The following is a 70242-nucleotide window of genomic DNA, read 5'->3' as shown; positions in this document are numbered from 1 at the left end:
AACTAACTGCATCTGGTACACCCCAACAGAATGGTGTAGTAGAAAGAAGGTAAAGGACTCTTATGGAATAATTAGATAGATGATGAGTTATTAGAAAATTACCAAATTTGTTTTAAGGATAAACTCGAAACGAAAGTGAACATAGTACCTTCCAAGTTAGAACTATGTACTCATATAGAATTGAATAGGTGAAAACCTATTTTGAAGCATATTCGATTCGTCCAGCACATATGTTAAAGAGAGACAATGATAAGTTGGATAGGAGTTCACTTGTTTGTTATCCTAGATAAACAAAAGTAGGTTTATAGTCTTAAAAATCAGAAGGTCATTGTTGGCATCAATGACTGTTTTTTAGAAAAGGACTATATAATGAACCACGTGCTCATAAGTAAATTTGTTCTTAAGGAAATAATAAAGGACATGTCTAACCTAGTACCAACTGTACAAGATGAGATACCACAAGAAAACTGTAACACGTATCACAAATAATACACAATTGCATAAAGTGTCTTATCACAGTGGGAGGGTAAATAGGTTCATGTTTTGGGAGAGTTTTTGGACTCGATCCCTGAAGGACATAAACCTGATCTCTGGACATATGACGAAGCACTCCAAGATAAATATGCAGCATCTTGGCAAAGAGTAATGAATAATAAAATTAGAATATATGTATTCTAATAAAATCTGGAAGCTTATAGAACCACCAAGTGGTGTAAAAGCCTTTGGGTGTAAAAGGTCTATAATAGGAAAAGAGGGATAGACAGGAAGGTTGAAACCTTCAAAGCAAGGCCTGATGAAAAAGGAAACTTTTTTCACTGGTAGCCATGCTTAAGTCTATCCAGATTCTTTTATCTATTTGGCAAGTGGATGTCAAGACAGCATTCCTTAATGGAAGTCTTGAAGAAAGCATCCATATAAAGCAACCAGAAGGGTTCATTGCAAAGGGCTGAGAGCATCTTGTGTAAAGCTCAATCAGTCTATGGACTGAGGCAAAGCTTCAAGGTCTTGGAACATCCAGTTTATCAAAGTAATTCAGACCTATGGATTTATTTAGTAACCGGATAAGTCTTGTGTATACAAAAGGTGTGATGGAAGCGTGGTGGTATTTCTTGTACTATACGTAGATAACATTTTTGGTAGTTGGAAACAATATCAAAATGTTGTCAGAAGTAAGGGTATGGTTGTCCAAACAATTAGATATAAAGGACTTGGGAGAATGTATATATTCTTGAGATCAAAGTAATAAGGGATCGCAAGAAAAGAATATTTTACTTATCCCAAGCTTCATACATCGGAAAAATCCTTGCTCGTTTTAAAGCATGCAAAACTCCAAGAAAGTTTTCTTACCTTTTCAGGATGGAGTAACTTTATCTAAAGATATGTCTCTGTAGACATTAAAGGAGATAAAGGAAATAAAGGCAGTTCTTTATTCGGCTATCGGAAGCCTAATGAATGCTATGACGAGATAAGAACTGCTTTGCCAAGGCATAGTTGAATATCAAAGTAACTGGACAAGGACAGTGGACTGCAGTAAAGCATATATTGAAGTACCTTAGATGCACTAGAGATTATATGCTAGTTTACAAGGCAGTTATTTTGGTTCTTGTGGGTTGCATGGATTTTGACTTCCAATCGGATAGGGACAATAATAAGTCAACCTCGGGGTTTTGTGTTTACTTTAGGAGGTAAAGTCATAACTATGGAAGAGTGATAAGCATAGGTGTTTTTCTGGACTCCACCATAGAAGTTTAGTATATGGCAAGCCTCTGAGGTAGCCATAAAAGTCGAATGACTCAATAACCTCAAGATAGACTTAGATATGATTTGGTTTTTCAAAGATTATTACAATTTATTGTAATAATATTGGTGCTAGCAAACTCAAGAAACCATAAGTCTATAAAGGCAAGTAAACACAATAGCGCAAGTACCACCCAATACGAGAAATCGATAAACGAGGAGTTGTTGCCGCCTAGAATGCATCGATGATGACCTATAGATCTTTTCACTAGGGTCCTTAAGGCAGAGCTTTTGATGGACATGTTGAAGGGTTGGGAATCGGATGTAAGATATGGCAGCTTAGTCTTTTAGTATAAGTGGGAGATTGTTAGAGTGTATACTAAAAGCCTAGCTTTTGGTATAAACATTTATCTAGAAATAAAAATCACATTGGTCAAATGTCTACATTTATGATAAATGTAGTTGTTCAATTAATTTATATTGTAGATAACATGATGTGTGGTGTCACACACAGAGGATCATGTTATCTGCACCTTATAAATTATAAACAGTAGCTCACGACCAAGATGGAAAGGAACAAACCATTGGAAGGTCGTAGTGTAATTAGGTATTAGTTTATCTTAACTATATAATTACACTAGTATACTTAGAGTGTATTGAGTAGGACCATTAGAGGTTGTTTCTTTTATACTGACTTTATAAAGGAACAAAGACCTCAGTTATTATGGAAGTGTGTGCTCTTAATCCTAATATAATAACAAGCACATATATTTGATATTTATTTCTTTAATTTATCAATGGATGAGATTTAGTTCGATAAATCAATAAGCCCGATAAGTTGGGAAATGATATCACTTATAGTGTGTGTTGTTGATTATAGAAGGAAACTGTGTCCTAGTAATCTAAGTTGAGAATGTCCCCAAGAGGAGCTCATAAGAATTGTCATGTTAAACCCTGCAGGTGGACTTAGTCTGACATGACGATGAAGTTGAGTGGTACTACTCTTGGAGCTAGATATTAATTAAGTGAGTTGTCAGTAACTTACTTAATTAGTGGACATTTGTTATCTTAAACACAGGGAGACTAACACACTCATAATAAGAAGGAGCCCAAAATGTAATTTGGGATTGGTGCGGTAGTTCAATAATAGTTCTTTAGTGGAATGAATTATTATTGATGAAATTAAGTTGTGTGTTCAGGCGAACACGGGATGCTTAATTTCATCGGGAGACCAAAACCAATTCCTCCTCTCGGTCCCTATCGTAGCCTCTAGTATATAGAGATTTATACCCACCGCAAACCCACCTTCTTACCCATCCAATGGGGCAGGCCAAGCTAGCTTGGAACCCAAGCTAGGGCCGGCCAAGTCCAAGTGGATGAGCCATGTAGGTGGCCGGCCAAAGCTTGGGTCCCAAGCTTAGGTGGTCGGCCACTAGAATATTAAAAAGGATTTTTATTAAAATTATTTCTTATGTGGATATCATGATTTTAAAAGAGAGTTAAAAAATTAAAATTTCCTTTTATAACTTTCTACAAAAGATTAAGAGAAGAGATTAATCTCTTTCCTTATTTGTAGTTTAAAAGGATCGTTTTAATTTTTGGTAAAAACTTTCCTTATTTGTAAATAATCTACATGATTAAAAGAGAGTTTAAAATTTGAAATCTTTCCTTATTTGTTGATTAAAGGAGGATTTTAAATTTTAAGAAAACTTTCCTTTTTAAACATATTCATGATTTAAAAGAGAGTTTAAAAATTAAATATTCTCTTTTATAAGTTTCTACAAAAGATTAAGAAAAGATTTGATATCTTTCCTTATTTGTAGATTGAAAGAGATTTTAATTTTTAGAGATAACTTTCTTTTTATCCACATGTTTAAAAGAAAGATTTTAATTTATTAAATTTCCTTTTTATAAACCAATCATGAAGGGATAAAATTATTGGAGAAATTTTTATAAATTTCTGGAAACAAATTAGGAAGTTTTAATTCTTGTTTAATTAAAACTCTCCTTGATTTGAGGAAATAAGTGGCCGGCCATGTTTAAGTGAGAAGAAAAATTATTTTAATTAAAATAAATTTTTCCTTTTCATGACAAAAGAATTAAGGAAGTTTTTAATTAAATTTCCTTATTTGCCAAGACCAAGGATTATAAAAGAGGGGGTAGAGAAGGCTTCATGGTGAACAACCTCTATTATTTTCTCCCTCTTTTCTTCCTTGGTGTGGCCGGCCTCCTTCCTTTCTCTTCTCTCCATCTTGTGGCCGGACCTCTCTTCCTCATTGAAGATCAAGTGGTGGCCGGATTTTAGCTTGGAGAAGAAGGAGAGAAAGCTTACATCCCTTGGAGCTTGATTGGTGGAAAAGATCTTCATCTCTTGGAAGCATAGTGCTTGGCCGAAACTTGAAGAAAGGAGAAGAAGGTGCTTTGGTGGTTCTCATCTCGGAAGATCGTTGCCCACACAACGTCCGAGGTTAGAAGAGGAATACGGTAGAAGATCAAGAGGTCTTTCTAAAAGGTATAACTAGTAATTTTCTTTCCGCATCATACTAGTTATTTTTGAAATAATACCAAATACAAGAGGCATGCGATTCTAGTATTTCGAATATGTTTTTGATGTTGTGTTCTTTTGTTTTCTTTTTCCTTGTGATTTGATTGTTCTTTTCGGTTAACCTAAAGTTATTTTAGGAAATTAAATATTAGCTTTCCATAAAAGGTTTTGTCTAGTCGGTGGTGGTTGCTCCCATATCCAAGAAGGCCATGTGCCTCGCCACGTCAGTACTGGGAACCAATTATGGAAATTAATATTTAATGGAATTAATAACTTAAGGTGATTTGGGTTGAACGTGTTAAGTTCCGCAGGAGACCCAAGTCAAAACCTAAAAGAACGAATAGATTAAGTTTTGGATCAAACGTGTTAAGTTCCGCAGGCGATCCAAAATTTAATTTAAAAGAACACATGGTAGCTAGGAAAAGGTTCAGACCTTTGTACAAAATTTTTGTACAGTGGAACCTCTAGGTTTTCCGAGTAGCAACCAACAGAAGTGTGCCCAAAGAGGGGGCATAGGTTGATGTGTGCCAATAGGGGGAGAATGAAAGGACGTGTGAAAGGGAGTAAGTTAGGCTTTCATTATCTAAGAGGGAGTTTTCCCTCTTAGGGGGAGAATGAAAAGCTTAACTTATGCTTTCATTACCTAGTGGCATGAAGAATGAGGCTATGGGATTAGCCTAACTTACATGTGGCATTGTAAGTGTTATTGTGGTATTGTCAAACATCAAAAAGGGGGAGATTGTTGTGTTGGTCAAGGTTGACCTGGTTGACCAAGCTGAGTCTTGGTTTGGGTTTAGATGTTTGACAATAAGATATTGATTGAAGAAGAGTCAAGTAGGTCAAGGATGACCGGATACTTGACTGGGAAGTCCTAACTGGGATGTTAGGCAGGAGGAAAATCCTGGTGAGTGAAGCCAGGTGAAAGACCTAGTGAGTGAAGCTAGGCAATTGGGAAGTCCTAGTGAGTGAAGCTAGGCAGGAGAAAAATCCTGGTGAGTGAAGCCAGGTGAAAGACCTAGTGAGTGAATCTAGGCAATTGGGAAAGTCCTGGTGAGTGAAGCCAGGCAAGAGAAATCCAGATGGGTCAAGGTTGACCAGACATCTGGTGAGAGTCCAAGTAGGTCAAAGGAATTGACCGGATACTTGGCACGAGGAAGAAAAGTCCAAGTAGGTCTTAGGGAGTGACCGGATACTTGGCAAGAAGAGAAAAGTCCAAGTGGGTCAAAGGGATTGACCAGACACTTGGTGAGAGAGTCCTAGCTGGCCAAGGGTGACCGGATGCTAGGTCTTATGTACCAACAAGTCATGGTTGACTAGATGTTGGTTTAGGGGGCTTTGGGCTTGGTTTTGGGCAAAAATCAAGCTTGGATTTGGGCAAAAATCAGGTTTGGATTGATCCGTGGATTGATCCAGCAGGTTTGGATTGATCCGTGGATTGATCCAGAGGTTTGGATCGATCCGTGGATCGATCCGCAGGTCCCAATCGATCGGATTGATTGGGTTTCCGCTTCGATTGAAGTGGTCGGATCGATCCGTGGATCGATCCAAGTTTTTCCCAGCGAACAGCGCTGGATCGATCCGTGGATCGATCCAGCCTCCCAATCGATTGGGAGCAATCCAATCGATTGGGATTCGACCGTTGGCGTCGTTTATAGCAGGCGATTTCTCAGAACTTCACCGATTCATTCCAGATTCAACACAGCTCCTCCCCAGCACTCTCTAAGCTCCTCACCGCCAGTTCTTGAAGGTTCTTGGAGGTTCATCCAAGTCAAGAGGCGAGTTGCAACGAGAAGAAGAAGAAGCTAGGGTTTTTACTGCATTTCTTGTAAGCTTTTGCTTATTCTTTACTACCCTTTCTTCTTCTTGTACTGAGAGTCTTGTAGGGCTTCTCCGCCCTCGGTAGTTACCGAAAAGGAGTGTTTTCATAGTGGAGGGTGCGTGCGTGGTGTGGATCCTTGGATTAGTCATCTCCGTTGGAGGTGGATACCAAGTAAACTCCTAGTGTTAGCGTGTTTGTGTTTGTTTATGTATTTTCCGCTGCGCATTCTTGAAGAAACAAGCAACACCGAGCAACGAGCACGCGACGAGCTATTCACCCCCCCCTCTAGCTACTTTTGGTCCTAACAAGTCCTTCATATCAAATTGTTTGGACAACCATACCCTTACGTCTGATAATACCTTGACATTGTTGCCAATTAACAAAATATCATCTACGTATAGTACAAGAAATACCACCACGTTTCCGTTACACTTCTTATATACACAAGACTCATCCGGACTTTGAATAAATCCATATGACTGGATTACTTCATTAAACCGGATGTTCCAAGATCTTGAAGCTTGCTTTAATCCATAAATGGACCGATTGAGCTTGCACACTAGATGCTCTTTGCCTTTCTCAATAAATCCTTCTGGTTGCTTCATATGGATGTTCTCTTCAAGACTTCCATTAAGGAAAGCTGTCTTGACATCCATTTGCCAAATCTCATAATCCATATGAGCAAGAATGGATAAGAGTATCCGGATAGACTTAAGCATGGCTACGGTGAAAAGGTTTCTCATAATCGATTCCCTCTTTCCGAGTGTACCCTTTCAACAAGCCTAGCTTTGAAGGTTTCTACCTTCCGTCATCCCTCTTTTCCTTTGTAGATCCACTTGCATTCAACGGCTTTTACACCATCAGTGGTTCTACAAGCTCCGGACCTTATTAGAGTACATAGACTCTATTTCGTAATTCATTGCCTTTTGCAAGATGCATCTATATCTTGGAGTGCTTCATTATATGTTCAGGATCGGGTTCATGTTTACCCGGATCAAGTCCAAGACTCTCCCAAAACATGAATCTTTCAGTGCCTTACAACCCTCCCACTACGACGAGGCACCGTGGTTGTGTATCATGTGTGACACGTGTTGCGTCTCTTGTGGTACTTCATCTTGTCCTGTTGGTGAAGTAGACATGTCCTCTCTAAGTTCTTCTAAAACAACTTTACTCTTGGGCTTGTGATCCATTATATAGTCTTCTTCTAAAAGCGGGCATTGGTGCTAACAATGACCTTCCGGTCTTTAGGACTATAAAATAAACCACCTTTCGTTCCTTTGGGATATCCTACAAACACGCGAACTTCTGACGAGATTCTAACTTATCAAGATCTGGTTTCAGACATGTGCTGGACTACCCAAATCCGAATATGTCTTAGACTGGGTTCGCCCATTCCACAATTCTATGGGAGTAAAACTGATTTAGAAGGTACTAAGTTCAGAACGTATACTGCTGTTTCCAGAGCATATCCCCAAAATGAATTTGGTAATTCTGAATAACTCATCATCGATCTAACCATCTCCATAAGAGTCCTATTCCTTCGTTCTGCTACACCATTCTGTTGGGGTGTTCCAGGTGCAGACAATTGGGATTGAATCCCGGCCTCTGATAAGTAATTCCTAAACTCTCCTAAGAGGTATTCGCCACCACGATCAGATCGTAGTGTCTTGATACTTTTACCTAATCGTTTTTCCACATCAGCCTTGTATTCTTTGAACTTATCAAAGCACTCGGACTTGCGGCGCATTAGGTAAATATATCCATATCTTGAATAATCGTCTATGAAAGAGACAAAATATTCAAAACCTCCTCTTGCCTGGACAGACATAGGACCACACAAATCAGAGTGAACCAATTCTAACACTTCTTTGGCTCTATACCCCTTGGCCTTAAAAGGCCTCTTGGTCATTTTACCTTCCAAGCAAGATTCACAAGTTGGAAAATTTTCCAACTCTAATGAACCCAAAAGTCCATCGGCTATAAGCCTCTGAATCCTACTTAAGTTAATATGACCAAGCCTTAGATGCCAAAGATATGCTTGGTTCATTTCTGAAGGTTCTTTTCTCTTATTTGAGTTAGAAGATGAATTATAAATTTTCATGTTTTGCTTTGTGGAAGAAATTGGATTTAAAGTATACAAATTGCCAACTAATGCACCAGAACAGATAATCACTTTATTTCTTTTAATAACTACATCGTTACTGAAAGAAACTGAATATCCATCTAAAAACAGTTTAGAAACTGAAATTAAATTCTTTCTAAAACTGGGTACATAAAGACAATTTCTTAAAATCAAATTTTTATTTCTACTAAAGATAAGTAGACGTCTCCCACTGCAACACCGCCACCTTAGTAGCATTGTCCATGTAGACGGTAATCTCCCTTCAGGTAGTCGTCGGGTTTCCTGGAACCCCTGCAAGGAATTGCAGACATGATCAGTGGCTCCCGTATCTACACACAGTTTGGTAGATAATACCGCTAAACATGTTTCAACAACTAGAGCATGAGACATACCTTTGTTTTGGTTCTTACGAGGACAATCCGCTCCTGCCTGCTTGCGGATGAAGCACTTGCCCTTGACTTCTTCACTCCGACTTTAAATCCCGTACTCTGAGGTTTATTCACTTTCTTTGTTGAACCGACTTGTTTCTTCTTCTTTCCTCTCGGTTTAGAAGTAGAACCATTTTCCAAGATAGTGAATTTGAGAATTGTGATGAAATAATCCTTCTGCAGTTTGACAGTAGTTCCCCTAATGAATAAATCCTCTTATTCATATTATAGTTCGAGCGGATCGCTCAAAACTTCTAGGTAGCGTTTGGAGGATCATATCGATCTGGATTTCCCATCAATTTCTCCTCCAAGGATCAGTATCTCGTTCGGATAAGCCATCATCTTTAGGATATGATCCCTTACAGAGTACCCTCTTGCATGGTGGTCGTCATTATCTTTCTCATAGCTTCTTGTCTAGAAGCCCTATCCTGATGACCAAAGAGTTCCTTGAGATTGTTCATAATATCATAAGCTGTTGGTAAATCTTTATGCTGATGTTGCAATACATTTGACATTGAAGCCAAAATGTAACACTGCGCCATCTCATCTGCCTTTACCCATCTCTTATGATATTCAATCTCCTCTTGGGTAGATTCACCAGTGGGTGTATCAGGACAAGGTTCAGTCAGTACAAATTTATAGCTTTCAGCAGTCAGAATAATATCCAGGTTTCTTTTCTAATCTATGTAATTTGGTCCAGTAAGTCTATTTTGTTGAAGTATGATGGACAGTGGGTTGAAAGTTATCCTAAGAATCACAAATAACTTTTGGTCAGAACTCTAAATTTAGAATAATATTGATTCCTCAAACAATACTATTTTAAATTAACCAACACCTCATAACACCGTGAATTTTGTATGCCACGTTAGTGTGGACGTATACAATTTCAACATTTGTAAAAGGAGGGTTTTAACCCATTAATTTTATTATCTTGTCAACCTAACTTTTTGACAAATAAAATTAATAGTTGGTATTATTTGGTCACACAAATAATAGCAGTGACTCCGTTGGGGAGGATACTATTAGATGTGTCTAAGTGTACACCATTAATAAGATTATGCCCCTTCCGTTGGGGAAGATCACACGCTCTTAATTAACTTCCTATAGTCATCCAAAAATGGAAGTATGTTCTAGTGATCCGCAAACAAGCTCATCCGTTATGGAGGAAGGCACTCAGAGCCAACGCGCAAGCTTGTTTGCATCACTTACAAACCAGTAATGGAGACCATGGGATTTACTTAAAAATCCCTCTCCCACTTAGTTATTTATAAATGAGGAATTTTAACTATGCTAGCCTACTAAACTTGTAAACTAACATGCACACACAGCACAATATAAAAGCAATAAATAGAAAATCTAATTTTCAACTATTATGGCTTTTATCTTTAATTGTCCTCCGTGTGTTGTCATCCGAAGCTGCTGCCATATTTGGCCACCGCCACCGGGTCTAACTGTCGCATCCATCTTGCTCCTAGTTCCGCTGCGCCTCTGGTCCTTAGAAGGTTCCACGCTTTGCAAGATTCGATCCATGACATAAATAGAATTTTACATTTTGATCCTATATTCCATAAAAGGAATGTACATGTATCTAGATCAAAAATAAAATCCTAATAAAACTAAATACAACTCTGTATTTTAATACAATCATGCACACACATATAAATGCCCTTGACATGTCCAAGGGTCCAATCACACACATAATAACTAAAAGCCATAATAGTTGGATCCTGCGTCCAAAAGTTAGCACCTCCTCTCCTTGCAATTTGTATGATAGTGACAATTACCAAATTAAATACCAAATACGCAACCTCTTCTGATACCAATTGTTGGTTGCTACTCGGAAAACCTATAAGTTCCACTGTACAAAAATTTTGTACAAAGGTCCGAACCTTTTCCTAGCTACCATGTGTTCTTTTAAATTAAATTTTGGATCGCCTGCGGAACTTAACACGTTTGATCCAAAACTTAATCTATTTGTTCTTTTAGGTTTTGACTTGGATCTCCTGCGGAACTTAACACGTTCGACCCAAGTCTCCTTAAGTTATTAATTCCATTAAATATTAATTTCCATAAAAGGTTCCCAGTACTGACGTGGCGAGGCACATGACCTTCTTGGATATGGGAGCAACCACCACCGACTAGACAAAACCTTTAATAGAAAGCTAATATTTAATTTCCTAAAATAACTTTAGGTTAACCAAAGAGAACAATCAAATCACAAGGAAAAGAAAGAAACAAAAGAACACAACATCGAAAAACATATTCGAAATATTAGAACGTAAGCCTCTTATATTTGGTATTATTTCCATAAATAACTAGCATGATGCGGAAAAGGAAAAACTACTAGTTATACCTTCTAGAAAGACCTCTTGATCTTCTACCGTATTCCTCTTCTAACCTCGGACGTTGTGTGGGCAACGATCTACCAAGATGAGAAACCACCAACCACCTTCTTCTCCTCCAAGCAAGGTTCGGCCACAAAGGAAAACTTCACCAAGGAGAAAAACCAAAATACTAACCAAGCTCCAAGAGATGCTAGCTTTCTCTCCTTCTTCTTCTTCTTCTCCAAGTAGTATCCGGCCACCACAAGAGCTCCAAGAGAGAGAGAGAGGTTCGGCCACCACAAGAGGAAGAGAGGGAGAGGATGGCCGGCCACACCAAGGAACAAAAGAGGGAGAGAAATAATAGATGTTGTGTCTCATGAAGGCACCCTCACCCCTTCTTTTATATTCCTTGGCCTAGGCAAATTAGGAAATTTAATTACAATAAAATTTCCTTAATTTTCCTTGACATGAATTAATTGAGAAAAATAAAATAAAATTTCCCAATCAACTTGTAATGGCCGGCCACAATCAAAAGAAGCAAATTAGGAGAGTTTCAATCAACAAATTAAAACTTCCTAATTTGTTTCCGGAAATTTTAAAAAATAAAATTTCTCTTTAAAAATCTCTTCATGGTTAATAAAAGGAAATTTCTATAACTTTAATTTTATTAACATGTGAATAATTTTAAAGAGAAAATAAAACATCTCTCCAATCTACAAATAAGGAAAGAGATCTAATCTCTTTCTTTAATCTTTTGTAGATCTTTTACAAGAGAGATATTTTAATTTTAATTCTCTTTAAATTATATCTTCCACATAATAATAAAAATTAAAATTAAATTTCTTTTTTAATTTAATTTGGCCGGCCCCCACTAGCTTGGGTTCAAGCTAGGGCCGGCCACCCAAAATCATACCTAGGCCGGCCCTAGCTTGGTTCCCAAGCTAGCTTGGCCGACCCCTTATTGGTGGGTATAGAAGGTGGGTATAGGTGGGTATAGAACTCTATAAATAAGAGGCTACGATAGGGACCGAGAGGAGGAATTAGTTTTGGTCTCCCGATAAAATTAAGCATCCCGTGTTCGTCCCGAACACACAACTTAATTTTATCAATGATAATTCATTCCACTAGAGAACTATCATTGAACTACCGCACCAATCCCAAATTACATTTTTGGGCTCCTTCTTATTATGAGTGTGTTAGTCTCCCTGTGTTTAAGATATCGAATGTCCACTAATTAAGTGAGTTACTGACAACTCATTTAATTAATATCTAAGTCCAAGAGTAGTACCACTCAACCTTATCGTCATGTCGGACTAAGTCCACCTGCAGGGTTTAACATAACAATCCTTATGAGCTCCTCTTGGGGACATTATCAACCTAGTATCTCTAGGACACAGTTTCCTTCTATAATCAACAACACACACTATAAGTGATACCATTTCCCAACTTATCGGGTTTATTGATTCATCGAACTAAATCTCACCCATTGATAAATTAAAGAAATAAATATCAAACATATGTGCTTGTTATTATATTAGGATTAAGAGCACACACTTCCATAATAACTGAGGTCTTTGTTCCTTTATAAAGTCAGTATAAAAGAAACGACCTCTAATGGTCCTACTCAATACACTCTGAGTGTACTAGTGTAATTATATAGTCAAGATAAACTAATACCTAATTACACTACGACCTTCTAATGGTTTGTTCCTTTCCATTTTAGTCGTGAGCTACTGTTTATAATTTATAAGGTACTGATAACATCATCTTCTGTATGTGACACCACATACTATGTTATCTACAATATAAATTAAATGAACAACTACAAACAAATGTAGACAATTTGACCAAATGTGATTCTTTATTCATAATGAATGTTTACAAAGCTTAGGCTTTCAGTATACACTCCAACAGCTACTTCTTGTACGTGCGATCTGGTGTGGGGGGATCGAATTACTTCGGCCCTCGGTCCTCGTGGTGGCTGCTGAGCGGTATGCTGTTTCCGCTCGGCCTGAACAGGTGCCCGCTCGGTTGGAGTTTCCTTTTTCCGAGCGGCTTGCGCTTCTTCCACATTTATGTATTCGTTGGCCCGATGCAGCATGTGATCATAATCTCGGGGCGGCTTTCGGATGAGCGACCGGAAGAAGTCCCCATCTACAAGGCCTTGCGTGAAGGCATTCATCATCGTCTCCGATGTGGCTGTTGGGATATCCATCGCCACTTGGTTGAACCGCTGAATGTAAGCTCGAAGCGATTCTCTCGGCTCTTGTTTGATGGCGAACAAGCTGACACTTGTCTTCTGATAACGACGACTGCTAGCGAAGTGGTGGAGGAAGGCCGTTCGGAAGTCCTTAAAGCTAGCGATGGATCCGTCCGGCAGCCTCCGAAACCACCGTTGAGCCGATCCCGAGAGAGTCGTAAGGAAAACGCGGCACTTTACTCCGTCTGTATATTGATGGAGTGTAGCTATGTTATCAAACTTACCCAGATGATCATCCGGGTCCGTTGTTCCGTTGTACTCGCCGATCGTCGGAGGCACGTAGTGCTTGGGTAGAGGGTCTCGTAGAATAGCCTCCGAGAATTGGCGATTGATCCGCTCGGGAGATGAGTCCGCCCGGGGAGCTTTCCCTTTTCTGTCATCCCGCCTTGGCATTTCGTCTGAAGAAGAGCCTCTATCTCTCCGAGCTGGCGCGGCTTCAGGGGTGCGAAATAAGGCCCGGTGGAATGCGACGGTGGCTGGAGGTGCTTCCGCTCGGCCAACCGACGTAGACGTTGCTTGTTGCTCCGGCCGTTCGACCGCTGCTTTCTGTTTTTGTTCCACAAGTTTGGCGGCCCTTATCTCGACTAGAGCTTCGAGTTCTTCCGTCGAAAGCGCCACCGTGTGTTGTCGTCCAGCCTCATCCATCGTTCTTGTTCGGATGCAGGTGCGTTCCCACAGACGGCGCCAATTTGATCCTGTCCGAACCAAGAGTCAACGGACACTGGGCACGTGGCGCTCCCTGCTGGATCCTCGAGCGCTCCGGCGAACCTGCAGCAAAACCGAGCCGGGAGGGGTGTCCCGGCGACGGCCCTCCGACGCTCAAGTTAGGCGAGGAATAACGAATAGGTGGCCTCAAGATGAAGATTTTTTTCCTTTACCTCCGGTGAAGAAATGGAGGCCTTATATAGACCTCTCGAAGAAGCCTGGGCGCGCCAGTCGAAGCAACCACCTGCCTTTGACCATGCCCAGGTATGGGTCTGTCAGAAGGGCCATGCCCAAATATGGATCTGTCAGGCAGACGTCCATGAGACCATACTGCTACTGTATCAACCTTTCCATGATGTGACGGCAAGATCCTCCATCGTGCGATCTTGTGTACGGCCTAATCATCCTTCTGTTGATATCCCATATCCCGAGCTGAGCGCATAGGCCGCTCGGCCACCTTTGTACCCTCGCCCCTATCCTGGCCGAATGGACCACCCGATCGGCCCTTCGGTCCCAGCTGAGCGGACTTCCGCTCGGCCCTTCGGTCTTCCTGCCTTGGCGTCGGAAACCCAAGCCCATGGATGGGTTATCTCTAGCTCCGCTCGGACCATTACCCGCTTGGCCAGCCCTCCATCCGTCCTTAGGTTGGGACCCTTCAGAAGGTGGGCCCCGCATTCTTACCGCCGGATCAACCGGTGAGCTGGCAAGGAAGTTGACGGGAAGAAAACCTCGAACAAGATCCCTATATTAATTTTTTAAAAAATGATAAACCAAATAACACCGAACCTGAGACAATCGGTCCATCCCTACAGAACTTTCCCACAATAGAACTTGTGACTTGGCCTGTGAATCATTAGAGCCTAATCGGCTGCCCATCCTCTTATTGGGCTTTCAAGGCCCATCATCCTTAGGAGCAGAGCCTACGAAGTTGGAGAAATCTGACTGGAAGCAAAGGCGGAGCTTGCATGGGCCTAGTGTAGGCGCCCACACTAAGCCAGAAAAAAATCAGTAGGGATCCTCTGGTCCGCAAATTACGGACCAGAGGATGGTCCACTGATGTAGACCCTTGATTTGGATGGACCCCACCTATTTAAAGATGGGGTCCATCTAAATCAAGGGTCCTTATGTAATGGATCATCCTCTGATCCGCAATTTACGGACTAGAGGATCTACTCTCGAAAAAAATAGTGTAGTTGCCTGGTGTCAAAAAAAAGAAATTTTGTCAAAAAAAAATAATATAGTTGCATGATCCACCACAGGTGGAATGGCCTACATACCCCAAATCAATGTAAGATTTATATACAAAAGAAAAATAATAGTTTTCCCATACTTCAATTTGAATTTTCTCATTTTTTTTAGTTTGATCTTACACCATTGTGAAGATACTCCAAGCCTGCCCCGGATTGACAAAGCATCATGATTCAATATCCAACTAGAGCATGCAATAAGACTATTAATTGACGGAGTGGCTTAACAAAGCAGCACACAATGTCTTGTAAAACTAATTGACAAGCTAAATTGGCGTAGCAACTGTGCAAGGTGACACACAATGTCTTGTAAAACTATTTACCACGAATACATTTGGATTTACTCTGTAGGTGAACTAGGAGAGAGAGCTGTCTACCTCAAGGAAAGTCTATAAAAATCTGAATACCTGAATTACTTAAAAAAATAACTCCAAGCCTCTCACATCTAGAGCTGTATTTACTCTCAAATCCTAGTTCAACGGCTTATACTTTTTCACTTCACTAGTTGAAGATTATTGTTAATTAGCATCAAAATAAGCTATTAAAAAATTGAACTATTATATTTCTTGAACCATTATGATTATAAAATTTTATATTTTCATATTTTATTAATTATATTAGTGTTGCCTATGTTGAATCAAGATCCTAACTCCGCTTTTGACCCCGGGAGTCTGATTAGAAGATTGTACGGGAGCAAAGTCTAAAGCCCATGGAGTAGGAGAAATCCAACCGGAATAATAGATGGGGTAAAGTCCTGGAGTCCAATCGAACAGGTGTGAGGGCTTTCGCCTTGTCCAGGTGGGACATGGAGAGGGTTCGTTCGATCGGCTAATTGTCTACGCCCGATCGGCACTTTGTTAAGGTTGACCCTCTTTTAACTTTGATCTTCACGTTATCTAAAAGATTTACTTTATGATCCTATGTGGAGGCTACCTATATCCGCTGTATCAGTGTACGTCCAAACTTAGGTGCTATATTTATTGCTGCATGTGTTATCTTTGGGTCAAAGACTCAAAGCTCAACCCTTGTGCATTTGGATCAGTGAATTCAGTCCACTGCAAGTCTGCAACGCATATGAAGAGAAGGGTTATTCTCGATTGACATCAGAATTAGAAGAACATAAGAACTGGGAAAGTGCAAGTGGATATGAATGCACTGCAGCTCTGCATGCCTGCGAGGTAACGGACGGTCGTTTACTGGCGACTAATTTAGCTCTCTTTATAAAATTGCCACTTCCCAATGAGCTCAACTACTTCTCGTGCACAATTCCTGTTTGACTTTGTTTCTGATCACGTCACAAACAATGAGGGGTCCGGTCAACTACTGCACAACTACCTTTCTCTTTCATCCGAGGAGCTCTTATTGTGCTCGTGTCTAGTGGAGTCGTACCATATCAAATAGGAAGGCACTCATATGAACCAAACATTGTTCTTCTTGGAGCATTTCTCCAGTAACAACAAAAACAGAACAGCTGAATTAGAATTGCAAATTGATTCATGATAGACAAATCAAACACTTGGCACGAGAATATGTTATATAAGTTAATCAACAGACTACTTTGGATGCCACCATATTGCTGATTAAAAGTTGAAAAAGATATATTGTAAAAGATATATTCAAGACAGTTGATTAAGTTTACCTGACATTTGATGACTCCAATGCATCGCTTTAAAGTCCTTGCCCTTTCAAATTCGCCACAGGATTCCTTGGGAAAAATAAATCTAGGATATATCAAAATTCAGATTGTATTTTTGCATAATAAATATAAGGCAAGGCAAAGAGAGATCTTCTTCCCTATATAATTCGATCCTCCAAAGTTTTAATCAAGCAACAAAATCAAAGTGTCAAATATGGGCTAGAGATCTGCATAACTTGGCTCAACCAACTTCTAAACTGTCGACAGCCACAATAAACAAGTCCTATTTCTTCTTGTTTGGCATAAAAACTCCAACGTCGGATGGCCAATGTTACAAAGAGCTGTTGGCCAATCTTATCCGCCACAATGGTCTCATTACATAACTTTGATCATTCACAGGAACGGTAGTCCATTTAATTGCCGGCAATAAACTTTCGGCACCAATTTAATCCAAACCAATCCTGTGTACGTTTCTCCCCACCACCCCATTCAATGCCTCCAATAATGAAACCCTTCTTTTCACTACGCAATTAGGTGATCTCACTGCTATTAGAAACCTGCACATTAAACTCGAAGCCGGTGTTAAAAACTTGGATCTCGATCATGCTATGGCGATCACTGGTCAGGCCCCAACGCTATGTGACGGCATTTAATGGAGCTCAAACTGCAAAAGGAGGCCAGCTGAAGAAAGCATGCATCTGCTGCTCGAGGAAGGTGGCAGCTGGTGAGAAGCAAGAACGCTGCCTGTCCTATTAAATGTCCCTCTGCAAATCCACCTCCTTGCTATAAATTTTCCACTCCTATGGTACCCCTCTCTCGTCCTATCTTTATCTCTCTGTTTTTTTTTTAATCTTCTCCCCTGCTTTTTCCTTCTCTGGTTTGATCGGTGAGAAATGGATGTGGCGACGGTGGCGTTGGTGATCGCCTGCGTGGGGGCGTACGTGGCCTGGTTCTCGCGGCTAGCATCGAGGCTCCGGGGGCCACGGGTGTGGCCGGTGGTGGGCAGCCTGCCGGGACTCATCCAGCACTCGGAGCGCATGCACGAGTGGATCGCCGACAACCTCCGTGGCACCGGCGGGACGTACCAGACCTGCATTTGCGCCGTGCCGGGACTGGCGCGGCGGCAGGGGCTGGTGACGGTGACCTGCGACCCGCGAAACCTGGAGCACGTACTCAAGACTCGGTTTGACAACTACCCCAAGGGTCCGACGTGGCACGCCGTCTTCGTCGACCTCCTCGGCGACGGCATTTTTAACTCTGACGGCGACACATGGTTGTTGCAGCGGAAGACGGCGGCGCTCGAGTTCACCACGCGGACGCTCCGCGTCGCCATGTCGCGGTGGGTCGGCCGCTCCATCCACCTCCGCCTGCTCCCCATTTTGGAAGAGGCCGCCGCCGCCGGGCACGCGGGTGCCGTCGACCTCCAGGACCTGCTGCTACGGCTCACCTTTGACAACATCTGCGGGCTGGCCTTCGGCAGGGACCCCGAGACGCTCATGCCGGGCCTCCCGGAGAACGCCTTCGCCACGGCCTTCGATCGAGCAACCGAGGCCACCCTGCACCGGTTCATCTTCCCCGAGCTGGTGTGGCGGTTCAAGAAATGGCTGCAGGTGGGGATGGAGGCGACGCTGACCAGCAGCGTGGCGCACGTCGACCGCTACCTGTCCGCCATCATCAAGTCGAGGAAACTGGAGCTGAGCGACGGCCGACGAGACTACGACGACCTCCTCTCGCGGTTCATGAAGAAGGGAGCGTATACCGACGCGTTCCTCCAGCACGTGGTGCTAAACTTCATCCTCGCCGGCCGCGACACCTCTTCCGTCGCCCTCAGCTGGTTCTTCTGGCTCGTCTCCATCCACCCGGCCGTGGAGCGCCGAATCCTGCATGAGCTGGCCGCCGTCCTGGCGGACTCCCGTGGTCACGACACCGCCACGTGGCTCGCGACGCCGCTAGCATTCGAGGAGGTCGACCGGCTCGTCTACCTCAAGGCGGCGCTCTCCGAGACGCTCCGGTTGTACCCCTCGGTGCCGGAGGACTCCAAGTACGTGATGGCCGACGACGTACTCCCGGACGGGACGTTCGTGCCGGCGGGCTCCTCCGTCACCTATTCCATCTACTCAGCTGGGCGGATGAAGTCGGTGTGGGGGAGCGACTGCCTCGAGTTCCGTCCAGAGAGGTGGCTCTCACCGGACGGCAAGCGGTTCGAGCCGCACGACTCCTTCAAGTTCGTAGCCTTCAACGCCGGGCCGCGCGTCTGCCTCGGGAAGGACCTAGCCTACCTGCAGATGAAGTCCATTGCGGCCGCGGTGCTGCTGAAGCACCGCCTCACCGTCGCCCCTGGCCACCGCATCGAGCAGAAGATGTCGCTGACGCTGTTCATGAAAGATGGGCTGAGGATGAACGTGCACGACCGTGACCTCAGATCCATTGCCGCAGAGCTCAGCCCGTCTCAGCCGGACGTGGTGGCGCAGTCGCACATGACCGAGGCGGTGGTTGCAACTGGCTGAGCTACTTCCATGAAAAGCATTTGTGGCGAGGCCAAATGTACAGATAGACAGGCAAGTCAACAGACAGGTTGGGCGTCAGTTTGAGTAAGAGGTCAAAGATTATTGGCTTATAATGAATTTCGTGTTACTGATTAAGTTATGGTGCCAAATAAAAGATGAAGGTGATTTTTACCAAGGATCATAAATAAATAAGAGATCTTGCATATGCTGCAGATCATATACACATGAATAGATAATAAATGACTGTGATTTCATATGTTCAAGAGTCAAATGATGAATCAGAACAATAACTCTTTACATCCAATGAACCCGTCATGATTTGTATTTGTTGAAATATTTGTTAGACGAACAGTTGGTGGCTGAAAATATCAGTATGGTATAACAAGGATGTACGATGAAATTGTTCAAAGATATGTAATGGTTTTTGATGTGACACTGCTTTGAGATCTTAGTGAAGTATAGATGACAGTAGGAGTATAAGCTTTTAATTCTTGCTGGAAAGATACATTTAATGCTTCTAACAATCACGAAAATAGAAGGTAGGCAACAAAAACAGGTTATAACAAACGTTGTTCATACTGTGCTGTTGTTCTAACTTGGCAATTAAGAAGATGGTTTAAAAAATGGTTCAAGAGAATTGGTTTTTCTGAAAATAGATAGGAAAGCAATTTTACCATGTTTACTTGTCAAGGCAAAAAATGAATGTGTGGAAAACTTTGGATGAGTAAGGATTTTACCATATGAGCCAGTGACCAGTCATGAAAATAATCTTCTATAATACAGAATAAGAATGTGTACAATAAATTCAATATGGTCTCTTGTCTCTTTCTTCGATACCCCACATCAACTGAAGCTTTGTGCACCAGATTGCTTTCAAGGATTTTACTATGTGCTATGGTGTTGTTTGCTTGCCCATCAAATAGTTCTTTTTATTTCTGAAGTCTGCTGATTTCATATTATTGTGTTAAGAGTACATACACCTGAGCAACTGAAAGATACTTGCAGCTAATTTATCAACAGAATACCAGAAATCATTAGGACCTCAAAACAGTTCTAGTCCTAGGACCAGTATCTCAAGGAACAACGAGAGTAGAGAAAAGATAGCTTGATAAAGGCACCAAGGGAGAGTATAAAATTTAATACATTTAAATGAACAAGAATCAGTCCTCTAATAGACCTTCGTTTCAGTATTTTTCTTAAGGATGCACTCCTATTCATAAATTTGACCAGATTTAGCCGATTTCAAAAAGCAGTCTAAGTTATCTGTTGTTTTTCACAGGTAGTGGTCACTGACAAGGGTAGATAGAACTACAGCATCATCGACTAGCAATTGAGTAATATCCACATGCTCTGCAAATAACCACCACATAGTCCTTTTTGAAAAAACTATCCGATCAATTTTATTTCTCTTGCCAATGTGCTATGAAGAATCACACATTCAAAGTGTATTATCATCTGTGCGAACCAAGCCATTACAGGCCCTTGGTGTTAATATTAATGAACATTCAAGCATGAGAAGAACATAATGAAATGCGCTACACAAACCAAAAAGAGGATGGCAACTCTATTCCACTCACTTTTTTAGTATCTTAGTCATGTTTAATTCTGAATTTGGTGAGATAGATATATCCTTTATCTGTGTGAGATTTTTCCTCATCACCCTCCCATCACTATGAATTCTAGTCAGATTCAAGTTTGCGTCACTTTTGTTAATAATGTTTCCTTTTTTTCTTTTTCGGTCAGGGCTTATCCTGTGTCTTATAAGAGTATTTATAGAAGGATACAACACTACCATCGAGAACAGCTTTGCACATCTATTTTGGGGTTAATAAACACATTTACTTACAAGATGCAGTGGTAAAAAATTTGTAGTCGAATGCAAATGGTTGTAAACTTCATCATTATCAGTCGCACAAACGCTATAGAACATGCAATTTTTTTCAAAGAAAAAACAGAAATTTAAGAAGATGACCAACAACAAGGGTTCGAATTTGGGATCTCCGATAGTTTCCAAAATTTAAATAGATTGAAACAAGAGCAGCATGAGTCGACAATGTTCATGACAGAAGATAAAGGTCAAAAATTGTTTTTTATGCAGCTACGGAGAGAATCAACCTAGAGATCGCTCTGAAATCCTTCGGGCAAATTTAACATGTTCAAATACTCCAACTAAGCACCACTTCCCCCAAACCAGCAGAAAATCCCCCTTCCCCATTTCATCTAAAAAGCTTGATCGATCTCTTATGTAGTGTTTCGTCGAGTTTACCATTGGAGTTGCTATCAAGCTTTTAATATCAATAAGAACACAGAATAGGAAGAGAGAGGACCTGATCAGGCGAATGATACGCCATCCCCTTGATCTGAGGCGGAAATGAGGCAGAAAGAAGACACGGCGTCTCAGATCCGTTCCAGCACCTCCCTCCTTTCGCCGGCGATCAGCACCATTCAATACGATCACACACAATAAACCGAAAGGACGAGGCTAACGGAAACGAAGCACGCGATCGGGTAACGAAATCGTCACCTCCTACCAGGCCGATGGGCTGGCCGTTCATTGAGTCGCGAAGGCCTTCCTCCCGTTAAAAGAAGTTTATGCAGTATTTTAAGAACAAAAAAACAAGCATAGATTTTCAAACAATTATTTTTAATAAACTCAAATAAATCTTAATGCAAAAAACGTATCAACTATTTTTAATATATATATATATATATATATATATATATATATATATATATATATATATATATATATATAATTTATTAGATAATATATATATGGCCCGCATATAAGTCATAGATGGTGTTAACTTTCAATGTAAATCGTAATCACTATGGCCCGCATAAAGAAAATGGCAAGCACCCAATAATTTACCCAGCTGAATTATTACATCGACCCTCCCATTCAATTATTGTCCTTCCACTGCCTGTCGTTTTTTTCTTCCCTTGTGACGCACCATTGTGTGGCGCAAGCATTAACAAAACAAAATTAAAACAGTTATGAAAAAACCTTAATTATAAATATAATTCTGATCGATGCGATGGAAAGCCTGAGCTAGCTGTAAAGTCACTGCACCAGAAGACTGTAAACATTACTGAGATTTACACACCTGATACGAAGAAAACTAGGTCCCAAGTACATAAAATGCATGAACAGTAACTGGTGGATTCAACAGGACAAAATGATGAAAATAAAGCACCACAAATAACTAATTTTAACAAGCAACTCCGACTCCATCGCAATGACAAACCATACTGGTGATGGTGCTCAAGATCTGCTCTTAAACGGGATAGCTCTGATAACAATCTGGTGGTAGATCGCGGCGAGGCCAGCTCCAACGAAGGGGCCAACCCAGAAGATCCACTGCGATTGAAATCAGAAAATTTTAAGAAGATCTGAAACTATATATTTTGAATAAAATTGGAGTATTGAGAGTATTGATGGATAAGCTTACTTGGTCATCCCAGGCATGGTCTCTGTTGTAGATGACGGCAGCACCAAGGCTGCGAGCAGGGTTGATGCCTGTGCCAGTGATGGGGATGGTGGCCAAGTGCACCAGGAACACGGCAAAGCCAATTGGCAAAGGCGCAAGGATCTGTTGCCATCGTTAAACAAAAACATGATTAATTAGTACCAAAATTCTCTATCTGAAGCTCAAACAGTTGGGACACGAGCGTGGACTTACAGGAACATGGGAGTCCCTGGCGCTCCTCTTGGCGTCGGTGGCGGAGAAGACGGTGTAGACGAGGATGAAGGTGCCGATGATCTCGGCCCCCAAGCCGCTGCCTTTGGTGTAGCCGTGGTTGACGACGTTGGCGCCGCCGCCGTTAGTCTCGTACAACCCTTTCTGGAACCCCTTCACCACGCCGGCGCCGCAGATGGCGCCCAAGCACTGCATGATCATGTAAAACAGCGCCCTCGTCAAGGACAGCTTCCTCGCCAGGAACAGCCCAAATGTCACCGCCGGGTTGATGTGCCCGCCTGAAACCAAGACGATCAATTAGGAAACAGAAAGAAGAAAGGCGACTGGAGTCATTCGATCGAGTACCGGAGATTCCCGCAGTGCAGTAGACTAAGGCGAAGATCATGCCGCCGAAGGCCCAGGCGATACCCTGGATGCCGACGGTGGCGCACGTGGTGGCGCCTCTCTTGACGCCCATGACGGTGAGGATGGTGATGTACAGGAAGAGGAAGGTGGCCACGAACTCGGCGATGCCGGCCCTGTAGAAGGACCACGACTTGATCTCGCCGGGCTCGAACAGGGGCGCCGGCGGTGGCTCCTTGTAGTCCTTGTCCTGCGCCGCCGTGCCAATCGGCTGCCTCTCCGAGAACTTGTTTGCTCCGAGCTTCACATCCTCCTCCTTCCCCTCCATCTTCTCTCTCTCTCTGTCTCTCCTTTGCCCTCAGGAAAGCATGTGAAGGGAATTAAGAGGCCCGCTCTGCTTCTTTTATAGAGATGCCATCATAATTTTACAGCATGGTCTAGCTTGTCCACATGCTCTCTTTGGAAAAAGTCAAGACTGAATTTTGAAAGTTTTTACCAGCAGTTTGGCGGATCGCCCTCAAGAACTAGCTTGATAAACTGTGAATTATAGTGAAAGATCGATGATAATTGACTCTCTAAATGATGGGCAGCCGCGCAGGGACCAAGGCTGGGGGCAGGTGTGCAGGACACTCATTGTCTCTTGCCGTTTTCCACGCTGCCTGGGCAGCCTTGCGCCACTACCTTTTCTCTTTATTAGATTCCATTTGCTCGTCCATTCAATCTTTTTTAATCACTGTATCTTATTTCTTTAATTTGTCAACATAATTGAAATTTTATTAGGAGGGAGGGATTGGGATTAAGGGATAAATGATTGGGGCGAGGAATTTAACACGAGGAAGAAATGAGAGGCGCAGGAGCTGTGGACGGTGAGAGAGATATGCCAGAGCGTTGGGGGAAGTGACACTGTGTCACATCCGTCAAGGGAAGAGGTAGAGGAAAGATGGATCGCTGCCCAGCGTTGGGGGAAGTGACACTGTGTCACATCCGTCAAGGGAAGAGGTAGAGGAAAGATGGATCGCTGCCCTTCGTCTAACGGCTAGTTCCTTCTACATCGTTCCATGGAATTTAACTTTCCAGTACTTTGGTGGAATTCACGTGGGTGATCGTCGGGTAAAATGAATTGAGATGAGAAATAATAAATTTATTAAATAAAATAGAATGTCGTTTCAATTTTTTTTCCCTCTTTTACTGAAAAAAATAATAAATTTTTATATATATAAAAATGTAATCATTATCTCTTGGCTAATGGGATGAGACGGATGATGATGAGGTGGGGACCGCGTGAGCCTGTCACCATGTGGAGGACAACTACCCCTATGGTCCACCGTCACTGCTGGCCACATGATGCCGCGGGCCCCGCCCTGACAGCGAGAATTTCCAGATGAGTAGATCATCGCGGCGGGTCGCGTAGATTGGGCTCGCGACTGCGACACGGAAACCCGGCCAACCGAACACGTGGCGCTGGATCCAATTAATTAATTGAATCCGATGGTTAAACAAATGATTAGGCCAAGACAGAATGAAACAATCATTAAGAGGGTAATTAAGAGGATACGAAGTGGGAAACCACAAACACATTGCGCCTTTATAAAATGATCCAAAACATTTGCTTGTTTTTTTAAAAAAATTAACAGCGTAGCTCATTTCCGCCATCACATTCAAGTTGATATCACTTTCAGATGTTTTCCAAAGGTATAATACTCGCGTTGCGTCCTTAATTTTAATTTGATGTTATTATATTTTGATTGTCCTCCAATAAAAAAGTAGATGATATTTCATCTAAACGCCTGAGTGCTGCTTTTGGAGATTAGTGTGTTTTTGGAAGATTTGGTTGAGTGCTTTCGACGAAAAGAAAAAGCAGCGAAGTGAGGCTTCAATTCCACAAGATGCACCTTTATGCAACTCAGTCAGAGACTGCATTTTCACTTATATTTTCTGTTTTCCTAAGAATCTAAAGAATTTACATCACACAACTGTTTCCAGTTATCGGAACACAACATTGTGGATCCTGAAGACCTCAGCGTTTCTGAGGGCTGATAGAATTCTGCTGCCGCTGCTGCTGAGACAGGGTCACAGAAATTACTGTGGTTGCTACTGACGCCATTCTTGGATGGCTGAACGCAGTGCGTGATTCGGGATGAGCTCGCAGTTTGGAAGTTTTAAGTTTGTCATGGGTGATGTATCATGGCCGCTGTCGATCCAGCTTCGCATAGCTTCAGCTTCATAAGTATAGCCATCTGCTGCTAGGTGTGGATTTTCCATGACCTCCTGAAATGGTTTGTTGTACATACAACAAAGTCGAGCAATTTTCAGAAACAATAGACGTCCACATTACCACATCACGTAATAGTATGTTTCAGAATAAAGTAATCACTTTTTTGTTCACTTAAAGTTCAGTTTTGCTCATTGATTATTAACTTAACCAAGACTCAGAGGAATGAATACTGACCTTGGAGATAGGACAGATAAAGTAAGGAGGTGTGCGGTCGTTTTTGCTGACTGATCTCACTGACAGGGTTGTTGCAGATAACGAAGCAGACTTCATCGAGAGTTCAACAGTCTGCCAAACCTGCCCAGCTAGATCTGGTCGGCTCTTCCGACTGAGAGCACAGCATCTAAGGCCCAGACGTGCCAACTGGTTTGCTTGCGCAAATGGCCAATTTCCTGCAGATTTATCAATGATCGCATGCAGCTTTTCATTGTTCACATATTTCTCTACAAGTTTGACAATGGCTACAGGAGGTTTTCCAGTCAAGAGCCGCAGGATTATAATTCCGAAAGAGTAGACATCAGATTGTGGTGTAAGCTCCCCAGTGGTAACATATTCAGGGTCCATGTATGCAAAGGTTCCTCTGGGATTAGTCGTATTGTAGGAGAGAGTGGAACAGGAGCTAGATTGGTCGAGAAGACGGGAGATGCCAAAATCACCAATCTTACTCACATAGTTGGCATCAAGAAGAATGTTATCAGGCTTAAGGTCACCGTGGACTATAGGATAGGGATTGCTTGAGTGAAGGAAGATCAGGGCACAGCATATCTCTGCAATGATCCGTGTTCGAACCTGCCATGAGAGGGGTTCAAAATTATCTTTACAGGCAAGACGATCTTCAAGACTTCCATTAGGGAGGAACTCGTACACGAGAGCTAAAGTTTCTGAGCAAGCACCTATAAGGGTAACAAGGTTTGGGTGCCTCACCCTACTTAGTATGGATACCTGATAGAACAGATATTAAATCTGTAAGAACAAAAGAAATGTCTAACCACAAAAAGAAATATATAATAGAACTATTAATTGGAAAATCTAGTTCTTACCTCCTGATGAAACTCAGATATGCCTTGCATACTTTGTGGATGCAACAACTTTATAGCAACAGCTGTGTTTCGCAGGAAGCCTTTGTAGACACTTCCGAATCCTCCTTCCCCGATCTTCAATGAGTCACTAAATCCTTGAGTCGCTTTTTTAAGTTCTGAAGAGGAGAATTCCAAGCTGAAAGATCTGGAAATGTTGGCTGTCTGATCTTCCTTTAGAAGTAGCTCGTCCATATCTCTAACTGCCTTGTCATGTTCCTGCTGTAGTACATCATAATCTAACTGAAGAGAGCGGAGAAGTTCATGTGCCTCTGATAGCTTCTTTTCATAATCCCTTGCAGCATTTTCAACTTCAGAAATCTGGAGTTCCAACTTCAATTTCTGCTCGACTGTCATTTTAAGTTGTTCAGATATATCAGAATACTGTTTTTTTAGTTTTTCAAATTGCAACTTTTCCGCTACAAGTGTTTCCTCAGTTTCTTTCCTGAGTCTTGCCTCCTTGGCATACTTATGCTCTGATGCTTTGGCCTAAATGAAAATTTTGTCAAAACACTGAATTGAGAAGATAAAGTTTAGATAGACAGACAGTTCTTTTGCTTTGCACAGCCACCAGAAACTTTCGTTTCAATTTAACCACTATCGTACTATTTATCATAACACTTGATTTCATTAGCATGAACGGATAAAGAAAAGAAACCTTTTGGAGAGCCAAAAGTGCATCCATTTCTGCTTTTTGGCGCTTGCAATACTCTTCATATGCCTCACTTTTTAGCTTCTCGGCTTCCTTTAGAGCTTCTTGAAACTTATTATAGATGTCTCCATCTAACCCTTGATCTTCCTGTAAAATAGCATGTAGTATTGTCAAAGGAGCCTTCTTTTGTTCAAAATAATGCCAATACACTGTTTACAAACTTGTTAGATGACAACAGTAATGTATTTTGAGACTTTGGATCCTGATTATAATTTTAAACTATTTGCAAAAATATTACTTTACTACAATCATATAGATTTAATATCAATCAAAGTGATGAGAGGCTTCTTGAGATAAAAAGGGGCTTGCCAAGATGATGCTTTGACAACTACTCACTAAGAAAACATTAGAAACAGTTTTAACTCATGCCAAATTACATGAGATGTTTGTTTATTATTTGTTGATTTTCCTTAAGCAAAATTTGTCATGTGGCCTACCATATCATGATTTGGAGGTGAAAAGATATGTTCCTTCTCAGGCCCATTGATTGAAGGCAAGATTAGTGATCCGGCTTCACTCTCGTGGTAATTTGCCACTGATACCAAACAAGAGTTAATGATGTCTTCGAAATTAACAGACGGACTAGAACTGCGAGAACTCCTTGAAATTCCTTCCCATGGATAGTTGGAAGATGATCCAACACTTCTATTATGAGGAATCCTAACAGACGATGTGGGTGGCAATGCCGCTGCATTTCTGTCGCCAAAAGAGCTAAAAGATGTTTGTCTGGACAAATCTTCTGTAGTGCTTACATACGAATTAAAGGACTCATTTTGCCTTAAGAAAACATTTGGTACCCTTGACTGCTCACTTAGGCTGGCCATGGAGGTTTGTCTTGAGGGTAAACTTGGTGTTTTGCTGACCATGGAGCTTTGACTAGGCATAGGTGTCGTCCAAGATGCATGTGGAGTAGATTCCCTGTCAAACAAAGTGTAAATTTATATATGTTTATAAGATAAATATTATGGCTTAAGAAGGTCCTTCGACAAAGAGCTAAAGTAGAATGGACAACAAGACAAGTTGGAGAAGCAGAATGTGTTTCTGTCTAAATTTTAGTGTTACTATAAACTCATAATAGAAAGCATTCAGAGGTCAACCGATTGATAATGACTTTATTAAGAAAGATAAACATGGTTATTTTACAATATTAGTATCTAATCCCAGTAAATGTTGGGAGAATTAATAAAGATGACGACTACAACAACAAACATTTCTATATACATTAAAAAACAGTTGATATGGTGTGGTTTCCTTTCTCATTGTTAAGCAAACTCAAACCTGGTGTAGATCAGGTGTCCCTTGCAAATGAAGTATATTTTGCACAATGGATTGGCTTGTTCTTTTACATTGATTGCTGTCTTGGACTTAACGTCTTTCATTTTCCTGTGAAGTAAATGAATCAGCCAAGGAACTTAACCTCTTTAATTTTCATGTAAAGTAAAAACACTGTGTTAGTTTCGAGAATCTCACCAGAAAAGAATGTTGGTTATTATCTTTAAGTAATAGACTTAATTGTAAGTTATGCATATGAATACAAACTGAATCTATTAAAGTGATTTAACTTGAGTTTATTGGATTTTGGATTATTAGATATGGATTTAATGTGTAGAACCCTTTAACCTAATATGTTATCATCTATGGGCTGATAACGGATTGGATTCCTATATAAAGGGGAGGTCCCCAAGGGTTTAGGATATCAAATCTTGACCTAGTTTCTTGTTCCCCATTATAAGAAACTTTTCTACGCCGTCACCCGATCTTCCCCGTTTGCTTCCGTTTCTTCTTCTTCTTCCTCAGGATCAAGCAAACGACGCTAAAGGATAAAAACATGGCTCTTCAATCATGTTCTTTGACATACTTTCATATTTACTTTTTTATGCCATGTTTAATTGATGAAACTAGATCTTCTTATTCTTGTATTTTCTATATGTGAGTTCTTCGTGCTTTAGAATTCATGTGGTCTAGATTTTTACCCAAACTAACAAAGAATACACTTAGGGGACACATCTATCTTTTTTCTTTCGACATCACTTTTGATTTAGTACAAGTATAAATGAAGAATGTCACAAGACTAACAATTTTGAATTGATCTGTGATTGAAGCTATCAACTATGTGTGCTTTTAGATACCCTTTTTTGGTTTGTTTTTGAATTCATGCAAAAACAAATGATAACGGTAAGGAGTAACTGATAACTGTAATCCAAATTATATTTTGAGTGATAATGGAAGAAATTGATTATTGTCTGTGAAACCTTAGCGGATTAGTAGAAGTAGCTCACTATGGCTTCTCCTTCAAGTGGCGTACGGCTCAATAGCGGTTTACTAATTTTGAACTACAAGTATTTTTCACTAAATCTAGGAAATATATCATATGCTTTGAAAGGCTCTATCATTTTTATAAACATCCAAAATACTAAAATGGTAAAGACTATGATTATCAGTTCTTACCTAGAATAGTGCTTATCGGCTGCTGCTCCCATGACAAGTTTGGTGATACGATGTCTTTCAATGAGCTCGACTAGCCCATTTGCAATACCATCCATCTCAATCACCGCCTTTTCCACTTTTACCTGAGAAAAATATATACCAGATTACAAACATATCCAAATTAACAAAACCAAATTGTCAGTAGGAGGATTTTGTTCCTCTATCGATGTGCATGTGATGATATTATCAAAGAGGAACCTTCATAAAAATGCAAAACATGAAATACCTTCATTTGTGAGCATAAATTGATGTATTCATTCAAACTCTTGTTCATTTTATCTCTTTCCAACATCCTGTAAGCATCGACTTGCTGTGTTGTTAGAGAGCTTGTAGGAAACTTGCCTCCCACTGAAACCAATTACAAGAAATCAAATTGCTTATGATGAAATTTCATATATAAGAGAACCAGTATAGCAATAGTAACTTTTATTGCAAAGCAAAAGCAATTCTTACTATAAAATGCAAAAAAGAAAAACCTTTTTTGAACCATGAAGTTATTAAAAATGACTGCCCGTCCAATAATTATAGTTACTATAAATGCAGAAGGCAAATCTGTACAAGTTAAACCTCTTGGTTTTCTTCAATAAAGCTGGTCCTGTAGCCTTGAAGAGTTTCATCTGTATGTTGTACTGAATAACAAAGTTCTTATTGTCTATGTATAAAAACATTGTATTAAGTTATAAGTATCATTGTAACCCGAGAATGAATCCAGATCAATGACAACAGAAGAAAAATGAGATCCACAAATATGTGGTTTGAAAAAGGCGTAGTCCAATAAATAATTTAATTTTGATTAAATACTTACTCTTAAGATCAAAACTGTAAAAGATACTGAAATCCAGTATCTATTGAGTCTTGAGTCGTAACTTGGTCCGGGAAGTTGGCAAGAGAAGATCAAGTCTGGAAGAGTTCATTGAGTTGAATAGGGTGTTAGGCTTAATTCGGCTGAATTGTTGAGGGCTTGATCGAATCAGGTTGAGTTCTGTCAAAGTGTAAGCAACTTATTCAAAGTGGATGGATGTGGGATTACTGAGTAGAAGTGGAGCTAGGCTGCAGAATACAAAGATAGGTGAATTATCTTTACTCTCGTCACTTACCATAGCAAGAGGAGTCTAATTGGATCAACCAAAACTATGGTCAATATCTAGGACTTTAAGGTTCATAAATTCAAAGTATTCCCTAAGCAAGACATCAATTCAGAAACTGCGGAAAAGAGTCATTGTAAAGGTATACTTGTTTTACTTTACTGGATGCTAAATCAGATTAAGATTGGACACTTTTCTTGCTCACTCTGAGGATTAACTTGACTGAAGAGGAAAACGAGTAGATATAGCAAGAAAAGGAATCCATTTTTTAAAAAAGTTTGTCAGCAAAAATCTACCAGTTTCTACTAATAAATCATGGTTCGAAAGAAAAAAAAAACGCCAGACTATCTAATACTGCTTATCAGATGATGCGAAAGTTTAAAGCTACTAGTATTCTTTTGGCAACAATGACTCAACATTCCAATCAGCAAGCGAGCTCATCGGGCGCAAATCCAAGAAAACGAATTGCCCAAAAGTTAGAATCATGCAAACTCAAAAGGTAACCCTAAAAAAATTTGACGTTTTCCCTTAATCGTTTAGGAAGAGAAGTTTAATTCGTACACATGGGAATCAGCTTCGCCGGTACAAGAACGTGGACAAGAACAATGGTCTGGTCCCTGGTGGTGTTCTGAATCGCCCAGAACAAAGTGGCCTTCCCGGCCTTCAATTCCGCCGCCACCGCGACGTAGAGTTTCTCCTCTGCCGCCTCCTCCTCAATCTCCGTCAAGCCACTGCTCACCGTCGAGCTGACGCTCCCGAAGCTGCCTATACTCCCTCTCCTGGTCGCCATGACCACTCCGCTAGGTACAATAAAAGCCACCTCCTTTTTGCATCTTTTGGGACTAGGAATCACCGAATCGACCCCTCAAAAAAAGGGACCTTTTTCCTAGGGTGCAGCAGTAGAACGAGAGAAGCTATCTCGAGTCTCCACGACAATGGCTGGGAATGGGCGAAGATTGCTCAAGCGGGCTTCCTTTCGATATGGACGAACGATGAAGGAAAGCCTCGACGACCCAGAGCCAAGTCTAACTAGAAGATGACAAACGAATGGCGAAGGAAACCACTAATTTAATTTTCAGTGATTTAACGAACCGCGCACAGTTTGTTATAATATTTTAAAAATACACCAGACTATCTTAAAAAATAATAATAAAAATAAATAAATAAATAAATAAAACGCGTATTTCATTTTCATATTTACCCACCAAGACTCATTTTCAAGTCGCTTTCATTTTCAAGTCTCCCAAAGTATCTCAAATTTGAATTAATTTAAAAAATTCACAGTCCTTTATCTAGGTTATAAAATCTATACTTTTGGGAGTCTATAATCATGAGCTGAAATATGGATTTCACATTCTACATTGAGATATTTAAATTTTTAAAATCTTCACTATCTTAAAATAATTTGGCACAAGCTGATTTAAAAGTTTAGACATATCATACTTGCTCATTAATACTATCAAGTGTTTCTATGACTCCCCTTTCCAACTATGTCAAGATCTTGAAATTTCTAGCAGCTCTAGGAGCCTCATAATTGATTCAAATCATGACAATTGCACTCTTAGAAGCCTCTTGAGTATAATCATATCCTCATACATGGATTCTACAATCTAGATTGAGAAATATAGAATTTTAAAATTTTTAAGATAATTTGACTCAATCTAGGCTCTCAATTTATATCATGGATCTAGATATAATGATATGATTATACTCAAGAAACTACGAGGAGGAGTGTAATGATCTTAGTTTCAAGGGATTCTGAAGTTCCTAAAACTATCAACGAATTTTAGCTAAAGTTCACTGATGACACTACAATATTTGAATTTCAAAATCTTAACATGTTTTGAACTAACAAAATCCTAAGAATACTTTGGAGGTGTTGATAAGTATGATAAATCTAGACATTTTAACGAGTTTGTATCAAATTATCTTGAGATTGTGAAAATTTTAAAAACTCACTTTTCTCAATCTTGATTGTGGAATCCAGATATGAGGGCATGATTATATTTTGGAGACTCTCAACAGTATAATAGTTTTTGTTTTAAATGATTATCATATTACTAAAGCCATCAAAACACATTGATAATATAGACATATCAAAAACACTTCAAATTAAATTTATTATATTATATGGGATGCAATCATACCTTTAGACATAAATTTCATAGCATAGAATGAGAATTGTGAGTTTTTAAAATTGACTAAGTGATTTAGTAAATACGAAAAGTGAGATAAGCATTTTTTTTTGTACTGTGAAAAACTAAATACGTTGTTCAATAAATTATTATTTAATTTTCTCATAAGTCATTACATGTTTAATTATCAATAGTTTATCTCACATTAATTATGTAAGATCAATAAAAAGTTTAAATATAAAAATAATTAAATTATTATTAACATTATAAAATAAATTATATTTATCAATAAATTAATTCATATTATTTTTTTGTTGTGCAATTGTTAAACTTTCTCTATAATTATATTTTTGATAAATCCTATTATTACCCAATGTTGTTAACTTTACTAATAATTTTAACATTTTGTACAATTGTACTGACAGGTTGAAATCAGAATGCTAGACCTAGACCAGTTCCTTAGATTCTCTTTTGATTGTTCGATGGTTGACCACCGAGAACGTTGACTTACAAGGCCACGTTGACTAATGAGCACGCGTTGACCAACGATCCCGCGTTGACTTCTAAATTAATTATATATCTTATAATAAATTATCCTGCTAGTTTTAGAAGAACTTCCCATATTCTATAGATATTTGATATGCATGTGATCACTATAAAGCTACCGAATATATATTTTTTTCCATTCAATTTTTATAAATATGATATATTTAGTTATGTCTTGATTATTTTATTGAAATTTTGTTTTACCAAACATAATTGAATGGCAAATATTTTTCTACCGAACAACTTGCTTTGCTCGTTCATACTATAGGCAAGTTGAAACTTGAAAGGAGTAAGAATACGTAGAATAAATAAGCAACAACCATTTTCGAATAGATTTATAGATGGCGGAATAGCTATTTGTTATGTATTAAATACATCAATGTAGTCTAAATTGACACATTGAACCTATTCAAAATATACAATAGCCATAAGTAAAGCAACTAGTAGTTCCATTCCAACAGACCAGACGAACCATAAGATATAATAATAGGATGCACAATCCTACAAATATAGGGCACATTCTTCAGGTTTGTTTAGGTTGGAAGAAATTTCATAGTTTTAAATAATATGTACAAAGAAACTAATTCCAAGCCAAAAGTTATCCAATTCCAAATGCTTGAACATGTATTTAATCCTTAAAAAACAGTCTTATAGGAAATGTAAGAACTATTTCAGATTCACCTCATTCTACAGTTTGTAGCTTTAATGACATGAGCACACCTGATAAGCTTTCTTGATGGACAAAAGTGTTCTTTCACAACATGCTCTAACTGTCTTAATGATCACAAATTAGCAGCTTTTTCAATTGTACAGCTAGTTCACCAGCAAACCTTCAGTGACTCTCTGGTAATCTGTGGCAAGTAAGAACAAATCGAGGTAAATAAGAAAGAGTGTAGGTGATAAAATTGCTTCGTGAAGCTATTTGGAGATGCAAACTAGCAAATATTTTGAGATGCTTTTATACAATCTACTTCAGGTCAAAGGACATCTTCTACTTTTGAAATGCAAATGCAATGCCAAACCCATCCTTATGGAGAGATCTTCCAATTGCCAAGGCATCTAAAGGCAAATTCTTCTGTTCTTACCTCCATGGGAATTCACTTGTGTCTATTCCAGCTTGGTGCAGCTCATCAACATACTGCAATGCTTCTCTGCAATCTTCCCTATCATCTAAAAATTCCTTCTTGTCGCCTTCAATTTGATATGTCTCATGGCCTTTGCCAGCAACAACCTGAATTGACTAGCATCCTCAAGGATGTGGTATGTGTAAAATGACAGAAAGATAAAATAAAAAGTAAACAGAGAACAGGACATATATATTTAGATCTATCTAGATGATGCCAAATAGTTAGGACTACCAAAGTACGATTGCAGTAATGATAAAATGATGGTAGTTTACTTTACCTCATTTAAATAATAATTTAGCAGAACTATTAATATATATTTCTCAAACTTATACACAGATGTACTAATCTTCATTACTGCATTTCATCATTGATTATTTCAAAGATATATCAAAAGAAAAATGTATATATATATATAAACAACAAGTGTTATCATAATTAAAAATGGTTTAAGAAGTGAAACTCTAGTTGGAGTCAGTAAAAAACAGAAAAGAACTGAATATTACTATTACTAATGATATAACATTATAACTTTAATGGAAGAACCATATAACCGGCCCATACAAATGTAACATAGCCTGATGTGATTGTTTTGGTACTAATCTGATTCATAACACTAAAATTTTATTGCACAAAATACTGAACTAGACCCTTTCAAGTTTTCAGGAAAGGCATTGAATTGGCATTAAAAGAAGCACACTAGGAGCAGTTTGTTACTGCATTCTTCTTCATTTGTTAACCTTATTACTTCCCACCCAATCCAGCCAGGCAATTTATCATCATGTGTCATGGTGGATGACGCAAATTATTCTTTACCAGCTACCACTTAAGCAACAACAACCAAGCATTTTCCCACTAGGTGGGGTCGGCTGTATGAATCCTTTTACGCCATTGAGCTCTATCTCTTATTATATCATCATCTATATTTAAATAAATTTTATCTTGTTTTATTGCTGCTAACCAAGTCTTTTTTGGTCTTCCTCTTCCTCGTTTGATATGCATGTTTATCATAGTTTCACATCGCCTAACTGGAGCATTTATTGGTCGTCTAAGTACATGTCCGTATCATCTTAAACGTGTCTCTCGGAGTTTTTCCTCAATAGATGCAACTCCGACTTTCTCTCTAATGCTCTCATTTCTTATTTTGTCCATCTTCGTATGCCCACACATCCACCTTAACATCCTCATCTCTGCAACTCTCATCTTCTGCTCGTGTGCTCGAGTCATAGCCCAACATTCAGCTCCATATAACATAGCAGGTCTAACTGCGGTTTTATAGAACTTACCTTTAAGTTTAAGAAGTACTTTACGGTCACATAAAACACTCGACGCTCCCCTCCATTTCACCCATCTTGCTTGTATTCTATGTAAGACATCTCTCTCAATCCCTCCATCATTTTGTAAAAATGATCCTAAATATTTAAATCGCTCCTCGTCCTCTCTATCTTAACAATTGTTTCATTATCTAATATTGCTAAACTTAAATTCCATATATTCCGTCTTTAATTTACTAACCTTAAAACCTTTCACTTCTAGTGTTTTCCTCCAAAATTCTAGCTTAGCATTTACTCCTTCCTTCACGTGTCTCATCTACCAAAAAATATTATCTGCAAACAACATACACCATGGTAACGTGTCTTGAATATGTCTAGTGAGTTCATTCATAATTAGTGTAAAAGATAGGGACTTAGAGTTGATCCTTGATATAACCCTATCTTTATATGAAACATTTTGATTACTCAACCTGAAGTTTACTCTTGTCGTTACATCATCATATCCTTAATTAGTATAATATATGCTATGCTAACACTTTTCTAAAATTGTCCATATAATTTCTCTTGGGACTATCATAAATTTTTCTAAGTCAATGAATACCATGTGTAGATCTTGTTGCTTCTATTTTTGACCTTTTAAATATGATCCAAATTGATTTTTAGTTATCGTAACCCTTGATTTTCTATCACTTTTGTCTCCTTCCTTAATCTTTTTACTTTTTCCCAAAGTTTCATAGTATGACTCATTAGTTTAATACCCCTATAGTTTGCATAATTTTGTACGTCTCCCTTATTCTTATATAAGGGAACTAGAGTACTTATCCTCCATTGATCAGGCATTTTTTTCGTTTTCAATATCATGTTAAATAATTTTGTAAGTCATTCAATACCTTGTTTCCCTAAGCACTTCCATACCTCTATCGGAATATCATCTGGTCCAACGACTTTTCCATTGTGCATCTCATTTAAAGTTTGTTTTACTTCTGAAGTTTGAATTCTACGGAAAAAATTAAAATTTCGATGCTCATTTGACCTAATTAAATTACCTAAGTTAAGTTGGTCTCCTAAACCTTCATTAAAAAGTTGATGAAAATACCTCTTCCACCGCTCTTTTATTTCTCCATCGCTTACTAATACCCTATTACATTCATCTTTAATACATTTTATTTGGCTAAGATCTCTTGTTTTTCTTTCTCTCACTTTAGTTATTCTATAAATGTCTCTTTCTCCTTCTTTTGTATCCAATTTTTGATATAACCGTTCAAAAGTTTCATTTTTTGCTTCACTCACCACTTTCTTAGCTTCTTTTTTGGCTATTGTATATTTTTTTAAGTTTTCCTCATTCTTACAAATATATAATTCCTTATAAGTTATTCGTTTTTCCTTCACTTTCTCTTGTACTTTCTCATTCCACCACCAAGATTCTTTACTTAGCGGTGCATGCCCCTTTGACTCACCGAGGACACTCTTAGCTACTATTTTCAACTTTGATATCCCATGTTGTATTAGAGTCATCGTATATTTCACCTAATGCTTGTACTTCTACCTTCTCCTTAAATATATGTTGCTTCCCATCCTTTAACTTCCACCACTTAATTCTAGGAATTGTATATATTTTCTTTCTATTGATACTATGTTTAAGACGTATATCCAACACTACAACCCTATGTTGGGTAGTTAAGCTTTCTCCAGGGATGACTTTGCAATCTTTACAAATCTTTCTATCCTTCTTCCTAACCATAAGAAAGTCAATTTGCGATTTATTATTCCCACTTTTGAATGTGACTAAGTGTTCTTCTCTTTTCTTAAAAAACGTATTAGCTAATATAAGGTCATATGCTATCGCAAAATCTAATATAGTTTTCCCTTCCTCATTCCTCGTTCCAAACCCATAACTCCCATGTACTCTCTCATATTCCTCATTTTTCACTCCGACATGTCCATTTAGATCACCTCCTATTAAAATCCTTTCATTTGGTGAAATATTTTGTAATATTTCATGTAAGTCCTCCCAAAACCTTGATTTAGTAGCTTCATCTAATCCTACTTGTGGTGCATATACGCTAATTATGTTCATAGTTTTTTCGCCACTATTATCTTAAGGGTTATAATTCTATCCTCTTTTCTAACTACTCCTACAACTTCATCCTTTAATAAACTATCTACAATAATACCCACTCCATTTCTTGTTTTACTTTTTCCAATGTACCATAACTTAAAACCCGTGTTCTCTATCATCTTTGCCTTCTCACCTGTCCATTTTGTCTCTTGTACACACAAAATATTAATTTTTCTCCTAATCATCATATCTACTACCTCCATTGATTTACCAATGAGAGTTCCTATGTTCCAAGTTCCAAATCTTAGATTATTAATTTTCCTATCATATTTGTTCTTATCTAACCTATGGTGTGAGAACTCTTGCCTATTTAACACTACACCCAATTTCTCATGGAGATGTAGCGGTCCTTGCTGAGACGTTACAGTCGGACCCTGTAACGCGAACTCTTGCATATTTATCACTACACCCGAGTTTTGGAGATGTAGCGGTCCTTGCCGAGACGTTACAGTCGGACCCTGCAACGCGTTCCTTCCGGGGAACAACCTAACATTTGCACAATAGTTTAATGGATTCATTCATGAAATATTTGCCATAGTTTGACGCTGGCTGGCAACCTAACGCAACCCTCCTCCTTTATCCGGGATTGGGACCGGCCATGACCGGTCATCATGGGCGGAGTTACCAGCTACCACTTAAGCAATATAGAAAAAAATACAAAAAAATTAGAACAAAAAATAAGTACTGAATACGCAAAAGGACTGCTGTGAACTTACAACTACATCACCTTCCTCGCCCATTGCTACAGCACAGCGCACAGCAACTCTTCTGATGTCATGTAAGAAAAGCCTATGGCCATTTGACAAGGGTGGATAGTAATCATTTTCACCATATTTCAAATAATCTTGCATAGTCCACCCAACACCAGCCAACATGTCATCCAAGATGTCCACTAGATAAATGAAAAAAAATACAAATCCATCTCAGTATTACAGGAAAGTGGCCCCAACCAATTCAAAGAGCTTCAATGACAAAGAATATAAACAAAGTTGACAGAAAGATCATAAGCTTAGACTGAGGAGAGTACACACATGTATCTTCATTTCTCGGATTGTCAGATGTCAACATAACCACATCACTTTTGTCGGTTGCAATCTTTGTCATTAGAGGTCTCTTGCCTCTCTCTTGCTCACCTTCACATCCAATGACTGCAAAAAGGACTTCTGCGGTGAGAAAGATTTCGGCTACCAAAGATATATTCTTCTATTTAGAATAGTAGATTTAGTAAGCCAGATTGGTAGTCTATCCAATCTTGATTCTGTGCTAAGAAGATCACTTTAGCTATTGCGACCTACACTAGAAACTAGACTACTTTCAAAAGGTCAATGAATTTCATGCTGTAATCTTCACTCATCTGACAAAGCATTAAAAATCAAGGTATTAAGTATCAGTTCAGGCAGCATGATGTGTAAACTTCAAGGAAATTATGGTCAAAATAGAAATAAAAACAGGTTGAATGAGAACTGAAGATAAAAGAGAATAAGAAGCAAAAGATATTTATGTACATGGAAAAGGAAAATAGCATACCAGTGATAATTCTACGAGGGCCAAGCTCTCTAACAGCATCCAAAAGTCTGGACAGAGCCTCAGGTGTCTTTGCATGGTCTACAACTACTCCAAATGCTTGCTCCTCGTCTATAAGCTCACACCTACCGGGAACTGCATCAACTTCCTCAATTCCCCTCACAATGTCCTCCAATGGTGCTCCTACAGCTATTCCAACTGAAACTGCTGCAAGAATGTTATAGATGTTGTGCCTCCCAAGTAACCCAGAAGAGATCTCCAATATTCCATTGGGTGTTTGCACCAACACCTGCGTCTCAAACAATGAAAGCTCAAACTTCAAAGTGTGAACATCAGCATTCTTATTCTCCAAGGAGTAAGTCACAAAAGGAACTTCAGGATTCCCCTGTGCAACAAAATAAGGAGCGTTTGGGTCATCGATGTTCACAACTTTCCGATGCCTCTCAGGGTCAACCATCATTGCAAACAATTTTCCTTGAGCATTCCTATACTCTTCCTCGTTCCCAACAAATTCAGGGTGTTCACTTGTCAAATTTGTAAAGACTGCAATATCAAAGTCAATCTCATCATACCTTTTAACAGCCAAACCGTCAGCAGGAACCTCCATAACAACTGCCTCAGTCCCGTTGTGCACCATCTTTGCCATCATTTTCTGTGTCACTACCGCATCAGTTATTGCGTTAGGATCATCCAATCTGTTCTCACCATGAACATAACACCCAAGTGTGCCTAACATCCCCGTCCTCAATCCCATAGCATCATACATTGCCTTAACCAAGTGAGAAGTCGTGGCTTTACCGTGTGTTCCTCCGACCCCAATGACAGACATGCTATTCGAAGGGCGCCTGTAAAATGAGGCAGCAAGGATGCGAAGCACTGTGCTGGTGTCCTCCACGATGACCAGAGCTTTACATCCTAAGGTCTCTTCAATGTTTATCTCCTCATCAGCAACCAATGCTACTGCTCCTCGTTTATCAGCCTCAGTGAGGTAGTCATGCCCGTCCATCTTGGAACTATTGCAGCACACGAAGAGATCGCCCACAGTAACTTCCTTTGGATCGTGTTGTATCCCAGAGATTGAGATCTCCAAATCACCATAGACTGAAATCGGCACTACTGGACTCTCATCCAGGAGCTCTGCAAGGGTCATCTTGAACTTGGGTTCAAAAATTCGGGCAGGAGTTCTCCCGAAGGCATCCACATCAAGATCAAACAAGGACTCCGAGGCTGCCCCATTGGATCCTTGTTCAGCAACCTCACCGTCGGGGGAATCGAAAGGGTTTTCCCCATCGGATTGATCCTCCTCGTCGTCCGAGATGATAGTGAGGCCTTGGAGCTCTTGGATCTCCTCGAGGTCGACGACCTCCTCGGGAGCAAGCTCTTCGATGCCCTCAAGGGCCTCATTCGAAGGCGGTGGCGACTGATTTTTCGAGGGATTCGGCGGCAAAAGTCCCTGCTTGACGAACTCCTGGCGCTTGAGGGCGATGGCTCGATCAATGTCGCCAAAGAGGTCGTCCCCGGAGGACGAGGGGTCTCCGGGAAGAAGGGGCGGGTCCTCCTCGTCGGCAAGCGCCTGGAGAAAAACTGGCAGGTCCTTCTTAAACTGCTCGTCCTGGCGGCGGCGGGCGCGGGACACCTGACGCTCGAACTGGCTGAAGCGGGAGACCCCGTGGGAGGAGTCTTCGGGTACCTCCGGGGGGTCGTTGTCGGAGGGCGAAGGATCGAACTGGTCCGCACTGCGGGAGGCAGCGATAGGGCGGAGAGCGCTGATGGAACGGCGGCGGAGGAAGGAGAGGAGGGGGAGCGAGGGTTTCGAGGAGGCAGAGGAAGAGGGGAAGGAGGAGAAGAGTGGAACGGCTGGGAAGAGCAAAGCCATGGGAATCGGGAGATAGCGAGATTGGGCGACGACGTAGGAAGATGACGCCGGTAACATCCGACCCGATTCGAGAGAAGAATCCGAATCCGGTTCAAGTCAAACGGACAATGAGTATGGATTTAATACTTACCTAATTATATGAATTTAATTAATTTCTATAAATTTAAAAATTATTCTTAAATTATTATTTATAAATCTATGATTCACACATTATCTTTTACTTATCATTCTATTCTTCACTATTCTATGTAATGACAAAAAAAATTAACAAAATGAAATATTAAGAATTTTTTTTAAAATAAATAGTCCTCACTAATCCTAATCCCGTGCTAAACCAACTGCAACCCAATTAAATCAAACAGGTAGTTAGATCCGTTATAGATTTAGGCCTTTTAATCTAGATTTAGCCATTTAACCAATAACCAGCAATAGTTAAAATCTTTGAATCTAGTTAACTAGATTTAGCCATAATTAACCTTGATTAAAAAGTGACAGAATACAGATTCGAGTTCGACAGCCACAGAATGACAACACAGCCCTCTCTTTCGAAGCACTAAAATCCAATCTTTTTGATATATTTTTTCCCATCCCTTTCCTTCGATCTCACTCCACCTCCGAATCCTCATGCCATGCCGGAGCTCAAGCCAATCTCTCGCTCCGCCTCCTCCCGCCACATGAAGTTGCTCTCCCGGCGAGCTCAGCCCGGGCGCCACCAGCTTAAGTACCAAAAATGGCTTCTTTGGACGGTTATTACTGTTTTCCTATTCGTGTCCACCACGACCACCACAACCTCCTCCTCCTCCTCCTCCTCCACCACCTCCTCCTCCTCCTCCGCGGCTGCCGACGCATCCGCCTCGCTCCAGCCGCTGCCGCTCAGAACCACCCTCTCTCTCAATAATGCGCCTCGAGCACTCGGCGAAGCCCCCCGAATTTCATTCTTTTCGCCTTCCCTTAAGATTTACGTGTACGAGCTACCGCCGAGCTTTAACCGTGTCTGGTTGATGTCCAACGCGAGATGCGGTAGCCACCTGTTCGCGGCGGAGGTAGCGGTGCACGAGGCGCTGGTGGATTTCGCCGGCCGGGTGTTGGATCCAAACGAGGCCGACTTCTTCTTCGTCCCCGTGTACGTCTCCTGCAATTTCAGCACCCCCACCGGCCTCCCTTCACTCCACCACGCTCGTCCCCTTCTCGCCTCCGCTGTCCGCTTCCTCTCAACCGAGTTCCCCTTCTGGAACCGCTCCCGCGGCCGCGACCACTTCTTCGTCGCCTCTCATGACTTCGGCGCCTGCTTCCACGCCATGGTGATTCCTCTGATCTCCCCCCTGACCTATCTTTGCTATTCAAAATTGATAATTTTACCTTGAAAACCATCAAATTTCGATTTTTTTGCTGGAAAATGAAGAAAATCAAAATGGACGCAGGAAGATGCGGCAATTGCGGATGGAATACCGGATTTCATGCAGGAATCGATCATCCTGCAAACCTTCGGCGTGAGTTCGCCGCACCCTTGCCAGCGAGCAGAGCACGTTTTGATTCCGCCGTACATCAAACCGGATATCGAAGAGCAGTGGCCGGCGCCGGAGAAGACGAAGCGCGACATCTTTGCGTTCTTCCGCGGTAAGATGGAAGTCCACCCTAAGAACATCAGCGGCCGCTTCTACAGCAAGTAAGCCTCCCGAAGACAAGATTGGGACAGGATTTGGTTGGGTTATTTCATCGAACATGTTGCGGGTTACTTGCGCAGGAGAGTGCGGACGGAGATATGGCGGCGGTATGCCGGGAATCGGAAGTTTTACCTGCGGCGAAAGCGGTTCGACGGGTACCGAACGGAGATGGCTCGATCTGTGTTCTGCCTGTGCCCGCTGGGGTGGGCGCCTTGGAGCCCACGGCTGGTGGAGGCTGTGGCGCTCGGCTGCGTGCCGGTGGTCATCGCGGACGGCATTCGACTGCCGTTCCCGGAGGCGGTGCGGTGGACGGAGATCTCTCTGTCCCTGGCGGAGGCCGACATAGGGAGGCTGGAGGAGCTGCTGAACCACGTGGCGGCCACCAACCTGTCGACGATCCAGCGCAACCTGTGGGACCCGGCGTTGCGGCGAGCTCTGCTGTTCCGCCATCCGATGGCGGAGGGTGATGCGACATGGCACGCGCTGCGGACGCTCGAGGGGAAGCTCGACCGCTCGTGGCGACGGCAGCGGCGGGCGGTGTCGCTTCCGCAATCGCCAAGGTAGGTGCTAGAGACGGAGATGACCGGCGGTGGGAAACAGCTGCCCGTTACACAATTGCTTAGCTGTCAACTCGTGATTCGAGGAAAGTGGATCCCAGTACGATACGACGTTTGTAATTCCAGCTGACGTGGAGTTGGTCCATAAATGAAAGAAAATGAATTCGATTACAAATTAATTTTCGACCAAGATGTAAATGTGACTAGCTCCAGGTTCAAGAATTATATATGTGACCAATGATTAATTATTTCATTTTATTTGTTTAAAAAAATTGTGCGAATTGATGGTGTATTTAACTTAGGACTAAATGGTTAGAATCTTGTAAGAATGGATTTTTCCTTAATTTTTAAAATTCATATTTTATGAATAAATTATATCTTCTTCTATATATTTTCATATTTAATTTTTAAAAATAATTTTTCTCTATATTAATGATTAATTATATTTTTAAAATGATATGTATTAATTAAACATTTTAAATTCATTTTCTAGCCGGTTAGATTTGACTATTGGAACTTACCGTTTAACTTGATATGAACGGTGTACTAGGAACGTTAGTTATTAATACAAGTGCCCTAATAATTTGTAGGGCATGGTATTTATTCTAATATATCTTGAGTCATAGACAGATATAAGGAGAGTTATCATGAGCTATAGACTATAGTCCACTATGAGATAAGGAGTGACTTGTTGGTAGCAGGATTGATGGGAAGAAAGACTGAGTGAAGAGGCGGTTATGGAGGTTCTAAGAGTATTCTAATGTAAGTTTTGTTAAAAGTTTGTAAAATTTAAAAATCTCATTAAAAAAGTTTTTATGATTATGTAGGTGAGGTTTGAGATTTTTAATTTAAGAGCAGGTTTGAGTTTTCAAATTTTTTTTTTTTTTTTTTTTTTTTAAGGTGGAGTCAATAATTAATGTACATGATTGACTTTTTAAAATAATTTAAAATAAATTATTTTATGAACTAATTATCATGTTTCAGTTTATAAATAATTAGTAATAATTAAAATTATATATTTTTTCTTTTAAAAATAAATATATTTGAGATAAGTTAAAAAGATATACAAATGATTATAATTAAATTAAATTTATCAAATAATTAAATATTAAATAAAATGATAAATTATATTATATTTATAATTGTACATTTATTAATTAATTATTTGTTAATTATAAATAAATTAAACTAAAGATTATAATTAATTAAAATATCAAATGAAAATTATATAAAGATATTAAATGAAAAAATTGTATGTAGTTTTTTTTTAAAATTGTGGAGAGAATAGCAAATTTGTATTGAAATTGATATAATATGTGTGAGTCATGTAACTACATGTGGAGAGAATTATAGAAAAAAAAATTCACTTAAGACTTTAACAATAAGAAATATTTCAATGAGTTTTTATAATGTTAATATGGTATATTAATATTTTAAAAATAACTCATTCAAAATTTTAACGAGATGTCTTAAAAGTAGATTTAAATTATGGGCACGGATTCATTTCTGCTTCTGCTTCCATCTATGTAACTGCACCTTTTCTTTTTCTACTAGCTTTGTTGTCTACTGCCAGAGCAGACAAAGATAAGATCCATTGGCATCTGTAAAATTTTTCCTTTTTTGCGAGTTGATATGAAAACTATGGTTCAAAGGAAGAGATTCTATCAATATTCATGTAGGTTTTACTCTTCTACTCATTTTAGATTTCTCCATTTGTATTTTGGTGAGCCTCGCATTTTTGGTATTTTTGCGTTTATTGATGTTAAAAATGATGGTTTCAGTATTTATTCTGGAGAACGAGGATAACTAATTTGTTTTGTCTTCAATTTATAATTTAAATGATTTGGTAGACGCATGTAATGTCATATATTTGGTAGGTGTGTTATTTTATCTTGACACATCATAATTAGTTTTTGATAAAAGTTAATGTTATTTGGTCATGGATTTAGTATTTGTTTTTTTTTTTACAAATTATAATGAATCGTGTGTCTATTTTAAAAATTTAATTATCATGCCAAAACAAATCAAGATAAAATAAATTACACGACCACCAACTAAACTCTAAAATTGCAAGAGGATAATGAAAGTCATAATAATTAATAGTTTGCTTTAACAAATCAATTGACACCATATTAGTCCCTATTTCACATAATTTATACATATGAAAGTAATAAAAAAAAATATCTCAAAAATAAGGATGAGTATTCAATTTATAATTGAACTAAACTAAATCAAATTAATTAAATTGTGCTAAATTATTTTTTTTTAACAATATGAATTGAACCGATTTTCAATAAAAAAAAATCAAATAAATTGAACCGAATTTTTGATAAAATCAAATCGAACAAACTATTTTTTAAAAAAATTTGATGTGATTTAATAAAAATTTATTTCGATCTAAAATTTAAGATCTAAAATTTTGATTCGGATTAAAAATATGATTTTTTCAGTTTAACTGAATAAGAAATTTCAAAACAAAATCTAAACTAAATTAGCCTAATCAATCGTTTTTTCAAAAAAATAAAGAAATTTATTCGATTTAACAGAATTTTTGATCACCTATATGTCTGATACTAAATTAGATTGGGTGGCCAATCATTCCAAAAATTATACTAGATAAAAAAAAAGTTTATTCTGGTTAACGGTTCAAACAGTTCGAAAGCTCATCGGTAATCACATTTTGAAATATTTACAGGTTGAAATCTAATTTTTATAGTCCTAGTAGAAAATAGAAAAGATCTAAGCGAGCGACAAAGCATATATCTCCAAAAAAAAATAGAAAAGATCTAAACGGGAGCCACAAATTAAAGCATCTCCAACAAAAATAGAAAAGATTTAGGTGGCGGGAATAGCGGCGGGAGCAGCGAGCCAGCGATGAGAGCAGTGGGAGCGACACGACCAACAACGTACTCCGCGGAGGCGGTGACAGTGTACTTTGCAGAGGCAGCGGTGTACTCCACGGAGTCGGCGACTGCAACTGCGAGGGTGGTGCAGGTCGTCATTCCATAGTTGGTGGACAGAGGGGGTGGAATAGTCAAATTCAACCTCGGTCCATAATTACGTCCCGTAATCGTGTCAAGGGCGGATTTTTACTTTAATGTTAAAAATGAGATTGTTGAGGAGATATCCAAAATAAAAAATAAGTATCCTACCCAATTAAACAATAACTATTAAAATTTTTATTAGAGTTAGTTAATTATTTAATAACTAATAAATAATATTTATTTATTAATTAATTTATAATTATTTATGAATAAATAATTTAATAGGTTCATTAATTATTTAATAACTTATTAATATATTTTTTACTATATAATTATTCTTATTAATTATAAATCAATTTTCTCCTATAAACAATTTTATGAATTGTTAATTTTATTTTTTATAATATAAAAATCTTAAATCGTGATGAACTATGACAAACTACGAACCAATGATTCCGAACTGTGAACCATAATCGTCTTATAGGATTAAAGTTAAAGATCGAACTGTTAAAAACTATCGAACAATAATTTAATGTGTAATTGTTAAAAATAATTTTACATATAATTTATAAGAAAAGTTTTAAATATTTTTGATGATAAATTATCCTCTTATAAAATGTTTATTTTGGTTATTACCCATCTTCTTCTTTGTTTTTTTAAATCGAACAACCCATCTTATAGCTCAGTGAATTGATTTAATCTGACCAATCTATCTTTTGCTTAGCTTAATCAATTTATTTGTTGTGATTACCTAGTTGGTCAAATGTAAGTGTTTCATTTTATAATCTGACCAACTAGACTCGATCATTTCATTAGTTAGGCTTGTTAATATTCCCGATTGAACAATCGGATTGGTTGACTTAGCTTATATAACCCCTATGTCAATCGAGTGACTCCAGTGTCTTCAATGATATAATTGATCAAACTAATTAGTCTAATTTATTTAGTCCGTGTGATTTGTATAATCTAATTCGTCTTGACTCAAGATTGAATCATTTTTTTTTTTTTGGATTGCATTTCAGCCTAAGAAGTCTTTTAAATTTAGCTAGTTTATGATAAATCTGAATGCTCGTTTAAACTATAGTAATATTAATATTTATATTTAAGTCAAAATGTATATTATGTTGGATAATCTATAGGAGATTTTAAGAAATTAGTCGAATTAAAATTACATCAAATAAAATTTAATTTATTTATCAAAATTATCTAAGCAAATAATCTCAGACTATTAACGGATACTGATTTCTACAGTGTTGAGTGCAAACTACAAAGTGGTGGAGTGCAAAGCAACTAAGTACTGAACGACCAAGTGCAGAGCGGTTGAGTGCAGAGAGGCTGAAGATTTCAAGACATGTGATGGACACAATTTCCTTGAAATAGATTTGCCCCACTTTTGATTGTGTTTCAAAATTTTTTTGGACCGTCTATTTATCAAGATACAATGGTTACTCTAAACCCAAACTGTGATACGCCAAGCACTAATGGTCATGACGAACTGAAAGACACCTGACAATTATCACGGGTACACTGACGAGTAAGAGATGCACGACAAAGAAGAGTGAGGGAGAACGTAGATGGAGAGCTTCCATTATGCATCCGTTACATACTTAAATAAACAGCAAAATGATTTATGTGATAAAACATTAGTTTATTTGCTTGTGTAAATTTTTGTCTCGACTGGTCCGACATTCGACATGCACAAGTCTATTCGCACATGAGTCAACTTGATTTAATACAATTCAAATTCTGGATTTGTACTTCTGTGTACCCATGCATGAAAAAAAATTTCCTTATACATTTATTCACATCATCATCAAGATATATAGGAATAAATATAAATCAATCGTGTTAAAACTTCTCATATTAAACTAAAATCCTATTCATAATAAAAACTTCTTTCTATTCCTTTTTGTCTCTTTTCCATTGATACTTTTCACATATTATTTATAATATGGAGAATGGAACGAGAGAAAAATTAATAATTTTGAAATGAGCTAACAAAACGATAATGGAAGACCAATAGGATAACTATTCCTTTGATTATGAAACATAATTGCAGTTTATAAGATATTGAAAAGGCATGCAGAGGCAGAGGATAAGCAGACTCAAGGAAGGAATAAACTAGTAGCTAGAATTAATTATATTATTGACTCTGCAAATTCAATCATTAAAAAATTTTGATGCCAAATTGTAAACTTTTTGCAGCGAAATTAAACACTCTGCATGTGCCGCCAAATGACTCCACCAAAAGGTCTTGTTTACAGATCTTGAAGAAGCAACATCAAAACAATTCACCAAATCAAATTTTGTATATGATAATATCTATATATTAAAACAATAGCATCTAAGTTTGGTCGAAAATGTTGTTCATCCAACTCTTTTGAGCTTAGTAAATTAACATATTACACTCTGTCTGATAGCAGCAACAAGTGTTCTCTTTGTCAGTTCCTCACTTTGCTCAGATACAAGAGAACTAAGATTTAGAGGGCCTCTTTGGTAGCAGGAGTTGTCAAATTAAATAAATGAAAGTTCTGGGTCAATTTGGATTTTTTTTCATAATTATAGGGGTAAATTTGGGAATCGAAAAGCACGTTTCTAGTGCCAGTCGGTACGTTAAAACCCCGGCGCTTCGAACCGAAACCCTCAAGATTAGGGTTTCGACGAGGGGGAAGAAGAAATGGCGAATGATCAGGAGATGAGCGGGTGGACGGAGCTCCTCCACTCTTCCACCAAGTTGTTGGAGCATGCCGGCCCTTCGTCCCATTTCCCCCCTCTCCAGGTACCCCATCTTCCGACTCACCCACACGCATAAGCACACTCCTCCGACCATCTGAATCGTTTGGCTGTTTACTGGATCTTATTTGCAGCGGAACCTCGATCAATTGGAGTCGCTTTCCAAGAAGCTGAAATCAAAGACCCTCCGCGCGGAAGCCCCCTCTCAGTCCATCTCGGCCACCAGGCAATGACTCTTTCCGTGTCCCGCTTTCAGGAATTTAACTCCTGAATTCTGACAATTTTAGGTTCCGAAACTTTTGTGGTACCATCTCTTGAGCAGGTTACTTGCCCGGGAAGGGATAGATGCAGAACGGTTGGCTAGGGATCTGAAGTCTTTCGAGCTGAAGGTGGATGGTATCCAACGGTTTGGCATTTTCACTTTTTGTTAAATTTTTGTTGCCGGCTGATAGAGGGTTTGTTATACACGCGAGCTATATGGTTTGCCCATTGCTTCACTTTAGACAAAAATGGAACTGGATAGAAACTCAGCTTTTTGACTGCATGAATAATAATCAGTTGATCAAAATCTCATCGACTTCCTAACAAACTTCCCTAAACCAACAATCCCATAAAGAACTTTTGGTGCATATGAATGTCTTCAAGCATGATGTGCTGAAAGAGAAAACAACAAATCAATACATGCAGAAAAGAATTTCAATTTTTACGAGATCATCATTAGACTGATTAGTGCCTTCACCTATTACCAACATGTATATTAAACTTCAGTGCACAGCAGTTAGTGTCCATGAGCAATGCTGTTAGAAAATTGGAAAATAAACAGCTATACTGTAAATTGATCACTTCCTTACAACAATGAGTGGTTCAATTTCTATTTCTATTTCTATTTCATTTAAGTTATTTCAGATACCAAGTCATAGAGGTCTTTCACATATTACTGCAGCTTCAATCCACTTGATATATAATGACGAACTGCTGAGGAACTCTTTGTTTATACTATTTTTATCTTTCCAGACATCATTTGAGGATGTCTTTCCTTCTGAGGCGACAAATGTCGAGGAGTATTTGCAGCAGGTACCTCTTCTTCTTTTTCTTCTCCTCCTTTTTTTTCCTTCATCTTTTCTCTCTTGTTAGCTCCTGCTATGCACTGCTCTTTGTTCATAATCTGTTATCTTGTTTTTTTTTAAAAAAAATTTGAGTTAGTTGATCAGTTGTACTCACGAGAGAGTGTACTTGAAGGCTAAGCTAGAATATTCTTCTTAATGTGCTGTATTGCTCTATATGATGTCACACATATTTCATGTGAAACCTAATGGATAGCCTCTAAGAAAACTCCATAAAAGTACAACATAGCTTGCACCAAGCAGAGAGTTGAGCGAGCTTGATTTTCAGTGCCCCACCTTGAAATCATAGGTGCAGGCTGCTGTAGATTGAGTACTAAATCATTATGTTTGAGGGTTGAGGATGCCTTTCAGATCTGTACTTCATTCCACACAAGCATTTTTATGCATTACCAATCATGGTGCAATATAGTTAATTCCTATACACTTCTTAGGAAATATGGATAATTGTTCATCCTTAGTTGTCCTCTTCACCCATTTGCTGTATGATTGTTTCTTTCTACAATGTTCTTAATATCTTGTCAAATGCAAACTAGATAGGTTATGCTACTTGTTTGGTTGATGATTATCACATTTACTTTCAGAAGCGCAGGATATGTTTGCTTGTGAATTTTGCTTTCAATTTTTAACATTTTCTGAAAGAGAATCTGAAAATTGAAAAGAAAATTAAAATAACAAGACTGTTTTGTCTTTTCAAATTCTATATGAAATAAAAATACATAGTGAATGACCAGCTATTCTAAAAAATAAGAAAAATTAATTTTATTTGATTTCGATATCATCCATTTCTTGAGATATTCCTACCTAACATATTCTCACGATTGGTTTTCCTTTATCGCAAACTGGTATTTTTTCTTGAAGAAAAAATCACATCCTAAGTTTCTTATATGAAAAAAATTGCTTGAAATTTTCATTGCGGATATTCACATCCTTTTGAGTTACGATTTCAAAAAATGTGAAACATTTCATTCATTTTTGAGTTCTACATCAACCATTATCTTGAGAAGCTCTTGTCAAACATGCTTCATAATGGTTTTCCTCTTCTTAGTAAGAAAATTGAAGAACTCATTTTTCTAAATACTTGTGGCCTCTTTGAATTGATGGATTAGGATTTTCACAGCTCTGCAGGTTCATATTTTCTGTTAATTTTCTCAATTGTCACTTCCTGTTTTTTTTTTTTTTATTATCAATTTTCTGGACCTGAGCGTCCAATTCTTAGTTTTACATTTGCCTATTTACGAGCATCCTGGTTGTTGCATTTCTCTTGAAATATAACAGCTAATATTTTCTCACTGATGAATGATGATATATGCACTGTGGAGTTAATTAAGGGGTGATTTGATTCCCCTTTTGACAGGTTCATGAAATGGCAATGGTTTCATCCATCCAAGAAGCTCAAAAGGACAATTTGAGAAGCTTCAATGAACACATGATGCGAGTCTTAGAGGTGTGCATCATTCTATTAATTTTTGAGATGCAATACTTCTGTCTCTGTCATATTAGCACCATCTCTGTATGTAGCAAGCACCAAGGATGCATGCCATGTGCTAAGTCATTATACCCATTCTAGATATGTACTTGTAATGGATAACATAGAATGATGCATGCACTAATTTATCTACTGGATCAATAGACATGGTAAAAGAATGTGATACCAAGATCCTCACAAGTTGATGTAGGGACATCAAGTTTGATATCTGTTACTTGCAAATTCAGTCCCTGCTGACAACATTATTGATGATATTTAACTTTTGGATCATTGTGCTCTACTTGTGTGTGCATAACTCTATTGTCACATTAATACAATACAGAAAAAGCTATGGCCTCTTGACATTCCATGTCAACATTATTGTCGTTAGTGTTAGATTAAATCAGAGACGTGTTGAAATTCTTTTATTCTCCTTGGGGCATCATGATTCATTTCATGACACTTAGAAGTTAGATTCATGTCTTTATAATATGTGTTTTTTATAGATATGTCCATGACTTTTAGTGTTTCCTTTGCAAGATTATGCATGCCTATGTATCTCTGTCATTTTATTTTGTTTACCTTAACATTGATACTCATATATGATCAATGCTCAACGCCATTTTCCCTCTCTTTAGTCTCTTCTGTCTTGATTAAGTTTAGTATTCTATAGGAGGACTGGCAAAAGGAAAAGAGAGAATTTTTGCAAAGCTTAAGTCGACTCTCTACATTGCCAAGGGGAAACAGTGGTGCTTTAAGTGGTGGGCTTGTTCGTAATGTTCAGATGTCATCTCAAATATCCAGTCCTAATGTTCCCAAGGGCCCATCAGTCATGGAAGTTGTGGCTCTAGCTAATAAGCCAATAATCGATAAGAAAGCTACAGTATATGCTGAGATAGTGAATAGTCTAAATGAGGCCAGGGCACGTGGATTACCTTTTAAAGTAAGATAATGTTTTCCAGTAGAACACTTTTTATTTTGTCTCTAGTAGAAATTATCTGAGTAGTTTTGAGTTTTATCATTGGACATAATAGATTTAGTTACTCCTCAATTCCTATGCCATTTTGACTAAATTATCTCGCTGCATGACAAAGTCTATCTTAATTTTTGCATGATTTTGTTTCACTGCATTAATTGATTTCATATTTTGGCTAGCCTGCTACAGCTTTCAAGACAGCTTATGAGAATTTGAACCTCGATTTTTCTGGTAGTAAGTCAGTTACCTTGCAGAAAATATGGCACCTCACCCAGGTATGCTTTTTAGTTACTGGAGATTGCTAATGGCATTCATCTGTGCCAGTAGTGACTAACAATCAATTATTGTAATCTGGTTTCTTTTTATCATGGAAATGTTATACAAATCCTTCAATAATTTTCTTGATGGTATTTCATGCAGGCATTAGTGGGTGAATATTTAAATTATCAACATAAATTGTCAAGGAAAATGATTCTCATAACAGGTGCAAGGCACCATCTTGAATGGGGCCATGAGAAATATATCCTTGATACCATAAAAGCCCATCCTGCACAGGTATCATTCTTCCGTGAATGGTTATTGTTCACAGGATATACCATTTTGGGTAGACTTACAGCTCAGTTTTTGAGAACGTACAATTAATAATTATATGTGTTATTTAGAATTTTCTATGCATTGCAAGGCATCTTGATTTGTTGTTTTTTTTTTGGGTCAGTTGAAATTTCATTCTTCACATAGTTTGGACTGTAGTTTTGACTTGTATTTGTCCGCCTCAAGAAATTATTTTGGACGATCTTTTGAAGGAACCTTACCATGCAGTTAATTCTCTTATTTTGTTACCTAATCTACAAGGCTTTAGGTTATCGTTGTCCCCATTTTAAATATCTCAACAATATTGTTGATCGAACAGTTGCTGCTGTAATGCTCTTAACGGGGGTTTTGTTTATGCGAGTCTGACTAACGGACATGGTGCTTATGGCAGTGATGAGATTGCCATAGTGGCAATTCAAATATCCTAATATAAGCATAAAAATTTCTTTTCTTTATAAGTGTATTATTTTCTAATTTTTGTCAGTTCAATATTAATAAACTGGAAATGTTTCTCATAATAAATGACATAGGTTTCCAAATGCAAATGTGAAAATCATTTACTGTTTTCTTGTATTAGGATGCTTATTTCTTTTTTTTTTTTGTTTCCAATAATATCTTGAGAATGAGTGTCCAATATTGCTTTTATTTGTTTGATTATGCTCTATTCGGTGTATTTTCTTTTATCAATATGATTAGCATGCTTTTTCTGCTTTTTGGGTTTAGGCTGCTCTAGGTGGAGCTGTTGGCAACCTGGAAAAGATCCAGGCATTTCTCCGGGTTTGTTGAATTGTTAATTCATTTTTCTTGCTGTTCTCCATGGCATCAATGCGCATGGTGCCTTTATAGTGGTTTTATGTGCCTATTGACAGGTGCGACTTAGAGATCATGGTGTGCTAGATTTTGATGCAGGGGATAAGTCTAGGCAGCCCCCAGTTGACACAACCTGGCAACAGGTAACTTCTTTTGCATTTTAGAATTTGCATTAACTAGGCAACCCTTTGCACATTTTCTAAGATTTTTTTGCTGATGATGAGTTTGTTATTTAATGCCTAGCAAGAATGTTGAGGTGTGATATAGATGGTATGGAATGGGAATTAGCATGAATCAATGGTTTCAATTGAATCCACTCATCCTATGTCTGGGTTTGACATTGCATTTTCATTTTAAAAGAACATTTAGAAAATGCACTTTTTTGCTAATGTGCATTCTGTGAAATTTGCTGTTCAGTAATCCATACCTGAAAATTGCTTTGTTAGGCTTTATAGTTTATAGTGTTTGGTAATGTAATTTAGAAAGCACTTTTCACTGTAAGCAAAACAATGATAACATAATAAGAATACAACATTTTATTAATTGAAAGTATAAAGAAATAATTAAATTTACATCTCATTTTGTGGATACATAATATAATATCTTATGTGATTACTGTTTTTAAATATTACTATAGCTTCAGGAAGCACTCTCTACGGCTCTGGTAAAAACATTTTGAACATGAGTTTATCAAACACTATAATTAACTCCTAAAGTGCTTTGGCTTTCAAAGCACTTTGAGAAAGCACCCCAAACTCAATTTATGTTTGCTTACAGATTCTTGATTCCTGTGTTGCTGGAATGACACTAAATACTAAAATCTTGTATTTATGATTATTCCTACACCATGGTCTAATTTCCTGAAAATAATGATGACAGAGCCCATAGAATAGGTGGGTTTTCTGAGATTCATCACCTATGATTCTGAAAGAAAATTTGTTTCAATCATGGACACTTTTGTATAATATATTGATTATGACATTTCAAATGTTATAATGTAAATACTCCACATTTTTTCTGAGAATGATATGATATTTATCATTCCTAGTATAACTTTCCAGGATATTAGTCCTGTGAATAGATTTCTTGAAGTGTGGATGCCACTGCTGCATCTAGATGACAAATAGACCTTTACAGAGTTTTAGTATGCAAACATTGTTGAAAAGTAACACAAAAGTATTTTCATACTCTTTATTTGGTGGGTAAATTGCTCTCCGATAATTCTTGTTGGTTGTCTTGTATTCATTAGAATTGTATCAATGGTTACATAAATGATAATGAATTCAATTTCAACTATTAAATTAATAAATGTGGTTGAGCATTAGCATTAGTAGTTGCTTTCCTTGAGTTATAATGATCACATTCCAATTTTTATCATTCCTGACTGGTAGTTATATTTTCTGTTGCCAATTTGCTTTAGCTACACACTGTAGTCGAGGAAAATATAGGTATACTTTATATTGTATTTGTATTAACTAGGTACTATTTGTCTTGTTTGTCGTATGCAGATTTATTATTGTCTAAGAACAGGCTACTACAACGAAGCAAAGAAAGTTGCTGAATTGTCACGTGCTGCCCACCATTTTGCTCCTCAGGTACCTATTTCTTAGGTTGCGCTCCCTTTCAATGATCAAAAGTGGTGTTTTTGAATGCAGATGGAACTGATAAGTTCAATTAGTCAAGCTGGGAACTGGAAGTCTAACTGATTTGGTTTTATTAGTGAAAGTCACCTGGTTCAACCAGATTGGGTCAATTCAACCAGAAAACAGCAGGACCTTTAGTTCCTTGCTTGGTTTAGTTTTAAAAACATTGCTCCTTTAGAGGAGATAGAGGATTGAAATGTTAAGGGAGAGAAATAATGAACTAGTCTCTTTTGATTTCCTTGAGCTGAAAGAAAAATATGATAATTTCATTAAGCACTATTTTTGTGAAGAGATTAACAAGCAGGACAGAACAATTTATTACAAATCCACCCTTCTAAAGAAACAAGTATTTTAAAACGTGACACCTTTGTCTCTATACATACTTATGGACAAAGAAGAAACCATCCACTGTATCGATTTACCCTTGTTTCTTCTGTTACTGATTGTCAGTGTGATCGTTGCTGACCTTGTTGAGGGATCATGTGAACATAGAGTGCCTTGGAAACAGACCGGTATATTTATAACAATGTAAGTTAAAGGGTATTTTGGTTTCATCAATTTGATTCGCCCAAGAGGGTGCTAAAGAGACTGAAATGGAACAAATTGATAATACGAAAATTTCCTTAAGAAATCATGGATTCAGCTGTCTGTGTTTCCTTTCAAACTTCTATCCCTCTCTTTATTTTCCTCAAAGGAAACAGTGAACTTTCCCAATCCCTTCTCATTTCCTTTACTAAATCCCTGTACTGTTTCTCCCCACTGTAGAAAACATTGCCTTGGTGTTGATTATTTATTCTTCTCTGATTGATTTGCTAATGCTATTTAGTTGGCAGCTTGCAGAGTGGATTGCTTCTAGTGGTTCAATTTCACCAGATACTGCTTCTGCTGCTTCCGAAGAGTGTGAAAAATTGTTAAGAATGGGTGATCGAGCAGGGCGACCTGGTTATGACAGGAAGAAATTGTTACTATATGCAATGATTTCTGGCAATCGACGCCAGATAGACAGGTTGCTTAGAGATATGCCAAATCTTTTCAATACTATAGAAGATTTCTTGTGGTTCAAATTATCAGCAGTAAGGGATTTCTCTGGTGGATCCTCTTCCATAGTTCTAAGTGAAGGCTTGGTGCCATATAGCCTAGATGATCTTCAAGGTTATTTGAATAAATTTGAGCCATCATACTATACAAAAAATGGGAAAGACCCTTTGGTTTATCCATATGTTTTACTTTTGAGTATTCAGTTGCTTCCAGCAGTTGTATATTTGTCTAAAGAAGTAGGAGAGGAGGGATACAATGTGGATTCTGTGCATATATCAATAGCTTTAGCAGATCATGGAGTTCTTTCGGATGGGATTGGAGCTTACAGCAAGAGAGGAATTATGGATGCTTGTGCTGAAGTTGCAAGCATAATTAAACAATATGGTTCAGTGTATTTGCGTCAAGGTAATCTTGAATTAGCTCTAGAATATTATGCTCAAGCAGCTGCTGCTATGGGTGGTGGAGAAGTGTCATGGCGTGCACAGGGTAGTAACGACCAGCAACGGCAGCAAAATAAGATGTTGTCACAGCTACTTACAGAGATATTGCTAAAAGATGGTGGTGTTTCTCTTTTACTTGGTCCAAGAGGCACTGGGGAGGAAGGTTCACTTAGTAAATATATGATGGATCAGAATAGCCGAAAACAGTTTTTACTTGAAGCTGCTCGCCAATGCCAAGAATCTGGACTCCATGATAAAGTATGTCATCTTAACCCTTGCATAACTTTATCTTCTTGTGCTAGAGTTCAATCAGTTAGCAAATTTTACTATCAAATTTTGCTGCATATTTGTTCCGTTCTTAATGCATTTTGAACTTATTGTCTTTCTTGTTAATGCATTTTAAATTTATTGGCTAGCCTTTTACATTTCAAAAAACACAATCAAACATTAAATTGACATTAGATTCTGGTGTCACAACCTTTTTTAACTTAAACCAAATGTAGCTGTTAATAAGCTGACACAGAAAATGCAATATTTCACCAAAAGGCAGAATAAAGGTGTGCCACTTGCTGTGTCATAATTGCGTTAGAAAACATGGCTTAATATCAATTAGGAGTCTGTTGCTATGGTTTTGGTCTACTAGCAAATATATGTATAAGCAAAATGTCAAGTAATACCCATCCTAGATGTTCTGATTTGAACTATTATAGTTTGTATTTGGTTTTGTAATAACTCAAGTAATAAATACCCTTTCTTTCTTGTTAAAGTATTTGATTTCAACCTCTATTTTATTTGCATGTATAAAATGACAGCGACAGTTATGAAATAATTGGTTCTCAGTTTTTACTGATTTGAGAGTGCTGTTATGACTTTGATATATGGATACATGTAACTTAACATGAACCGGAAGTTGGTTACAATATTAATCGGCCGGAGCATTCCTAGTTTTGGGCACTTGTTATTGGGAAAAAATAAAAGATTCTTGGTCCAAATTCCAGTCAGACTAATTTTACTGCCTTTAATTGGTTGACAAATCTGATCCACCGTTTTGTAAGGGTATTGACATGACTCTCAATTTTATCTGAAGAGCAAAATTTTCACCTTGCAGGTAAATTGTTTGGTTCGGAAATATATTGGAAAATGCATAAACATCAACCAAAATTTGTTTTTCATAGATATTAAAATCCTAAGATGACTGGGCAGAAAATCCATGTCAAAAGTTTAGGCAGTTGTTGCAATATTCTGTATGATAGCTTTGAAAATTTCGTTTGAATAACTCTCTTAATATTCAGTCTATAGAAATACACAAGCGAGTTGGAGCATTTGCTGTAGCATTGGAAACAGTTAACAAGTGTCTCTCAGATGCAATCTGTGCCATTTCACGAGGAAAATTAGATGGTGATAGTCAAGCTGCCAGTCTGATTCATTCAGGCAATGATATATTAGAGAGCTACAGGATTTCTTCTGATGCCAGGTTAGACATATTTAAATTGTTGCAGACTTGATTAACGGGGCAGTGCTTCTATTTGCAATTGTATTTGTGTAATGTTTCATTATTTTATTTATTGATTTTCTCTTTTACCAGCAAACAGCTAACTTTACTAATCTTGTTTTGAAGCCTTCAAGAAAGGGAACCTGTTTCTGAACAGCAAACTGTGTTACGGGAGCTTGAAGCTATTCTACTAGTGCATAAGCTAGCGAGAGCTGGCCAGCATGTGGATGCTTTGCAGGAAATTGTCAAAATCCCATTCCTCCCGTTAAATCCTCTGGTACCTGATGTTTCATATGATATCCGTAGCTTGTCTCCCTACGTACAAGCATGTGTGCCAGATATCCTCAAAATCACTCTTGTTTGTCTGGAAAATGTTAGAGATTCTGATGGAACATTACGCGCTTTAAAGTCTAAGGTTAGTACAGTGTGTTTTATTTCTTCCTCAAAATACAGAGTTTCATCTTTATGACACTTTTTTTCTTCATAATTTCATGTCGGTATTAAACACTGTCAGTTATATTATTAGCTAAAGTGTTATGAGTGGAACAACATAACCAAATTAGAGTTTTGTGTTTTGTTATCTACACCTTTTTGTGTAGAAGACTTATCTTTACTCCTTCATTGCTAGGTGGCAGTTTGCAGAAAAAGCATAGAAAAATTAGATTATTTATATTTTCAGATGCTGCAATGAGGAAAAATCTCTCATTTCCTCGCCTATCTTATTTTGATTAACCATTTCATTATTTTGGACCTTCAAAAGGATCAGCTCGTAATTCCATTGCCAGTTTTTGTAGCCTCAGCACCAACCCATTATGGTCCGTAACCTGTTTCCTCTATGATGCAGATTGCCAACCTGGTAGCGAACAATATGAATAGCAATTGGCCACGTGACTTGATGGAGAGGGTTGCTCGGAGCATATGAAGTTGCCAGAGGTTGAATCTGCCTATTCTCAGTGCAGAAGTATATGTACCTGCAAAACAAGTGGCACCTTCTTAGTCACTGCTGCTTAAACTCAAGTACTGCAAATCCTTAATCACGGCTACTTAATTTCATCTCGAGTCTCTATCTTGATGCTCTTCTAATGGAAAGGCATTTACGTAATGACTAACTGCTTTATTCTGGTTAATGCAAAGATTTGCTTGTTTCCTGTAGATATTTGTTATGTAAATTACGGGATTTAGGCCAGAAAAATGTGAGTTTACATCGGAAAAGTCTCAAGTTCTAGGAACTGGACCAGAGTTCTAACTAATCCTGATTTGTTGATGCATGAGCAAATGCTAAATACTGGTTCGACTCTTAATAAAAAAAACAGTAATGGTTAGGGATTATTGTTTATTGTGTTTTTTAATTGGAAATGCTATTTTTCTAATCATTCCGTGCCGATGCCTTTCTTTATGGATGAGTTTAATACGGTATAGTGGAATGAGAATAGTTCATAACATTTGAATGAATGGTTTGAGAGGAATTGTTATTCTAAGAAATTTAAAATAATTAATAATATTATTTATTAATTAAATATAAAGTTGCAATAATTGCGATGGGGGAAGTGAAAAGGTCGGGCTAGGGAGATTGAGGAATATAGATGGATTCGATGAATTGGTCAAATCGGGTGGATTGATCATTTTGACCAAATTTATTGGATCTTATTAATCTAGTTTTTTTTTTTTAACAAAAAGTGAAATTTGTTATCCTCTGTCCCTAAATCAATACAGAGGAGATAAATCATGAATACTATTAGATATTAATGCAGGTGACCAAGACAGGAGAAGATATACTCGGATGTATCAAATTTTGTTTATAAGATTTCATGTGATAATACTCTTATAGATAGATTGAGTCATGATGGATAGTCTGGGTTGGCTAGGCAACAAACATCATCTAATGTGACAATTTTATTCCTTGACGTTTGCTCGGAGCTGGATGCAGTGATCTTTGTGCCGCTTTAGAATTTGTCTGTGTTCACTCTGTTTAGTGCGACAACGTCAATTCCTATCACTTTCGTAAGTTATAAAATCTGTTATTTCGACGACTCTCCATGATTGACTCATTATTAGGAGAAAATAAATTTTAAAAAAATCAAAGCTAGTCATTATATGTGAAGATAATTCTTCACCTTTACCCAAATCCGACTTTTGTCTAATTCAATAAATGATAACTAACTTATTATTGTTAGAAATCATATTTTATTTATTATGAATGACACACATATGATGATTTATGTTCTTTGATTTTATTAAAGAGTTACAATTATACTTAATGGCTAATTCATATTGGTATATGAAGAGATAATTCTCTTCCTATTCATGTAAATGAATGCAAAGAAAGATGAAAGATCATATTCATATTTATGTGAGAATGAATGAATGGAATTAAAAGATAATTGAATGTACATATTGATGAAATGTATAGATGAAAAGTCACACAATGATTCTCCCTCTACTCTATATGTAGACCTTTGCTCTATCAAAGAGATAATGAAAATAGAGAGATCAAGAGGGAGAAACATAATTGTCTAAAGGATTTTAGTTTCTTAAAATTTGAAGGTTATCATTATATTTTTAAGTATTGTAAAAATCATTTAATTTAAAATCTTCACGTTAATGGATATACAATAACTTAATTTATATATGCATATACTAAATGATGAAGATATATGTTAAACTTACAATTATTCCCAAAGTCCCATCACAGACTATTAGCAAATGGTCAGAAACTCAATTTAGTAAATTATCATCTAATATAACCGTCTCCCTCCCAGGAACTAGTGTGAAATAACATACGAATACAAAGAAAACAGTTAACGGCAACACCAATCTTCGCTGCTGGTCTAGGAACCGTATTCTGAGATGACACAGGTCTTGATAGATATTATGGTCCGTCAATGAAGTGGCATAGCACAATAAAAGATGAAAGCAGAGAAAAGCTACAGTTGCAGGCACAAGTTTAGCTCCTGCCTCTGTCACAGACTCGGAGGAGAAGACAACCAGATGGTTTTTATTTTTTATTTTTCTCAAAACAATAAAAGAAGTAATGCCATTGATTGAGGTGTTCATGATTAAAACGATTTTGTACCAACACTAAATCCAAAACAGAGCAAGACGAATTCTTATCCGCATGGAACAACGAGAACAAATAATGGAAGGAAAAGGAAATTGTGGATCGATAAACGAACCTTCGAGCTAGGAGATTGGATTGGGCGGAGGATGGGCGAAACGGTAGATGGAACGAGAATGGGCGAATCGCCGATGAAGCAGCAAGGAGGCGGTGGCCATGTTTGGTTTCAAGCAAAGAGCCACAGAGCGGAGGCCTCACACAAGTAACGCTGAGCTGCCCATTTGAGATTCGTGTGCCCGTCTGATCGTCGCTTAGATGATGAACGGTTAGGATTTATCTACTTTTATAATTGCAAATAAACTGAGCTGAATGTCGATGAGCCATGCAATTCAAAATTGAACCCATATGAGCCTGAAGTTGGGCCGGAATAACTTGCAGCATCTTTAGAAAAAAATTTGAAAAAGCATGGCTTCGCCCGGACTCGAACCGGAGACCTTCAGTGTGTTAGACTGACGTGATAACCAACTACACCACGACACCCAGCTGCATTCAGTAATAGAAAATAAACTTTTAATCAATTGAATAATACAAATTAAAAACAGATCGAGAATTAGATTTCTTATACTCGAACATAAAAATATATTAGGAAAATATTTCGACAATATTAGTAAATCTTACTGCACTGGTACAAATAGAAAACTTTAAACAAATTGAAATAAAATTTCGATTTAATTCGATAGAACATGAAAAAAAGATGGTGTTCTATTGATAAGTTGTAAATCAAATTTAATTAAAAAAGTAAACTAATTTTTAAATAATAAGATAAATCTATTATTAATATTGATGGTGAATATTCAATGTACATTAATATGAGAATTTAATTTGTTTAAACATCCCTAATTAAGAAATTCAATTAAAAAATACATATCCAAATCAGGAGATTAAACACGGAAAGATGTGGAGCAAACAGATTACCTTGCATGTTAAATTAGATGAATAACTATGCATGTCCATAAAGGTACAAGCGATAGAGATGACGTTGGTTTTAATAGAGAGACGATTCTGACACATTCCGTATATGCATGTTCGAAAAGTAAACATTCACGTGGAACTCTATATGATTTATAGTATGAGGATTGATGGTGCTTGAACTCTGCACACATTCAAATAAGTATCCAGAGTGTTAGAGACCAGAAATCAGGAAAAAATCCTCGGTGCAGGTCCTCCGATGCTCAAGTCAGGTTTTTTTTCCCAGAAAAAAAGTACACGATGGAAAAAGAACTGTTAAAGACAGGTGTGTATGTGTGTGTATCTGGCTAAGGAAGAGAACCTCCCTTTTTATACGACGAAGCATACCTTCAGAGCCTAATCGTTGTCAGAGAATGTCGGGTGTCAGGGTTTATCGGGTGAGAGAGGATGTACGGCAACCTCCTATTAGTAGAAGGAAGATTCCACTCTTAGGTAATAGCAGATCACTAAAATATTCCCTAACGTATGAAAGTTATTCTTTGATAGGAGGTTAAAATTTCCTGACATTGTTGTCGCTTAGTGCTTCCCGTCTCTCCTGGGTTCAGCTACAGACAGCCTGGGAGGACCGCTCAAAGGCACCATCAAAATTGAGCCTTGATGAAGGGGATGAGCTATAGCGAGGGAGTCCTTCTTCACGATGTGACCGTTGAAGAGCCAATCGGACGTTCTCTTAACAAAGGAAACATGACCATCTATAAAGCCTGAGCTGGGGAACCCCGATCAATCGGGGGTAGGTCAAGAACTAGTCTAGGTTACATCTTATATCTCAGATCTAGAGGATCACTTTACCTATGACCGATCAGAAATTATACGACTGATGATGCAAGTTTCAAAATCATCAAAATACCCTTTTGAGTTTTCAGTTAATGTTATTTCACCTTGTTAATTAACCTAACAAAATAATGATGTGCCAGAAACATAGGATGTGTGTACCACGTCACTTGTGTCAAGTAAATTTTTAAAATGAGTACTTTTACATCAAATCAATTAATGATGTCAATAATTAGGGGTTAAGGTGGTGAACATATGTAAAAGACATGTTTTCAGTACAGTTCGAGTATAATTAGTTAAACTAACAACATGAGTTTAACCTAAACTAAGTTATTAACAACATGAGAGAATCTATTTTGCATGGAACAATGTCAATTGAACTTACCACATCAGTTCCAAGAATGAAATCAAAAGGAGGTTCAACAGTTCTGATATAATCTTCGTTTCCCCCGTCCAGCTCCGTAATTGTAATGAAACCAAATGATGCAGAACCTGTAAAGAGGAATGAAACTTAAACAATCCAGTAATATGAAAAACAACTTAAATTTACCCAGAGAAGCAAAGTGTCAATTTTTAGCTAACTTCTAGAAGCAACAAACATAAGTTCTCAAAATAATAAAGTACAAAGCAAGTTGTTTTCAACATAATTAGTCAATTCATAGCATACTTTTTCTTCCTGAAAGGACAATCCATTAGAATATCCTTGTTTAATTTAAGGGGTGTTTGATTTTGTATTTGGGAATGAGAAAATGGAATGATAGTAAAAAATAGTATTTGGATTATGGATTTGAGAATGATAATTTGAGAATGATTTCTAGATTTATGGGAATCAACCAAACCCATATAAATAGGTGCATTTCATTTCTATTTTCATTATCATTCTACCTTACTATCAAACTCATATTCATAATCATTTTTATCATTTAACTAAATACCACCTAAAATCCAAAATCGAGATGATTGATGAAATGAACTGGCCATGCAAATTCATAAGAACATACATGTTAGCTATTTAATTCAAGACCTTTGTAAAAGAAATCATGACTAGTAGTTTTTATTAATTAATTAATTAATTTATTTTACTTTTGGCTAGCCTGATGTAACCTTGGCTGTTGAAAGGGGAAGAAGCAAACATGGCTCGAAAAGCATCAAATTTCAGCACATGGATTTCACCAAATTGGTCATACACTCATTTGATCAAAGCATGTAAATTTTGTGCAAGTTTCCAAGGTGCCACAAAAAAAAAACACTAAAGAATTAGGTCACATCAGCAATATCATGATCAGGGTGGATGTAGCTGAAAAAGTTGACAAGGATTAAGTATAACTCAAACAAAAAGAGTTAAAACAAATCAAATGGAAAACTCCTTTCAACAGGAAGATTTAAAAAAGAATAAACAAACAAATTTGATAAATCTGTACTATTGGTTGGGCATGGATTACGGTAATAGAATAAGAAACAAAATATTCCCATGTATGGTATGTACTTACTAAAAACCCTATGTATGTGAATATTGTATCACAATGGTTACTTATCACACGATATGGATAAAAACAAAGGGAGAGTTATGCAAATGCTACATATAAAAAAAAATCAAATAAAATCTGAATCAGGATTTGCTTGAGTAATCCAACAAGAGTGGTGCCCTGTATTTCTCATCAGTAATGGTAACACCTCAGTTTGGTTAATTGATGTTACATTGCACCCTAACAATGCCATTCCTAAAGTATATACCATTTAGAAGTGATCTATTTGTACAAGGAAAAATATATCCAAAAGATACCAATTTGTACTACCAACTTACCAAGTCCAGCTAAGCCACAACTAGCTCCAAGTTCAATGACATGTTTTCCTTTTAATTTAGATGGGCAAAACCTTCCTTTACGATAATTTTTTTCCTATTCCCAAGAAGTCACTGGATCAGTAAAGAACAAAATTTATCTTATAATTTTTCTTCAAATGGATACTATATCAAATCCGTGAGAAACATTTATAGATGTACAAGAGATATCCAACATTTACAGTTACACAAGAAACAAGATTAATCTGGACATGGTATTAAGTAAATTTGGATATTGGTACATTAGAAATTGCTTATAGCTTGAAGAGATACCCTCGGGATGAGAATTATCACCTTTTGCTGCAATTGGATAATGAAGGTCACAAGTATAATATAAACAACCAGCTTTTGCACATCCAACTATGCCTCAAAAATCTTGTCAATCATAATGTTCTCCATGAGTAACAATACAGAGCTTCTGTTCTCCCATTCTTGCCAAAAGCATCAATGGTAGCAATAGCCATCAGTTGATTAAATAAGTTACATGAAATATAAAAGAATATATGCCAAACAGGAAGAATATTGGCAAAGAATCAAAAAGGGCCTCTAGTTATTTATATCGTTATAAGGGTAAACCTCTTTAAAAAATTATCAAAACAACACTTCACTCATGGTTTGATACCCGAAATACCCATTTGTGCTCCAAAGTGATATAATTTTAAGTTAAAGTTGTTTGTGCCTCTTGAAATAATGTATCTATAAAGCGGTGCAGCTTTGATCAAAGTTGCTCTCAAGTGGAACATATAGGGTATTTCAAATATCAAATTATGAGAAGGGTGTTTGTTTGATAATTTTTAAAAAAGAGGCACCCTTGTTATTTTCTACCAAGAATATTTTGACTACATATATATTTATCAAGTTTGCCAAAGGAATACTCAGACAATGATAACAAGCACATGCTTCTGTTTGAATACTTGCTAAGTCTAAACTATGTGGCGCTTGCCATCTTTAAAAAGTGCTGCCTTTGGTTGATTTTTAAGGAGTTAGTTTGAGATCTTTGCAGGGGAAGATTGAAAGGGAAGAGAGGGGAAGGGGAAGGAAGAAGTAAGAGATTAAAAAAAATTATTAGTTGAGTGAATGAATGGAGAGAAGTGAATAGAAGAGGAGAGATCCATCAATTAGGGTATCAAAAATGAACCTGATTCGTCAATCCGATCTAAGTCAATCCGAAAAAAATTGGGTTATGAGTTTTTGAGTTTAGGTTAGATTCGGGTTGGGGATTTGTAAGTTGTGTTTGGATCAGATTGGGTTCAAGTCGATCTAAATTTAGGATTTAAGGAATTTTTTCGGGTTAAATTAAATTTTGTTTTAAAAATTAAGATTCTTTATACATTAAAAAAAAATTAATATGATAATGATGAAGTATTGAGATAAAAGTCAAGAGTTATAAGAAAAATAGCAAAAAAAAAAAAAAAGATGGTTGGGTTATTCAGGCTGGTTGGATTATCTGGATTCGGGTTTAGAGTTTTTGGATTGTGTTCGGATTCGAGTGGAATTATTTTGTAATATCCTTGCTTCGACCCGACCCGAATTGACACCCTACCGTCAATCATTTAGTTTCATTACACACACAATACAATACCATTATGTACCAATATAAATAGTGGAAGGAATTATATTGCATAGAAATCAAGATTATGAGAATGATAGTTTCTGAGTTGAGAGTTTGAGAAGAGAACATGATGGGTATCATTTATGAGACAAGGTAGCAGAGAAATCATAACTTGATAGTTTTATAAACAAATGATTGTTTTATACTAATGATTTTATAGGAAACTATTATCAGATAGTTCAAACTAACATAGGGTTTATGATATAAGAATTAAAACCGACTCCATCCTTAAAACAAGAAAAGTGAATCTACAGATTCAGCACATAATCTGGTGAGGGGAGACATGTAATTCTACAATGGAAACAACTACAGTGTATAAAGTCACATCTTGTTCATAAATAAAGCCAGATATTACTCGCATTAAAATTGCACTACAGAAAATTTAATTAGTGGACAGTTTTCTTTCTTAATCAGACTAGTTTGACAATGCTAATCACATCACAACCTATGAAGTTCAACTCTTTTCCAAAAACAAAGAACAAAGAATTTAAGATAATTTTTTAGCAATTTTATGTATAGTCATTCTTATAAATTGGATGAATTGTCATAGTATTTGTTGTAATACAAAATGGAAGAGATAACCCGATATCGACATAGATTCTCCAAGATTGAAATTTAGACTATTGGGAGTTTCATAATACACAATTAGCAAAAACTTGCCAAACTCTTTTACATCAAAAATAGCAAATTTATTTAGAACACTTGGTGATGATCAGAAATATAGTAAGGTTCAAAAGCCTTTTTTTTTTAAAAAAAAAAAATAGTACAATCATAGTAAGATAGTGAGGTGAATGCTATTTATTTCTCATCCACATTCTTACTCCACAAAAAAAAAAAAAAATGGCAAAAAAAGACTTTCAAATTAAAAAATCAAGGATGGACTATTTCCTAATTCGTCATTATATTTTGGATATCAATATAGAATTCAAGGTAATGATGGTGACAAATAGTTTAGACATTACCATATAAAACTGGGAAATGGATTCCTAGATGGGACTTATATTATGAGCTAGCTTCAACATGAATGCAGAAACAATGTGGTACGGTAGTGGTGTTAGAGCAAGATTGGCATGTTCGACTTCATCACCATCATCAATGGCTTTAACTATATCCTCCAGAAGTTCATCCCTACCACCTCTAAGAGGATCGTAATAGCCAATTCACCAAGTGTTAGAGCAAAAAAATCTTAAGTAGTAACCAATACGCATATTTGTTGTTTATTAGAAGTTTAACATATTCAAAGTCAATGATCAAGACAACTCTTCCTAACCATCAAAGATATGGCTTTCAAAGAATACATATTCTTTGTCCCTAATCAATTATCACTCTATAAGTGACAATATAAATAGAAACCATCTGAGTTACTCTCTAAAGCAAGACTAACATCAAAAAGTGAGGTGTAGTAAAAATAACTTTTTTGAGGGGATAAGACAATCAGAATAAATTAGTTATAATAATCACTGAATGACCCTTTGTTCAATTAACTTAGGCACATACATGAGAACATAAAAGGAAGCCGAAACCATGGCTTATGGAGTCATTTGCCATGATAATTAATATATTTGTTCCGTCAAGGATGGATAAAAAGGGTCTCCCAAACCCTTATCCTGTTGGTGCAGGAAGCACCAGACGTCAAACCTGTGTTTTGATAATGACAAAGGATTCAAAAGTTAAGATGTCTTGTTGTCTAATAAGGTTGATTGAACTTATTGTCTTAGGCAAAAGTCCTAGTAGATTCTAGGCAGGTGGAAAACCTTAGGGGGCGGTAACCCTAGGTGATGAAAAGTCCTAACTACGGTTAGGTAGGTGGAAAACCCTAGGGGACGGTAACCCTAGGTCCTAGGGGGTGATTGTTGGTTGCTACTCGGAATATTGTACCGGTTCCCCTGTACAAAAATTTTGTACAAGTCCTGAACCTTTCCTAACAACCTATTGTGCTCTTTAGAAATTAAATTTGGAATCGCAAACAGAACTTAATATTATTGATTCCAAATTCAACTTATCTGTTCTTAGTGGTTTAAACTTGGATCGCAAACGATGCTTAACATTATTGATCCAAATCCACCCATGTTACAAATTCAATTAAATATTAATTTCAGAGATCGACTTCCAGGTTAAACATGGTGAGGCACTAGGCCTTCTTGGGTATGGGAGCATCCACCACTTCCTAGACAAAGCCTTTCAACGAAATTTAATATTTAATTTCCTTGTAGTAACCCTAGGTTTAACCAAAAAAAGCAATCGAATCATAAGTTCGAAAAACAAAAGAAACACAAAATCGAAAACATAAATTCGATTACCTAGATTCATTAGCCTCTTGTGTTTGGTATTTCAAGATCTAAATAAAAGGAAGAACTAGTTATGATGCGGAAACTAATAACTAGTTATACCTTTTATAGCTTATAGACCTCACGATCTTCTGTTGTATTCCTCTTCTTATCTTGGACGTCGTGTGGGCGACGATCTACCGAGACGAGAATCCACCCAAGCCTCCTTCTTCTCCTTGCAAGTTTCAGCCACCAAGAATCTCCTAGAGATGAAGGTCTTCGGCCACCAACCAAGCTCCAAGGGATGCCAAGAAACAAAACCTCCTTTCGCTACTTCTTCTCCAAGTAAAATCCGGCCACCAAGGGTCTCCTAGAGAGTTGATGTCGCTGGCCAAGGAAGAAGAAAAGGGGAAGAGGAAGAAGAGAGGAAAGGGCTGGCCACCACAAGGAAGAGAAGAGAGGAATACTAGATGTATGTTGTTATATGAGGTGAGACACCTCTACCCTCTTTTTTATATTCCTTGGTCTTGGCAAATAAGGAAAATTTT

General features: G+C 37.9%; 6 protein-coding genes, 1 long non-coding RNA gene and 1 other non-coding gene across 12 annotated transcripts; 3 read left to right on the top strand and 5 right to left on the bottom strand.

The window, feature by feature from the left end:
- The first annotated feature begins 17232 nt into the window (after positions 1-17232).
- LOC122025032 (cytochrome P450 86A2-like) lies at positions 17233-19776 on the top strand. Its single transcript, XM_042583790.1, has one exon. The coding sequence runs from the start codon at positions 17717-17719 to the stop codon at positions 19328-19330; it is 1614 nt and encodes a 537-aa protein (XP_042439724.1). The 5' UTR covers positions 17233-17716; the 3' UTR covers positions 19331-19776.
- A 313-nt stretch (positions 19777-20089) lies between these two features.
- On the bottom strand, positions 20090-22002 carry LOC122025033. The gene is made up of 2 exons (XR_006123583.1): positions 21658-22002; positions 20090-20272 (listed from the first exon to the last, which is right to left on the bottom strand). It is a non-coding gene; the product is annotated as an uncharacterized LOC122025033 (long non-coding RNA).
- Positions 22003-22383: 381 nt separating this feature from the next.
- LOC122023598 (probable aquaporin PIP1-2) lies at positions 22384-23756 on the bottom strand. Its single transcript, XM_042581797.1, has 4 exons — positions 23377-23756; positions 23014-23309; positions 22783-22923; positions 22384-22691 (listed from the first exon to the last, which is right to left on the bottom strand). The coding sequence occupies exons 1-4, from the start codon at positions 23699-23701 to the stop codon at positions 22596-22598; spliced, it is 858 nt and encodes a 285-aa protein (XP_042437731.1). The 5' UTR covers positions 23702-23756; the 3' UTR covers positions 22384-22595.
- Positions 23757-25220: 1464 nt separating this feature from the next.
- LOC122023538 (U-box domain-containing protein 33-like) lies at positions 25221-32060 on the bottom strand. Of its 2 annotated transcripts, XM_042581680.1 has the most exons (9): positions 31567-32060; positions 30147-30268; positions 29882-30003; positions 28712-28816; positions 27871-28351; positions 27380-27520; positions 26686-27210; positions 25823-26587; positions 25221-25641 (listed from the first exon to the last, which is right to left on the bottom strand). In XM_042581680.1, exons 1-9 carry the CDS (start codon positions 31793-31795, stop codon positions 25465-25467), a joined length of 2667 nt encoding a protein of 888 aa, XP_042437614.1. In that variant the 5' UTR covers positions 31796-32060; the 3' UTR covers positions 25221-25464. The 2 variants fall into 2 exon arrangements, with proteins under 2 accessions (XP_042437614.1, XP_042437615.1); XM_042581681.1 differs by lacking the exon at positions 28712-28816.
- Positions 32061-34165: 2105 nt separating this feature from the next.
- Positions 34166-41628, bottom strand: LOC122023384 (UDP-N-acetylmuramoyl-L-alanyl-D-glutamate--2,6-diaminopimelate ligase MurE homolog, chloroplastic-like). Of its 3 annotated transcripts, none has more exons than XR_006123105.1 (5): positions 39731-41628; positions 39235-39351; positions 38931-39095; positions 34772-34917; positions 34166-34537 (listed from the first exon to the last, which is right to left on the bottom strand). XR_006123105.1 is itself a non-coding variant. In XM_042581457.1 (5 exons), the coding sequence occupies exons 1-5, from the start codon at positions 41601-41603 to the stop codon at positions 34519-34521; spliced, it is 2340 nt and encodes a 779-aa protein (XP_042437391.1). In that variant the 5' UTR covers positions 41604-41628; the 3' UTR covers positions 34166-34518. The 3 variants fall into 3 exon arrangements, 2 of the variants coding, with proteins under 2 accessions (XP_042437391.1, XP_042437393.1); XM_042581457.1 differs by having other exon boundaries at positions 34772-34926; positions 38920-39095; XM_042581459.1 differs by having other exon boundaries at positions 38920-39095.
- A 501-nt stretch (positions 41629-42129) lies between these two features.
- LOC122023385 (probable glucuronosyltransferase Os03g0107900) lies at positions 42130-44082 on the top strand. Its single transcript, XM_042581460.1, has 3 exons — positions 42130-42904; positions 43025-43269; positions 43348-44082. The coding sequence occupies exons 1-3, from the start codon at positions 42233-42235 to the stop codon at positions 43829-43831; spliced, it is 1401 nt and encodes a 466-aa protein (XP_042437394.1). The 5' UTR covers positions 42130-42232; the 3' UTR covers positions 43832-44082.
- A 5344-nt stretch (positions 44083-49426) lies between these two features.
- On the top strand, positions 49427-60449 carry LOC122023473 (nuclear pore complex protein NUP93A-like). 2 transcript variants are annotated; one of them, XM_042581590.1, is made up of 15 exons: positions 49427-49587; positions 49676-49767; positions 49864-49930; positions 50556-50615; positions 52020-52109; positions 52804-53073; positions 53286-53381; positions 53527-53661; positions 54421-54474; positions 54567-54650; positions 56016-56102; positions 56984-57886; positions 58921-59102; positions 59247-59535; positions 59965-60449. In XM_042581590.1, the coding sequence occupies exons 1-15, from the start codon at positions 49486-49488 to the stop codon at positions 60040-60042; spliced, it is 2589 nt and encodes an 862-aa protein (XP_042437524.1). In that variant the 5' UTR covers positions 49427-49485; the 3' UTR covers positions 60043-60449. The 2 variants fall into 2 exon arrangements, with proteins under 2 accessions (XP_042437524.1, XP_042437525.1); XM_042581591.1 differs by lacking the exons at positions 49427-49587; positions 49676-49767 and having other exon boundaries at positions 49859-49947.
- A 2192-nt stretch (positions 60450-62641) lies between these two features.
- On the bottom strand, positions 62642-62715 carry TRNAV-AAC. Its single transcript has one exon. It is a non-coding gene; the product is annotated as a tRNA-Val (tRNA).
- Between the last annotated feature and the right edge of the window lie 7527 nt (positions 62716-70242).

Source organism: Zingiber officinale, chromosome 9B, assembly GCF_018446385.1.
Source record: "Zingiber officinale cultivar Zhangliang chromosome 9B, Zo_v1.1, whole genome shotgun sequence".
In the NCBI taxonomy this organism is placed as follows: domain Eukaryota; kingdom Viridiplantae; phylum Streptophyta; class Magnoliopsida; order Zingiberales; family Zingiberaceae; genus Zingiber; species Zingiber officinale.
Note: the sequence above shows the minus strand (reverse complement) of the source record. Positions and strands in the feature narration are given on the sequence as shown.

What these genes read in the sequence shown, in the direction of transcription:
- LOC122025032 (XM_042583790.1), top strand. Translation starts at nt 17,717, where the DNA reads ATGGATGTGGCGACGGTGGCGTTGGTGATCGCCTGCGTGGGGGCGTAC.
- LOC122023598 (XM_042581797.1), bottom strand. Translation starts at nt 23,701, where the DNA reads ATGGAGGGGAAGGAGGAGGATGTGAAGCTCGGAGCAAACAAGTTCTCG. An exon ending in CTGCACTGCGGGAATCTCCG is followed by an intron (nt 23,310 to 23,376) that starts GTACTCGATCGA and finishes TCTTGGTTTCAG; the next exon opens with GCGGGCACATCAACCCGGCG. An exon ending in ACCATGCCTGGGATGACCAA is followed by an intron (nt 22,692 to 22,782) that starts GTAAGCTTATCC and finishes TTTCAATCGCAG; the next exon opens with TGGATCTTCTGGGTTGGCCC.
- LOC122023538 (XM_042581680.1), bottom strand. Translation starts at nt 31,795, where the DNA reads ATGGCGACCAGGAGAGGGAGTATAGGCAGCTTCGGGAGCGTCAGCTCG. An exon ending in GGACACCTGATCTACACCAG is followed by an intron (nt 28,352 to 28,711) that starts GTTTGAGTTTGC and finishes TTTGTTTGACAG; the next exon opens with GGAATCTACTCCACATGCAT. An exon ending in TTATCTGTCCTATCTCCAAG is followed by an intron (nt 25,642 to 25,822) that starts GTCAGTATTCAT and finishes AAACCATTTCAG; the next exon opens with GAGGTCATGGAAAATCCACA.
- LOC122023384 (XM_042581457.1), bottom strand. Translation starts at nt 41,603, where the DNA reads ATGGCTTTGCTCTTCCCAGCCGTTCCACTCTTCTCCTCCTTCCCCTCT. An exon ending in TCCGAGAAATGAAGATACAT is followed by an intron (nt 39,096 to 39,234) that starts GTGTGTACTCTC and finishes TCATTTATCTAG; the next exon opens with TGGACATCTTGGATGACATG. An exon ending in GCGAGGAAGGTGATGTAGTT is followed by an intron (nt 34,927 to 38,919) that starts GTAAGTTCACAG and finishes TGAGGATGCTAG; the next exon opens with TCAATTCAGGTTGTTGCTGG.
- LOC122023385 (XM_042581460.1), top strand. Translation starts at nt 42,233, where the DNA reads ATGCCGGAGCTCAAGCCAATCTCTCGCTCCGCCTCCTCCCGCCACATG. An exon ending in GCGCCTGCTTCCACGCCATG is followed by an intron (nt 42,905 to 43,024) that starts GTGATTCCTCTG and finishes AAATGGACGCAG; the next exon opens with GAAGATGCGGCAATTGCGGA. An exon ending in AGCGGCCGCTTCTACAGCAA is followed by an intron (nt 43,270 to 43,347) that starts GTAAGCCTCCCG and finishes TTACTTGCGCAG; the next exon opens with GAGAGTGCGGACGGAGATAT.
- LOC122023473 (XM_042581590.1), top strand. Translation starts at nt 49,486, where the DNA reads ATGGCGAATGATCAGGAGATGAGCGGGTGGACGGAGCTCCTCCACTCT. An exon ending in TGAAGTCTTTCGAGCTGAAG is followed by an intron (nt 49,931 to 50,555) that starts GTGGATGGTATC and finishes TTATCTTTCCAG; the next exon opens with ACATCATTTGAGGATGTCTT. An exon ending in AATCTGGACTCCATGATAAA is followed by an intron (nt 57,887 to 58,920) that starts GTATGTCATCTT and finishes CTTAATATTCAG; the next exon opens with TCTATAGAAATACACAAGCG.